The 51727-nt window shown below is 42.1% G+C and overlaps 1 protein-coding gene across 1 annotated transcript; it reads right to left on the bottom strand.

The window, feature by feature from the left end:
- Window positions 1–29416: 29416 nt before the first annotated feature.
- abhd17ab (abhydrolase domain containing 17A, depalmitoylase b) lies at window positions 29417–51237 on the bottom strand. The gene is made up of 5 exons (XM_017687839.2): window positions 50932–51237; window positions 47697–48082; window positions 40787–40981; window positions 38867–39046; window positions 29417–33843 (listed from the first exon to the last, which is right to left on the bottom strand). Exons 2-5 carry the CDS (start codon window positions 48074–48076, stop codon window positions 33618–33620), a joined length of 981 nt encoding a protein of 326 aa, XP_017543328.1. The 5' UTR covers window positions 48077–48082; window positions 50932–51237; the 3' UTR covers window positions 29417–33617.
- Between the last annotated feature and the right edge of the window lie 490 nt (window positions 51238–51727).

Raw genomic sequence — 51727 nt, 5'->3', positions numbered from 1 at the left:
CACTTTACTCGCATTATGTTTAACAATGGACTCAAAAACCCCTAAACCTGTGACTCATGCGGAGCTACGACGCTTGAACAGGCTTCAATAATAAGTATATAAATACCACAACACTGACGTCAATGACAACCTCAGAAACTGAACAACAAATTGTTATTGGGAATAAAGTAACTCAGTTTCCTTTATTATTTATGATCAATACACAAAGGATGAAGCAGGAGGTTGAGTATTAAAGCGAACATGAGCCCTCTCTGAGGTTTTTGTCATTAAAAGGGAACTGAAATGTTTCAAATTGTCTACGTAATTAAAAGGTTAAGATGTAAACAGAGTCCTTCAGGCCGGTTTGGCGTGAAACGCTCTGCTCCAGAGAACCTTACTGAGTAAGAACTGCTCACAGTGGTGGTGATAGGAACCAGACGTCCCCCTCTAAAAGCTCCTCACAGAAAGTTCCTACAGGAGATGGTTATGAATTCACTGACCGAGACGCTGTTTTACGATATTTTGGAAAAGACTTTAGGCACATTTCCATTCCACAAATCCATTCATGGTGGAGGGATACATGATATGCAGGGGACTGTGAGGCAAAATAGTCCCCAAAAAAACTGATTATTCCAGATTTTCCACTATTTTCCATCATCAACATTCCATATAAACTCAGAAGACTCGTGGAGGTTCTCTGATGGTTCTGGATGGTAAATAAAGTCTCTATATCTGTGTTGTAGTCATGGCGACGCCTAGTTCTTATCACCACTACTGTAAAGACGTCTGAACCATTTCACACCAAACCTCTCTGAACCTCTCTGTTTACACCTCAAACACTGAATTACGCAGAATTTTAGAAAAGCTGGTGGAATTGCCCTTCGGAGAGAACCAGCTCTGAAGTATGGCCAAATGATTAAATATGACTTTTGTTTGTTTTCAGTTTATAACTGTGGAAATCTTTTTAGTGACGTCATTATAAACGATCATCTTCACCGTGATCTTAAAATATCATATTCCTATTAATATCAAATATCATGTTCAGATCTGAGGGAAAAAAAAAACAGGCTTTCTGTCATTTCATCCACTGCTGTGTGCAAAAGTTTGGGCGCCCCTATCAAATTCCACGTGCCGTCTTTTTGTTACTGGTGTTACTTTACTCCTTTGGCAATATTGAAGGCTTTTATGAATATATACACAATTTTATATATATATATATATATATATATAAATTTATAAATAAAAAATTAAATATATAAATAAAAATAATGATAAACCAGGAGTTTATGCTTTCATTTACTTTATGTAGGTCTGTTAAAGGTCTGTTAGGTCTGCTTTGGCTACTTGCACAACCATATATTTGCGATAACTGGGAAAATACTTGAAAAAAGTTAGTTATGATGAATTTTTTTACGTCAAAATATGGCACTCAGGCTTTACACATGGCTGTGGGGACAAGCACTGTTGTGGCGCTTGGAATTCTATATGATTGATTTAAAAACCAATATTGCTAAATTGAGGCTCAATAAGGTGTAATTGTTAAAATAACCCTTTGTTTTATTTTAAAATAAGTGATTAAGTGACTCTTATTAGTCCCACAAACGGGGAAATTTCACCTCCACATTTAACCCATCAGTGCAGTGAAATATCTCATACACACTAGTGAGCGCACACACACTAGGGGGCAGTGAGCACGCTTGCCCGGAGCGGTGGGCAGCCCTATCCACAGCACCTGACAGCAGTTGGGGGTTAGGTGTCTTGCTCAAGGACACCTCAGTCACATACTGGTGGCTCTGGGGATCGAACCGGCGATCTTACTGCTATTATAGTCTATAGACGGATTTAATGGGAGTTGAACCTCGAATGTCCTGATCTGCAGTCAGACGTGTTCTCCATTACGCCACCACCCTAACGCGTGTACTTCATCTGTAAAGGCTAGGGACACAAAAACGGATGTTTCTGTAAATTGACCCAAATAAATGTTTTATAATTATGCGTTTTCTCTGTCTCAGCAAAAACTGTGGACAAAAGCAAATTGTGGACTTTCATTTGCAATAAATGTCATATTTAGGCTTTCTGTGTGAATGTGTTGCTCATTTTCATGTACAAAATTAGCAACATTTGATCTGCGTAAACATTTCGCTGCTGTTGGGAGGAAACCTCATATCTCCATTTTTGTTGTTTTTCATTTTTTTACATAGTTTGAAATTGCCTGTTGTCCTTTACATTGTGTTTAAATTTCATAGTGAGTGGACTTAAAGAAATTGCCCAATTGCTTACTTGGAAATACTTCTGGTTCCATTGACTTACATTAAGATTAAAGTAGGTTTTTTCCTTCTCCTGTAAAGTTACCATTTTGGAGATACAAGGTTTTGCTCCGACAGCAGTAATTTGCATATGACTGTTCGCTTACCTTTTAATAATGATGATGATGATGATGCTGTTGAGGCAAGCATAGGATGATTTAGGCATGCAGTTAGCACCATGCTAACTGGTGCACATAAGCTTCCATCACTTGTTAGCCACATTAGCCTCGTTGCTCCAGTGTTAAAACTACAGAAGCGAACTTCAGACACCAGACATGTCTTGGATGATCAAGTGAGGGCAGAAATAAAGTAAATCAGATGTTTTACCAAACTGCCTCTTTAAGGTAGGGCTGTGACTAAAGCTGGCAGAAGGACGCAAGAGCAAAATAATGACTGTGTCTACCTCAGCGGTCTGCCGGCAGTGGCAGTCTTGGTTAGACAGAGGTGTGGGTGGTTGGCAGCATGAAATGAGATGTAATGGGGGAACCCACAGGCCTCAAATCACAGAACAAAACCTGATCTCTCTCAGCATAATGACGTCAGTGTCATAGCTCCGGGCTGAGAGTGCATGTGATCGAGCTCAATTGAATTACATGCGGTCACAAGCCAACCATCATGTCTCCATTTCCTTTCCATTTGATTGCAAGAGGCGATAGCTGGCAGGCAGTGGACAAGACTGGCCAGTGTGCGTCGTGTTACACATCCACAGACTTTAATACGCATCAGAGCCGTGCACTGGAGCCGAGCTGTCTATTGGATTCTTTGCAGCGGAGCACATTTTCAATAGTTCCAGGCCTGGATCATCAAGTTATCAGCCCTTGGGCACAAATATATCAGCAGGTCCCTATCTGTCTAGCTTTTTTGGGTGTTCAGTGAATTTGTTCCCGATGCATGAGGGCTATGCAGATATGTTGGGCATGTCTCTGAAGCTTGTTTTAGTTTTTTCCATTTATATCTTACCTTTGATGACACTGATCACTGTCGACAAGGATGATGAAGTATGAGGTCTCACTTTTGCCGTTCTCTCAGACGCATCTTTGAAATACATGCAGCTTCACATTCAAAGCATGCAAAGAACAAAGGAACTAGCTCAAAGCTGACAACCTCAAATCTTGACCAAAGAAATGGAGAATAGTTAAACAGTTGCTAAAGCCTTGGATACACTACGCCAGGGTTTCTTAACCTGTAGAAACACCCTCTAGTGGTCCGTGGGCCTGCAGTCCGAGGGAGGCAGTAATTCGTGGTGGGCTGGTAACGTTACTGTAAGTCATAACCACAAAAGTGGAAAAAAAGATTAACTTAATAAATAAAAAGCTATGAATGAATAAACATTTTCACAGAATAACCAAAATAAATGTTAATAGAGACAAACAAATGAGAACACTGCAGGCTAATTAAACATCATCAGTCTGAGACAGTGCAGCCGCGGGCATGCGGTGCAGACAGCTAGCCAGAGATGGAGAGGTTTCTCTGGGCACTCTGTCTGGTGAGGACTTGTCACACCTTTTTCTTTAGTTTGCTCCGTTATGACACGTGTTTACACTCCACCCGTATATCCAGCAAAAAAACCTGTGGGTCTCGGTTCACTTCCAAACAAACCCCGGTTCAGTTCACTGCTGATGGAAATACGTTCTGTGATCAAACGAGGGAGTTCATCAGTAGACCTGGCTCTCGTTCTCTTCTAGAGACAGCCTACAGTGGGCACATCGACTGTTTTAACAAATGAATCTTCAGACACTGAGCACAAGCTGCTGTTAAAACCATAGACAAGCCAATAAATATCATTTTGATTTCAACTCATGTTTTTGCAGATTTTTTTTCGGCGACTGAAATATTGGGGATCACACACTAAACGATTAGGGATCACACGCTACTCAACCTGGTCGCTGAACCAAATGGAACTCACTGAGCTCGTGAACCTGTCAACGCCAAGCCGTGCGTTCTCCCTTTATTAGGAGACCCAAATAAACAACAGTGGAACCGCTCATTGCTGCTGTCGTTCGCGCTACACAGTAAAGAAGCGGCAGGTAAAGGTGTTTAAATGAGGCTCATGGATTGAAAAATGTGAGGAACATGGAATTTTGTAGAGTTTTAAATGTACATAAACTCAATTGTGCCCTAAAAAGCTTTGCTCCAGAGCCTTTTCTCCATTTTTCATTATTTACTTGCTGTAGTTTCTTCTTTTGCACTCTCAGTTTCCATTGGCTGCTGCAGGAGTTGGCTCAGATTGAGTCGTTGACCAGTTTATACCGGATTGCACTCAGCGTCGGGTCGGAAAAACATGTCTGATAAACTGATAAACGCGATCAGGGGGCCAAAAATCTGAGTCTGCGCCCCTCACACTCGACTCAATTCTCTCGCCAGTTATCAACTCAGACCGACCCAAACATCTGCAGACTAGAGCTGACCAGCTCAGACAGCCAGACTGAGAATCGGGGCTAAAATCGGTGGTGTCGTGTAACCCTGGCTTAAGGTGGATGTTCAGTAAAGACGTGAGAACAACTGGATTTTGATCAGCCTTTAGTTAGTTAGTTGTTCATGACACACGTTGTCGTGCAGGTTGTCTCAGGAGGTTCGTTCACATAAATAACAGATTTGAGTCACTTACCTACAGCAGTGTGAGCCATCAAGGTAGACAGCTTAACAAAGTGAACATGGCTGTGAACTTAGCCTTATTATTGCGGGAAGAATCAAATGCCTTGTGAAGGCAGAGGTCAAGTAGGGGGCGCTGATGCACTCAACACTGTCCAATGATGTGATTACATGTTAATGTAATGTAAGTTAGCATCGCTGAAGAGACGTTTGAATTATTAATGAATTTGTTTCATATTTCCGACTATTTTTATGTATTTTTATGATTGTTTCATTTTTTATACCTACCTGACTTTAGTCATTTGTTATTCAATTTACTTGTATTATTATTTAGTTTTATTATTATTTACTTTGATATGTTCACATTATTAATCCCTTTTCCTGTATCAACTCAGCAACACTGTAAATGAGGGTCACCCTCAAAGTTCTCTGAGGTTAAATAAAGGTTAATTGACTGATTGATGTGCAGTATAAATGTGGGGGGGGGGGGGTGCAGGCACTGAAAATGGATTATATGTTCTTCACAGAAAATGAGCAAAGGCCACGGAACCTGAGCTTGGAATAATAATAAATCACCTCATTTTTTTCTTTTGCTAAAGATGGAAAATCCCACAGACCTGAACACCACACAAGGGTTAAAAGGTTGTTTGTTGTTGCTGTTGTTTTTATGTTGTTGTTGCTGGCTGGAGATCTTTTTATGTGCTGGCTGTGTTTTACTGTGTTGGGCTGTGGAGTCATTTAGAGAGAAGTTTTACGGCTAGCAGTGACCTTCTCCACTACTCGGGCCATTTTTCAGGGGCCTTTTTCCAATAAAAGAGCATTTCCATGAGCAGAAATAACGTCATCCTCTGGCTCTTCTTCACCGCCGCAATATATTTACAGTAGCAGAGGGTAACAAACAAACTGTACCACTGCATCAGCTATTCCTTCACCTCCCAGACACCGATTAATCAGCGCAAAGCCCGGTTTTATTGTGCGAAAGCCGAGAGCGCTCGTACAAATAAGACGTTTCCCCAGCTCCGTTTACAACACCAAACCGGAGGCAGAACATTCCCTCTGATTCATACAGTTCTAATCATGAGCACATGGACAAATCAAATCAGCAGTATTATTCCCCCCTTATCTCAATAGATGCGTCCTCCGCTGAGCTCGGCCTCAACCTCCACGAATGTAAATGTAATTATGCCTTTATTTGGCTCTGGGTAGACGGCCAGTCCTGACAAAACCACACCGGTTTGAACCGGTCTGCCAACCCGCTGGGGTATTACTGGGGGGGGCTTTGTCATGTAAACCATCAATCACACACTGAGTGTGTGTGTGTGTGTTGGTGTGTGTGTGTATGTGTGAGAGTGTGTGTTTGTATGATGGAGTGAGTGTGTGTGTGTATGATGGAGTGAGTGTGTGAGAGTGTGTGGGTGTGTATGTGTGTGTATATGATGGAGTGAGTAGGTGTGTAGGTGTGTGTGTGTGTGTATGTGTATATATGTGTGAGTGAGTGTGTGAGTGTGAGAGTGTGTGTGTATGTAGGTGTGTGTATGTGAGTGTGTATGATGGAATGAATATGTGTGAGTGTGAGAGTGTGTGTGTGTATGTGTGAGTGAGTGTGTGTGCGTGTGTGTAGGCGTGTGTGCGTGTGTGTGTAGGTGTGTGTAAGTGTGTGTATGTGTGAGTGTGTAAATGTGAGAGTGTGTGTATGTGTGTGTATGATGGAGTGAATGTGTGTGTATGATGGAGTGAATGTGTGTGTATGTGAGAGTGTGTGTGTATGATGTAATGAGTGTGTGAGTGTGTGAGAGTGTGTGTGTATGTGTGAGTGAGTGTGTGTGCGTGTGTAGGTGTGTGTGAGTGTGTGTATGTGTAAGTGAGTGTGTGCGCGCGTATGTATGTGTGTGTATGTGGGGGGGGTGTATTCAAAGCTAAATACATATTGTCTGTTCACTGTTATTTATTATTATCATTATTATTATTAATTATTTATTTAGTAAATGTCTTAATTTATTTACTTGACCACTGTTTATTTTCTGTCATTGTCATTTTGCTATAATTATTATTATAATTTATATTGTCCTGTTTGTCATGAGTTCCACATAGTGTGTTTAGGCAGTCAATAAAGCGCAGTTCAGACCCCTCACAGCTCAGTAGACCCCTTGCTTTGACGCTTGTGATGGTTTCTGAAAGCAGGTACAGTATCTCCGTTTACAGTTCAACCAAAATAAATGCCGCAGGTCATTTTAAGGCACTTTATGCCCCTCAATGTGTCCTGAGGAAAACTCAACACACTAACACACCACCACCACCTCAGTGTCACTGCAGTGTTGAGAATGACCCACCACCCACATAATACCTGCTCTGTGGGGGTCCTGTGGGGGTCCTGACAACTGAAGAACAGGATAATGAAGTGTGTAGAGAAACAGATGGACTACAGAGTAAGCGGTGCTCCTGTATGATAAGTGGAGCTGATAAAATGGACAATGAGTGTAGATACAGTACAAAGTAATATCAAGTCAATGAACAGATTGAACTCATTTAACTTACCAGGACAGGGTCAAGCTGTGGTCAGATATGAGCAATGATCGCGTTACAGCTTCAACTTTAAACAGCTGCAAACGTGAGCACAGTGATTTACTTTAAAACGAAGAACGTTTACTCTTCAAACAGCCCGGAATCAGGCTGCTCGGTTGGAAATCGATGAACTGTTAGTGTGGAGTGGCTTTCAGTGCAGGAGCAACAAAACGCCCTAAAGCTCAGGAGTAAAAACATGATTTATTATTCAAACCTATTGCAGCATGTTCAAGACAGTTCATGTTAGGTTGTGTTCTCTAGGATTTATTGCACTTCCCAGAGGAGTTGTAATTGGAAGATTGCCCCAGTAAAATAAAGCACATCCAGATATTATATTAATGAAGGATCACTGATTTCTGAACTGCTCCTCCTAAACTCCCCTCAGGAGAAAACAGGAGATCAACATCAGCATCTCACTGTGACAAATTCTGGTGATGAAGGAGAAAAGCGTGAGTTCTCCTTCTGCTCAGACAGGCTGCTGAGAAAGTTCCGTGATCTAGAACAGAGCTGTATAAGAGAACAATGAGATCTCACGCTGTTCTTATGGAGATATTGTCCAGGTGAGACGAGTCAGACACTAAAGATTTAAGCCAAATACACTATATTTCCAAAAGTTTTCACTCACCCATCCAAATCAGTGAATTCAGGTGTTCCAGTCACTTCCATGGCCACAGGTGTATAAAGCCGAGCCCCTCGGCCTGCAGACTGCTTCTACAGACATTAGTGAAAGAATGGGTCGCTCTCAGGAGCTCAGTGAATTCCAGCGTGGTACCGTGATCGGACGCCACCTGTGCAGCAAGTCCAGTCGTGAAATTTCCTCACTACTAAATATTCCACAGTCAACTGTCAGTGGGATTATAACAAAGTGGAAGCGATTGGGAACGACAGCAACTCAGCCATGAAGTGGTCAGCCACGTAAAATGACAGAGCGGTCAGCGGATGCTGAGGGGCATAGTGCGCAGAGGTCACCGACTTTCTGCAGAGTCAATCACTACAGACCTCCAACCTTCATGTGGCCTTCAGATTAGCTCAAGAACAGCGTAGAGAGCTTCATGGAATGGGTTTCCATGGCCAAGCAGCTGCATCCAAGCCTTACATCACCAAGCACAATGCAAAGCGTGGAGTGCAGTGGTGTAAAGCGCCGCCACTGGACTCTAGAGCAGTGGAGACGTGTTCTCTGGAGTGACCAATCACGCTTCTCTGTCTGGAAATCTGATGGAGGAGTCTGGGTTTGGTGGTTGCCAGGAGACGGTACTTGTCTGACTGCATTGTGCCAAGTGTAAAGTTTGGTGGAGGGGGGATCATGGTGTGGGGCTGTTTTTCAGGAGTTGGGCCCAATCGGAAACCATCAAATGGATTTAGAATCAGCCGTTGGTCACCTGGTCACAAACCATCAGGATTCTTTACATTGTGATATCAACCCATCACAAAAACCAAAACACATCTGAAGTCAGCTTCTCCTTCACCAGCTTCTTGTTCAAATGGTGCCATTCCACCTTAAATGGTGTAGCAGTTATATTCGGGCACATCAGGCACCATTTAAAGTGGAACAGGAAAGTTCGAACAAGAAGCTGGCGAATGAGAAGCGACTTCAGTCTCGTGAACTGTTCGACTTTTGTGGAAAAGTTTCCTGCTGGAGATGCGAGAAAAGCAGCTGTAGCTGAGCTAACTCTGTATTTTTGTTTGTTATATCTTTTAGCCTCTATTACTACATTAGCACATATTACGACTACTACGACACATTTACAGCCAAGATGGTAAATGAACACAAAATGTGGCTCCGAAGCTGGTTTGCTTCTTGATGCAAGGACAAAACGGCTTTTCCTAACATTTGGGTTGCGACCCCTGGACTAACTACTGTTGTCTAAATGTAGGTATTGTGATATAAACCGAGTCTGTTCTACAGTTTCTCATTAGACTGAATGAATAACCGACTCTAAATGTAGGTATTGTGATATAAACCGAGTCTGTTCTACAGTTTCTCATTAGGCTGAATGAATAACCGACTCTAAATGTAGGTATTGTGATATAAACCGAGTCTGTTCTACAGTTTCTCATTAGGCTGAATTAATAACCGACTCTAAATGTAGGTATTGTGATATAAACCGAGTCTGTTCTACAGTTTCTCATTAGGCTGAATGAATAACCGACTCTAAATGTAGGTATTGTGATATAAACCGAGTCTGTTCTACAGTTTCTCATTAGGCTGAATGAATAACCGACTCTAAATGTAGGTATTGTGATATAAACCGAGTCTGTTCTACAGTTTCTCATTAGGCTGAATGAATAACCGACTCTAAATGTAGGTATTGTGATATAAACCGAGTCTGTTCTACAGTTTCTCATTAGGCTGAATGAATAACCGACTCTAAATGTAGGTATTGTGATATAAACCGAGTCCGTTCTACAGTTTCTCATTAGACTGAATGAATAACCGGCTCTAAATGTAGGTATTGTGATATAAACCGAGTCCGTTCTACAGTTTCTCATTAGACTGAATGAATAACCGACTCTAAATGTAGGTATTGTGATATAAACCGAGTCTGTTCTACAGTTTCTCATTAGACTGAATGAATAACCGACTCTAAATGTAGGTATTGTGATATAAACCGAGTCTGTTCTACAGTTTCTCATTAGGCTGAATGAATAACCGGCTCTAAATGTAGGTATTGTGATATAAACCGAGTCTGTTCTACAGTTTCTCATTAGACTGAATGAATAACCGGCTCTAAATGTAGGTATTGTGATATAAACCGAGTCCGTTCTACAGTTTCTCATTAGGCTGAATGAATAACCGACTCTAAATGTAGGTATTGTGATATAAACCGAGGCTGTTCTACAGTTTCTCATTAGGCTGAATGAATAACCGACTCTAAATGTAGGTATTGTGATATAAACCGAGTCTGTTCTACAGTTTCTCATTAGACTGAATGAATAACCGACTCTAAATGTAGGTATTGTGATATAAACCGAGTCTGTTCTACAGTTTCTCATTAGACTGAATGAATAACCGACTCTAAATGTAGGTATTGTGATATAAACCGAGTCCGTTCTACAGTTTCTCATTAGGCTGAATGAATAACCGACTCTAAATGTAGGTATTGTGATATAAACCGAGTCCGTTCTACAGTTTCTCATTAGGCTGAATGAATAACCGACTCTAAATGTAGGTATTGTGATATAAACCGAGTCTGTTCTACAGTTTCTCATTAGACTGAATGAATAACCGGCTCTAAATGTAGGTATTGTGATATAAACCGAGTCTGTTCTACAGTTTCTCATTAGGCTGAATGAATAACCGACTCTAAATGTAGGTATTGTGATATAAACCGAGTCTGTTCTACAGTTTCTCATTAGGCTGAATGAATAACCGACTCTAAATGTAGGTATTGTGATATAAACCGAGTCTGTTCTACAGTTTCTCATTAGACTGAATGAATAACCGACTCTAAATGTAGGTATTGTGATATAAACCGAGTCCGTTCTACAGTTTCTCATTAGACTGAATGAATAACCGACTCTAAATGTAGGTATTGTGATATAAACCGAGTCTGTTCTACAGTTTCTCATTAGGCTGAATGAATAACCGGCTCTAAATGTAGGTATTGTGATATAAACCGAGTCTGTTCTACAGTTTCTCATTAGACTGAATGAATAACCAACTCTAAATGTAGGTATTGTGATATAAATCGAGTCTGTTCTACAGTTTCTCATTAGGCTGAATGAATAACCGACTCTAAATGAAGATACTGTGATATGCTAATGCTTCAGATGGTGTAGTTAGAGGGGTATAATTTGAGGGGGGCTTTTGAGCAGGTGGTAGGATCTTAGCTCTGTCAATCAAATTCTGCCCAGTTTAACAGCTGAACTGTAGCAGATACAGGTGTCATTGTGGACAGATGGGGTCTGACATGGCACGCTGACGAACAACGGAGCCACTCAGGAACATCCGCGAGTGTGTGGCACCTCAGGGACAGCTGTGGGGTGGGGGGTGCAATGCAGGCCCTTTCCTGCTCTTTATGGCACAATAGCTCTTCTGTACACCAAATGTGCATTAGTGCATTACAGTTTTATATCATGGAAGGGGAACTCCACCAATTCTTCACAATTTCTGCCGAATGAAATGGTTAAATTTGCTTTTTTCAGATAAGAGTTTGAACCGTATCTAAATACTGTTAGAGTTTCAAAATGTCCATTTCAAAACTGCAAAAACGGCCCATTTGAATTCCTTTTTGTCACGTCATGAAAACCAATTCGTTTACATATATCCATATATTCAGCCTACACCAATTTAGCCCCGCCCACTGACGCTGAAGTCATAAACAGTGTTTCAGCCCAGAGTGCTTATTGAACAAGTCACCATACAAGGTTGCCAATCATATCAGAGCTTGTTTACATATATCAGTCTTACAGGTGCACTAATAATGTCTGTTCACTTCTAAGGATAAAGAGGTCATATGAAAACTAATAACGGGAAAAAACAAAACCAGTTGAACGTCATTAATGGACTTGTGTTTGCTATGGTATCCCAGGTGGTTGCCAGGGTGTTGCTAGGTGGTTGCTATGGTATCCCAGGTGGTTCCTAGGTTGTTAATAGGTGGCTGCTATGGTATTCCAGGTGGTTGTGAGGGTGTTGCTAGGTGGTTTGTATTGGTATGCCAGGTGTTATGATAGGGTCTTGCTAGGTGGTTTGTGTTAGTATCCCAAGAGGTTGCCAGGGTGTTGCTAGGTGGTTTGTATTGGTATGCCAGGTGGTTGGCTGGGTGGTTGCTATGATGTCCCATGAGGTTGCCAGGGTGTTGCTAGGTGGCTGTTATGATATCCCAGATGCTTGAATGAATAACTGACTCTAAATGTAGTTATTCTGAAACAAACTCCAGTAACAACCCCCAAAAAGTATAATTTGGACACTTTAAGATGTAAACAGGGTGGTTCAGAGTGATTTGGTGTGAAATGCTCAGTTCTAGAGAGACTTACTGACTCAGAATTATTCTGAATTATTCCTATCACAGTGGTGGTGATAGGAACCAGATGTCTAAAGAGTTTAATGTCTAAAACAGGGCTTCTAAACTGTGGCTAAATTTGGCCCGTGAGGGCAGCCCACTAGAAATCTACCCTGCTGGTTAAATATATTTTAAAAATGCATTTATTTGTACTTGTTATTATAATTTTCAGTTGTTCAACAAAGGCTACAGATATTAACTGCATATACATGAACTGAATAAACAGTACTGACTTCTGTGACCTGCACTGTACATTACATTAACTATTATGTGTAAGCGGTAAGACAGTCACACACAATGTATTGTAAACAGGATATCAAATCATAGCTGCATTTTCACAGAGTATCATTTGCTAATATTTAAAATAAGACACTGAAATATGAATTAATTTCAGATGGTATCCATATTTTTATGGATTTAAAATATATAAAAATATAGTTTTTTCAAATGGTCACCCCCAATGAGAGATACTATATATAAACATCCTAATTTCCCTTTAAGATGGAAAGGATTTAAGGGATTTATTTTAAAGGAATGTATTTTAGTAACATAATCTAATGTAATATGATGAAATATGTGTATATAAAACAACACTAACAATACAAAAACTCAAGTTGAAACCTACCAGTCTTTTTTAATTACATACCATCTTGTCTTTTTGCTCTATTTGTGTTGTAGTCATGGCGACCCCTGGTTTCTATCACCACCCCTGTAAAGACATTTGAAGCATTTCACACTCTGTTTACATCTTTTTGATTGAATTATGCAGAAATTTTGAAAACTATTGGTGGAATTCCCCTTTACTATAAAGCATTATATATATGTGACACAAGTATTCCTCCCTCTGGGTGAGTTCCAGCACAAGGGCACAAGGAAACGACATGAGCCGTCCTCTCAGTTAAGAGCTCCGGTTTGATAGACCCTCTGAAGCAGTAACGTGGACCCCGACTGTGGGCTGTAAAACGTAACCCTGTAATTTGTGTTTGTATAACAAATCTGGTCGTCCTCCAAGAGCCTGCGGATGAGAATGTTCCGCAAGGTTCCTGAGCGTAACAATACAAAACAGCGCATTCCCGTCCAATATCCTGCAGAGGCATTTTAAAGGGCCCATAACTTGGAAAACTGATTTTTTTTTTTTTTTCTTTCTTGTGTTTTTAGTTCAGTTTGGTGAAGAATATAAACATTCTTAAAGTTTCAAAAGGCACCATTCACTTTAGTCCGAACAGTCCATTTATGGAAATGTAGCTGCAAAAACGGTCTGTTTCGAATCCACTGTTTTTGTGATGTCACAATGGCTAGATTCACTCAGCAGGTAAAAGAGGCCCAAGTCTGGTCTTTTTCTCCATGTGCGACACAGACGTGTGTCTGAGCGTCAGTGTGAACAGAAAAACACACAGAATCTCACATTTTCAATTCCGATTTGAGACGCTTCCATATGTGGTACTGAAATCCATGTCCAGTATGTGGTAGCGTGACTCAGTCTGAACAGCCAGATCGGAATTCCTGAGACTTTTAAGTCATTCCAACTGAACATTCATCATCATTTCGTGCTGCTAAGACCTCCTAATCATTTGATGAGAAACTGATATTTCTGTCCAAAAATCACAAGAGACTCATCCAAACCCTCCGTGTTTGAAGAGATTTTGGAAGAAATGTCCAACTGTGGCTGCAGGAGAACGAGAGGCTGCAGCGTCAAAGAACAGTTACAAGTCTGAAAGCGAAGTCTAAAGAGTCCGAGGACGCGAACCAAAGAAGTGACCGCGCCCTTTTTACGGCTCGAACACATTCTGGGTCCTGTGATGCTGGTGTAGATGAAGCTGATCCTCCGGGAGCGACTGGCGTTCGTTGGCGGTTGTGATTGTTTACCTCTGGATGAAGACGTGACGCAGCGTGACGCTCTGGTCTTTAGAGCGTGTGGGTCAGTTTAGGAGCTGATCTGTCCAGACTGATGTCCCATACAGACCACATTTAAAGATAATCTGAACAGCCAAACAAAAACAATCAGATTTGGTGGGAAAATCAGATTTAGGCCCCTTTTACGTGCTGTGTGAACGTAACCTTAGTAACCCATTTACAAATATCTGTTTTTTAGCATGCAGGTGTTTAGCTCCGCCCTCTCATGCTAAAGTTATATGGAGTGTTTCTGTCCAGACTAAGGCACAATACAAGGCAATCAGTCAGAACAGAGCTCATTTGCATACACCAGTCTTAAAGGCACAGTAACAAAATAAATATAAAAGATGAAAAAAGATGTAACAATGAACTAGAAAAGTGCATTTCCTGAAGAAAATGTAGTATTTGGTATTTTAGGTGGTTGCTAATGTGTTGATAAGAGGTTGTTATGATGTCCCAGGTGGTTACTAGGGTGTTGATAGATGGTTGCTATGGTATTGGTGGTAGTTGCTAGGGTGTGGCTAGGTGGTTGCTGTAGTATCCCAGGTGGTTGCTAGGGGTGTTGCTAGGTGGTTTGTATTGGTATCCCAGGAGCTTGCTAGGTGGCTGCTATGATATCCCAGGCATCTTCCAGAGTGTTGCCAGGTGGTTTGTATTGGTATCCCGGGTGGTTGCTAGGGTGTGGCTAGGTGGTCATTATGGTTCTGCATATGGTTAGTAAGGTGTTACTAATGGTCTTAAACGGACAAACATAAGTTTGGTGCAAAAACTTTTGCAGCCTTGTTCATTTCTGTGGGAAAAAAGTAGCCATTTAATATATCAGACACGATTCCCAATCAGACCAAATATTCTGGAGTTGGACCATGTTGATACCTTAAAAACTGCTAGACAAAATTCAGCTGAAAAATAATTTTAAAAAATAATAAGAAGAAGAATTTAATGTCAAATAACAACAATGTCACACGATGCTTTGCAATATAAGTTTATGTAATAGTATGTATAAATTATGTAATAGTAATAATAATAATAATAATATCCTGTTGGATAATAAGTGTTTCACACTGATTTGCAATGTGCAATCACTAATTACGACTGCTTTTAAAAATCAAACATCATTAGCAGGAAGAACACCACGAGCCTCTTCTGGAATCAGGATTCCAGGCATCGTTTCTTTCTGGCCTCCAGCATGACCCTATCCGAAACTCAGGCTAGTTTAAATATTTGATTTCTTCTTGAGTTATGGAGGCTGAGCTAATCAGTCAAACTAGGGAGTTCTTCTGCTCTGAGCTGAGAACACGAAATGAGCTATTAAAGGAGATTATGAAGATTCCTGACTTGTTAAGACCACTCTGCTCCGATGCCCTTCGGTGCACATCATTAAAAGGGTCTTTTTTTGCAATTACTGGAGCAATTACAACACTCAGTCCAATTTCTGAAGAAAAATGGGTAACACTTTGTATGAAGGACACCTTTGTAAGCATCTATAACCACATTCATAACATGTTATAATGCATTATAAGGCATTGTGAACATGACTATAAATTTGTATTTGTCCTCTCTAACTAAAGTGAAGCGTTCTGGACTAAAGCCTCCTCCAGGGTTAAGAGTGAAGTATTTACTGAAGGATTTACTGAAACACTAAAACACAATAAAGCTCATTACAGGCTTCAGATGTCAGAGTTTAAACTAGAGCTGCCCTCAGAGTTTCACCCAATGTGGGGAAGTCAATGTGCACCACTGTTAATGTGCACCACCGTTAGCCTGGCACTCACTTAACACTGCATATCTGATGGAACAGCAGCAGAAATCAGCATCACTGTACTGTAGTGTAGTGTAGTGTTAGAGTGAAGGGTTCTAGTGCTTGACATTAGAACCAGTGAGGGAACAAATTACAATCATAGTGCTCTACTATCTCACCTCTCTGCATCTGATCACTGCAGTAGGAAGTTCAGTATCCAGTTACCATCTAATACCTGATTTATTGATCAAACCTTCATTAAGTTAAATCAGGTTTGACTGCTCAGATAAGTAGTTGTAAACAATTTTCTCCGGCCCAAGGGTTTTTTTATTAAACACTGCACAACTTTACCTGAAAAAATTAACAGACATCATCTGGAAGATAAAAATATCTGAATCCTTCATTTCATTAAGCAACATCATCAAGCAAGTTCACTGTATTTCCAAAATTATTCACTCACCCATCCAAATCCACTGAATTCAGGTGTTCCAGTCACTTCCGTGGCCACAGGTGTATAAAGCCGATCCCCTAGGCCTGCAGACTGCTTCTACAGACATTAGTGAAAGAATGGGTCGCTCTCAGGAGCTCAGTGAATTCCAGCGTGGTACCGTGATCGGACGCCACCTGTGCAGCAAGTCCAGTCGTGAAATTTCCTCACTACTAAATATTCCACAGTCCACTGTCAGTGGGATTATAACAAAGTGGAAGTGATTGGGAACGACAGCAGCTCAGCCACGAAGTGGTCGGCTACGTAAAATGACAGAGCGGTCAGCGGATGCTGAGGGGCATAGTGCCCAGAGGTCACCGACTTTCTGCAGAGTCAATCACTACAGATCTCCAAACTTCATGTGGCCTTCAGATCAGCTCAAGAACAGCGTAGAGAGCTTCATGGAATGGGTTTCCATGGCCGAGCAACTGCTTCCAAGCCTTACATCACCAAGCGCAATGCAAAGCGTGGAATGCAGTGGTGTAAAGCGCCGCCACTGGACACTAGAGCAGTGGAGACGAGTTCTCTGGAGTGACCAATCACACTTCTCCATCTGTCTGGGAATCCGATGCAAGAGTCTGGGTTTGGCTGTTGCCAGAAGACGGTACTTGTCTGACTACATTATGCTGAGTGTAAAGTTTGGTGGAGGGGGGATCATGGTGTGGGGGTGTTTTTCAGGAGTTGGGCTCGGCCCCTTAGTTCCAGTGAAAGGAACTCTTAAAGCTTCAGCACCAAGAGATTTTGGACAATTTCCTGCTCCCAACTTTGTGGGAACAGTTTGGGGACGGCCCCTTCCTGTTCCAACATGACTGCGCACCAGTGCACAAAGCAGGTCCATAAAGACGTGGATGAGCCAGTTTGGTGTGGAAGAACTTGACTGGCCTGCACAGAGTCCTGACCTCAACCCCATAGAACACCTTGGGGATGAATTAGAGTGGAGACTGTGAGCCAGGCCTTCTCGTCCAACATCAGTGTCTGACCTCACAAATGCGCTTCTGGAAGAACGGACAAAAATTCCCATAAACACTCCTAACCCTTGTGGAAAGCCTTCCCAGAAGAGTTGAAGCTGTTATAACTGCAAAGTGTGAGCCGACATCACATTAAACACTAGGAATTAAGAATGGGATGTCACTCAAGTTCATATGTGTGTGAAGGCAGATGAGTGAATACTTTTGGCAAAATAGTGTGTTTGGATTCAGTCACTCCAAAAGTGTTTTGCTGCATCTTGCAGCGACGCTGCTCGCTTATTTCCAGTACCGCCGCCTGTTTTCACACATGCTCAGACTGAGAAATCTGAAAGAAATCAGAGTAAGAGTTCACAGCCCTGAGAAATCTGACTACTGAGCTCAAATCCAGCCTCTTAATCAGATTTCTAGACCTTACTCTGATCTAAGAAATCAGACTGTGCTGTTTATATCACCATTTAAATAATCAGATAAGTGCAGAAATCTGATTATGTTCAGATTATTGCGTGCATGTAAACACACTGTTTCAGATATTTACATTTTGTTTAAATAGTAAAGATTTGCCACTTTCCAATGTTATGAAAACATATTTATAAACTAATACAGTCGAGTTGTAGACAAATGCTCCAAAAATCCTCAGCGGCTGCTCAAAACTGTGTGCGTCTGAAAGCAAAATGATTGGCAGTGGCATCTGTGGTTCTATAACCTTTTGAAAAGGGTTCTACTTACCACCAAAAAGGGTTTCGCAAATGTTACGACGTCAACATTGTAAAAGCAGAAGAACCCTTTTTTCATTGCTATAGAGAACCAACACATTCTTCATCAACCTGAAGAACAGCTCACTAAGCAAACAGCCCTTTGAGCATGCATGGTTCTGTATAGAATCGTTTTCTTTACTAAAGAACCCTCCAAAAGCCGTCTTTTTTTTAAGTGTGTGGAAAGTCAAGAAAAACATGGAATTGGCACCCAAACTTACGACTGTACAAACAATAATGAGGTATGAAATTACTAAACGCAAGAGTTCTTTTTAGTAAAACTGCCTCTACATAGAACCATAAATACTCAAAGAGCCTTCTGCGTGCTTAAATGGTTCTTTGCATGGTAAAAAGGTTCTTCAGAGTGAATGTGAATGTACTGTATGAGGTTCTATATGGAGCTTTTTGAAAAGGCTTCTGCATCTGTTAGGACCTCAACCTTGTAACACTGGACGAACCCTTTTTGTTGCTACATAGAACCACATCAATCATCAACCTGAAGATCCCTTTCATGATACAAAGAGCCTTCATGCAACGGGTTCTTTGAGTGTTCACAGTTCTATAGGACCATCTTCCTTACTAAAGAACTGTATTTTTTGAAGTGTGTAGAATCAACAAAACGTGGAATTTGGCACCCAAACTTTTGCACACGACTGTACAAACACTATGAGGTATGAAATGTTTTAAGAAGAGACGTTAGAGTCATGTCCTCAGTGGGGAAACCTGGAGGGTTCTTGTAGCGTGACTGTAGAAGAGCAAACAAACAAAAAATGAGCTCGATAAAACAGAGGCAGTTTCTGCTGAAGAGGAAACTGAAATCCAGACGATGCAAAGAGGGAAAAGAAAGAAGTAGCAGCTGAATTCATCTTTCCTATTGATGCTCTGCCAAACTCCACACACTGAATTAGTTCCACATGAAGCACGTTTCCTCCTCAGGTCTGATTCCTGTATCAGTTGCCAAGGTTACACTGCGATTTTTTTATGTTTCAGAGATTTATGGCCTTCGGGTTGAGAGGCGTGTCACGTTTCACTGTATAGTGATTTGTTAGTGTGAGCTGCTGTACGTCACTGATACACAGTGTTGCAGGATGGAAACGTGATATGAGCTAAAGTCGGTTTAAATGTTACACAGCGACCTCGACACGGTTACTCCTGACACTTAATCCACCCACAATACACCGATCAGGGATAACACTATGACCACCTCCCTGTTGTAGTCCATCTGTTTCTCTACATACTTTGTTATCTTGTCCCATCAGTGGTCAGGACCCCCATGGACCCTCACAGAGCAGGTACCATTTGGGTGGTGGATCATTCTCAGCACTGCAGTAACACTGACGTGGTGGTGGTGTGTTAGTGTGTGTTGTGCTGGTCTGAGAACAGTCCACCAACCACACACATCCAGCCAACAGCGTCCTGTGACCACTGATGAAGGACTAGAGGATGACCAACACAAACTGTGCAGCAGCAGATGAGCTGTCGTCTCTGACTTCACATCTACAAGGTGGACCGACAAGGTAGGAGTGTCTAATAGATTGGACAGTGAGTGGACACAATGTATCTGATCCACTCGTACCAGCACAACACTCACTAACACACCACCACGTCAGTGTTACTGCATGAGAATTTCACACCACAGCGTACGTCGTTACGGATTAACATCACACACAGGCTCAGAAAAGAAGGTCCGGCTCGATGTTGCCGCAAATGATCTCAGAATCCACCTTAATACTGAGGAAGACGTGTTGAGAGTTGTAGAAAATTCACTCACATCCCCAGAAGATGCGTCCTTCACCGAGTTTCGACCGAGTTCTCTCTGAATCCTCATTCAATCATCGGATTCATCCACTCAGGGAAGGGGGCCAGAGCACAACCCGTGTTACAGAATGTTGCACTGTGAAAAAAAACGCATGGCTTTTAAACTTAAAGTCAGTAACCGGGTGAACTTGAAACGTTGATAATAAGGTAAAAAATGTAAAACTCATTATTCTTCTGTTACTTCACAGATGAGCAAATACTTTTGGAAATATAGTGTACATGGTTTTCATTGGACAGTGACAAAATGTTTAGCTTATATCTGTCTTAATTAATGCCTGGGGGTTCGACTCAATCAGAACAGAATCCTCGTAAATATCTAAGCTCTGAACTTCATTGTTTTTTAAGTAGTGTTTTTATTGTGGGACGCAGTCTGAACCGATCCAGTAGAATAAACACATAGAAACTTAGAAACACAAGAACTCATGCCAGCATGCAGCCCAGCCCGGTTTGCTGATTGTAATTGGTCAGTTAATGAGTCTCGTAGAGTGAGTCTAGATTCGGTATGAATCTGGGGCTGGCAGGGTTGCCAGATTGCTTATATAGTTTCCAGCCAAAAAATGTTCAAAACCACCAAAAAGCAGCCAAAAAGTAAAATATACATCATAAATAAGGTCTTTGGATATTTAACCATAACAATAAATAAAGCATTGGAGTAATAATATTAACAATAAGCTTCTGGATTCTTTGGAATAATTTGCAGCTTAATATTCCTATCATCGCTGGACTGAACTGTTTATCTCTTTAAAAAAATGTGCTTTACTGCTAAAAAGAACAGAAAGTTCTAAAGGTTCTTTTTAGAATCCATGAAATCTGAGAGAGAGAGAGAGAGAGAGAGAGAGAGAGAGAGAGAGAGAGAGAGAGAGAGAGAGAAAGGGAGAGAGAGGGGAGAGAGAGAGAGAGAAGGGGGGAGGAAAGAGAAAGGGAGAGAGAGAGAGAGAGAGAAGGGGGGGGGGAAAGAGAAAGGGAGAGAGAGAGAGAGAGAGAGTAGGTTGGGGAGAGAGAGAGAGAGAGAGAGAGAGAGAGAGAAGAGAGGGGAGAGAGAGAGAGAGAGAGAGAGAGAGAGAGAGAGAGAGAGAGAGAGAGAGAAGGGGGGGAGGAAAGAGAAAGGGAGAGAGAGAGAGAGAGAGAAAGGGAGAGAGAGGGGGGAGAGAGAGAGAGAGAGAGAGAGAGAGAGAGAGAGAAGGGGGGGAGGAAAGAGAAAGGGAGAGAGAGAGAGAGAGAGAGAGAGAGAGAGAGAGATTTACTGTGTGTGACTGAGGACGGTGGGATTGTTTTTGTTTCTGATGGACGTCTTTTCTGACCGACCATGAGGTCGTCATGGTGACCTCAGAGTCAACACTGTGATCATTAACGATCAAATATGGAGAAGAATGTGATCCAAACACTGAGCGGGTGAGGGCACAGAGAGACGAAGGCCAGGAGGAAATGAAACACTGAGCTCACAGGTGAGGAACGAGGCAGAACCTTATTGACCCTTTAATGTTCCCGTCTCATTTAAATCTCCACTTAGTCCACCTGTTATCTGACCACGCATCCGTACCATAACCACACGGCCCAGAGCTTCAATCGCTCAGTTTACCACAGAAAAGGGGAAGTCCACCGTTTCTCCTCCAGACGTCCCTGCATAGGTCAGTGTGTGAGGTGTAAACAGAGGGATTCTGAGGGTTTGGGGTGAACTGGTTCAGATTTTACAGTGGTGGTGATGGGAACCAGGCGTCGCCATGACTACAACACAGATATAGACACTTTATTTACTATCCAGAACCACCAGAGAACCGACACGAGTCTTCTGAGTTTATATGGAATGTTGATGATGGGAAAAAAGTGGAAAATCTGGAATAATGGGTTTTATTTGGGGACTATTTTGCCGCACAGCGCCCTGCATGTCTCCCTCCACCATGAATGCAGCTGAAGTTCTCTAAACTCTCATAAAACAGCGTCTCAGTCATCAGGCAGTGAATTCAGAACCAGTTCATGTAGGAACTTTCTGTAGGAGCTTTTAGAGGGACGTCTGGTTCCTATCACCACCACTGTGAGCGGCTCTGACTCAGTATGTTTCTCTATACTCTTTAAAAAGGTGGTTCTTCAAGGGTTCTTTAGTAAAGATGATAGCTGTTTATGGGCCCATGAACACTGAAAGAACACTGGGCATGCATAATGTTTTATGAATAATGTACATTTAAACAAAGCTCAGCTACATCTGTGCATTTAGTTTATATAGGATATGGAGGCATAAATTCATAGTAAAATAATTTACAGTAGATACTGAATAACTCAGCCAATACTAAATAACTCATATTAAACACTGAATAATTCATAGTAGGTACTGAATAACTCATAACAGATACTGAGTAATTCACAGATATTAAATAATTCATAGTAGATCCTGAATAATTCATTAAAAAGATACTGAATAATTCATAATAGATATTGAATAATTCATAGTAGATCCTGAATAATTCATTAAAAAGATACTGAATAATTCATAATAGATATTGAATAATTCATAGTAGATCCTGAATAATTCATTAAAAAGATACTGAATAATTCATAATAGAAAGAACACAGTGAAAGGACGCAGATTGATGGAGAATGTGTTTAACCTTATTGGAAAAGGGTTCTTCTACTGTTGCAAGCTTGACATAATAACAAAAGCAGAACCCTTTTTGGTGCTATACAGAACCGTATTCATCACATTCAGCATGAACCTGAAGAACCATTTCACCTTACAACGAACCATTCAAGTATGCAAAAGGTTCTGAGTGTTCATGGTTCTGGAGCCATTTGCTTTACTAAAGAACCCCTGAAGAACCTTTTTTTTATTTTTTAAAGTTGGAGCATTTCACACCACACCACCATGAATGACTTCACATTTTAACCATCTAATTAGGCAGAGAACTTGAAAGGTTCCTTAAATTGAGCCGTTCTCTCTCTAAAAAACAAAACTTGGGGCACGGCTGCTTTTGGTTCCCTACAGAACCGCTCGGTGGCAGTAGATGTTGCACATGAATGTGTAAGTATGAAGAACCTTTTTAATGATTGAATAATCTTCCACACAATGTTAAGGCTCTCGACTGATTAAGGCTTTGTCCTGAAAGCCTTGTGTACAAGACCATTTTCGGTCACACGGTCCATCTCCAAGCACAGCGTGATCTGCCACAGTCCTTACCTGGATTCAGACGTAGATCAAGAGCGCCCTCTACAGACGAACACCGACAGCTCCCTGTAGAGCTCTGGATCAGACTGGATAGACTGGCTCTGAGATGGACAGGAACTCGTTGCATGTACAGGTACTTTACTGAGCTGCTTCACTTCTACTGCTTTAGTTCATTCTGCTCTACATGCCTTTATATTTCTAGATATGAGGGTTATATTACACCTCTGTATATTTTGGGGAAACACCCACTTTATGAATAATGTACATTTACACAAATCTCAACTACATCCGTGCATTTAGTATGTACAGAATAATGAGGCATAAATTCATAGTAGAATAATCTACAGTTGATATTTTAACTCAGCCAATACTAAACATTTCATAAAAAGTACTGAATAATTCATAGATACTGAATAATTCATGATACAAAATGATTCATAATAGATTCTGAATAATTCAAAGTAGATACTGAATAATTCATAGTAGTTACTGAATAATGAAGTCAATATTAAATCATTTATAATATACTATTCTGAAATAAATACTGAAAAATTCAGTCAATACTAAATAGTTCATAATGCATGTTGAATATTAATAGTAAATACTGAATGATTCATAACAGCTACTGAATAAAACAAGATACTTAAATTGTCAGTACTAAATAATTCATGGTAGTAACGATACTTGATAGTAGATACTGAATACTTCGCTGTTGCTGAATAATTACAGTAGATAATGATATAGATTATGTAGATTATGAAATAATTCATAAATACTGCATTGACAAACTAATTTCTAGAACATACTGAACTCGTCGCAGTTATAAAAATATGTATTTACTGAATGATCATGGTCATTAGTAATTCATAATATTCAATGAATTTACAGCAGTTATTAATTCATTAGTAACAGTTGCTGAGTATGTACCTGAATAAATCCAGGGTTTTGAGGCGTTAATGTGTTTTGTAGAATTCTGCACGTTTCCTGATTTGGCATCAGCAGCGCCGCGCCGCTGACCCTGACCATTTCTGTGCCGTGTTTCATTCCCACCACACATCTAAACAGCTGGACCACCGTTAACCAGCTGCTGGGGGACAAGTAAACAGCTGGAGCACTGCAAACGGCCTTTAATCCACATGTGACCAAAGAGTTCAGCACAGAAGCTCAACACTGGCACGTACACTTCTGAAACACGGCTAAAGGGGTGTGTGTGTGTGTGTGTGTGTGTGGTGTATGGGCTTAAATTCCATCTGGCGTTGCGAAGCCCGCCGCCTCCCCAGGCCTGCAGAGCGCGACTCCGACAGTGCCAGTGTGTGAGGAGGCCAGTAATTAAAAGGAGGAGGATAATTGGAATCTTTTTGTTATGTATAACGCAGCCCATCTGCTGCTGCCTGAGAGCTGCTCAGACGGTCCTCTGTGTCTGTTGACACCCACAACACACACAGATCTGAATTACGGCTTTCTGTTCCGCAAGTTATCAGGCAGAGATGAAAGAGACGGGAATACAGCTTGATGTCGAGGAAGAAGATAAGATTATTAGGTCATTTATGCTATTATACCAAAGTCTTATCCACGTTAGACTGTTAGCAGCTGGGCTCACAGCCATGACATCATACGATGACTAAAACAAACGTCAATTTCCTGGAAGAAAAACAAAATTTCCCAGTATTGCCAGGAATATGCTTGCTAGGGTGTTCCAGGTGGTTGCTATAATATTATAGGGTTTTGCTTTATGGTTGATAAGGTATTCTGGATGGTTCTTAGGGTGGTGGTAAGATGGGTGACCGTATTGCAGCTGGTTTTTGGTTTGTTGCTAGGAGGTTGCTATGGTGTTCCAGGCGGTTGCTGGGGTTCTGCTTTGAGGTTGGTCAGGTATTTAGGGTGGTTGTTAGGGTGTTGCTAAGACAGGTGCCATAGTAATGCAGCTGGTTTTTGGTTTGTTGCTAGGAGGTTGCTATGGTATTCCAGGTGTTTCTTGGGGTTCTCCTTTGTGGTTGGTAAGATATTCCGGATGGTTGTTAAGGTGTTTCTAAGACAGGTGATATAGTATTGCAGCCGCTTGTTGGTTTGTTGCTACAAGGTTGCTATGGTATTCCAGGTGGTTGCTAAGAGGTTGACTCCAACTGGTTGTTAGTTTGTTGCCCTGAGATTGCTATGGTATCCTAGATGGTTACTAGGGTGCTGCTAGGCAACTGTTGTGGTGTTACAGGTGTTTGTATTATAGGGTTTTGTTTTTTGGTTAATAAGGTATTCAGAATGGTTCTTAGGGTGTTGCTAAGACAGGTGACAGTATTGCAGCTGGTTGTTGGTTTGTTGCTATGGTATTCCAGCTGGCTGTTGGGGTTCTGCTTTGTGGCTGCCAAAGTATTCAGGAAGGTTGTTAGTGTTGCTAAGATGGGTGACATGCAGATGTTTTTTTTGTTTGTTGCTAGGAGTTTGCTGTGGTGTTCCATGTGGTTGTTGGACTTCTGCTTTGTGTCTAGTATTCAAGATGGTTCTTAGCATGTTGCCAAGAAAGGTGACATTGTATTACAGCTGGTTGGTTGGTTGTTTCTAGGAGGTTGCCTTGGTTCTAATAAGTCCATTCATCTCCAAGTCATCGACGTCCGTCTTAAATCTCTCTCTTTGCCGTTTCGTAGCTACTAGCTGGGCGAGACTGTTGTCTGTGTTGCTATGGTGACCAGCCGTCTGCGCTGATCTTCAGGGTTAAAGGGTGAATCAGCAGTTCTACATTAACTCCAGCGTTTAAGACCATTTACTGTTAAACTGTGTTGAAGGATCAGCAGAGTTTTATTTTACTGTAGAGGAGGATTATTTTATTATTACCTACTGATCTGATTCAGCTGTGGAGCCACGACAGGCCAGTAAAGGAGCTGCATGCAACTCCAGAACTCCATGTTTCCAACCCTTGACCTAATGCTACCAGAGGATGTTTGCCTTCGTCTCTGCACCTGGAGAGCCAACAGCAGTTTAGTGAATTCTTCACCCTTTCACAGGAGGATAAACCAAGCACTGTTACACCAACACATGCACCACAAATGTACAGATTTTCACACTCGTCAAGAGAAAAGTATATTTGCTTGATTCTGTGTAAATATGAAGCAGCACATTTTTTTCCATGTCAGCCAACAAGCTGAGCTAACTAGAAAGGTAGCTAATGAGCCAAGTTAGATGCTTGGTGGTCGCTTACGATTGGAACGTCGGGGACACAGCAGGAACGGCTAAAACAGAATGATAAAAACTGTCCTGCTGAGCGTGCAGAAGTGTGGGGTCAGTGCAATAACCATTTACAACCATTATCAACTCGATTTTATTTTCTAAGATATTTTTTCTTTCAATCAATTCTGGAAAAGAAAAAAAAATACATTTCTTAAAACTAAAAACAATAACTTTATAATAATAACAATAGTCATCATCATATTAATAATAAACAATGCATAAGTGGACACAACAATAAACAAGCCACCCAAAAACTCTTCTAGTTCCCGACCCCGAGGAAAAAAAAAAAAATCTAAAAGAACAAAGTCCATGTACACATCAGCAAATCATGTTATACAGTACATCCATCTGAGTGTGTAGAAAAGACATTTGTATAACTTAAGTTTCTCTGAACGACTCCAATGTTGCTCTGGAGTTTCTGAGCAGCTTAAGTTCATCCATCTCCACCACAAACACCCACTTGTACAGACACAGTCTTCTCGCAGTAAAGCCCCAAAGCCCGCTTACCCTCGCGCCCTCCACGCTAATCCCTCTATGGCTCCGACAACACTCAGCTTTGTCTCCTGACTGGCTGTGCTGTTGCCAAAAGCCTGCACTGACAAATGGCAGTGTTAGCCATGACGGTCAACACCTGGTGTCTTTGGACTGACCAGAGATTGAAACGCGCCTGATGTAGAAAAAACAGCTCGACCACACATGCTAATGTTGCTAACGGTGAATGGAAACTAGTAAACCGCCAATCAGCATGCCATTGGCAGCAACATTAGCATTACTGACTGAACCAGAGCCGGTTTATGAGGAGCCTGGCCACTTCCTATTTCCCCCGTTATATCAAAAAGAGGAGGCTAAACAGCAGAGGGCGTCCGCGAGTGAGCCCTAAGGAAGGAAGCTCATTGGCTGTTCGTGCTCACTGATGTCATGGACGTACATGAGGCACCATCCTGAACTCCTATAGCTCGAGTTTAAAAGCACTTAAAATTATTACAGCGGTGTTAAAGTGGTTTATGCTGTTCTGTGTTCAGGAAACGATCGTGTTCTTTTACATTAAAATGTTTAAGCATTTATAAGCTATGAATTTGCACTAATGCTCCATACCATTCATTCTGGACTCACCCAGGAGCGCCCTCACGCGTGTGAGAAAACCGGAAGACGTTGCAGAGCGGGAATTCTCCTCTCTACAAGCTCTCTGACTGAAACACTCCTTGAACCAGGCATTTAGGGGAGAGTTTGTTAAAAAAAAAAAAAAAAAAGCTAACGTTGCTATTAATGATTACATAAAATTAGCACGAATTAGCTTATGCCAACTGACTGGAGAACCATACATGCTAATGTGGTTAACAGTGAATGAAAGCTAGGAACCACCAATCATCTTTTTTTCCCTGTTAGCAACATTAGCATTATTGACTGAACCACTAATTTAAGGTAGAATTGGTTACAAATGCTAATATTACTATCAATGAAAATCAGCATGAATCATGCCAACTGACTAGAGATTAAAACAACCCTGATGTGAACAACCAGCAAACAGCTCAGCCACACATGCTAATATTTCTAACAACGTATGGAAGCCAGGAGCCGTTAAATCAGCATGTTTTCTGCTGTTAGCAACATTAGCATCACTGACTGAACCGATGCTTTAATAAAAGGAGAGTTTGATCAAAAATGCTGACAATGAACAAAAGTCAGCAAAAGTTAGCAGTGGATTCCTTTCCATTAAGCATAAGCTAAGTGGCTGCCATCAAGCTAAATGCTAACGGATGGGTATGAGCTTTCATTATTAGTAACATTGAGCATGATTAACTGAACCACTCCTTTATCGATCAGGTCAGTTTGCTAACGCTAATGCTGCTAATGTTGAATAAAATTTCGCAGCCGATCATTTAGATTTAGCAACAATGCTAACTGCTGGTCAATGAGCAGCCACTCAACAGCAATGTCAGCATTTTTGGTTAGAATAGTTTTCCTAAACGGAGAAACGCAATCACATTTGTTGGGCATTAAAAATAATAATTAAAAAAATCCCTAATTTTTCAAAATGAAGTTTTCAAGAATGCTAACACTGCTAATAATGAATGAAAGTTAGCACTGCACATTGTGTGTTAGCATTCGTGGTCAAACTAATCATCTTTAATAGCAATGCATCACATAATTAGACAAATCAGACTGAAAAATTACACAAATCTTGGATAAAAGTGTTAAATTAGTGAACTTTAACTGAAGGAACGCAGTAAAAACAGACGAGGACTAAATCTGTGGAGCTCAGTCAGGCTGTAGCCCTAGTGTTAGCACTAAAAACCATCTGGAAAGGTCTTGGTTCTGGTTGGCTCATGACCAGACGCTCCAGCGTGCATCAGACTGTGTCAGAAAACAAAAAAAGAAGTGAGCAAGTTCACCCAATTTCCCTTTAGACATGAAACCAGGTCAGAATGGATCTGAACAAAAGCCCTTTTTCCGAACTGAATGCGCTCCTTGGGCCGTGTATTAACAAAGGATTTGGCCATCGACTAACATAAGGCTGATGTTGAATGAGTTCCATTAACACCTCCCTTAGTCCCTGAACTGGGTCTAAAACAAAGTGACCCACTTTTCCACTCCGACCCACTGAATCAGGCAATTCAGCTTACGCTGCTCTGCTGGATTCTCTCAATTTAAAACCTCCTACACTCATTTCACTGCAGCGGCATCGCTGTGGTAACAAAACCGACAGAACATCATATACATGCTAACGGTGGTACCACTGCGTTCTAGAGTGAGATTTTCCGCTTTAAATACCAGGAAAGCTCCCTTCTGAGGTAATTTCAGTGGAGAAGAACCTCTGAAAACACACAAATGCTTTGTGGTGGATTTTGAGCCTTTTTTTGGGGTGTTATGTTAGCAGATAGCTAACACAGCTAACGGTACTGCTAGTCAATATCTTGCGTTCTTAAAAATGATTTGAAATGGTTCTTCAAGGGTTCTTTAATAAAGAGAATGATACATCATATACGCCGCCGTGTTCTCTAGAGCGATATTTTCCACTTTAAATACCAGAAAAACTCTTCGGAAGCATCTTTTAAGTTGTGAGGAGCGTCTGAAAACAGCAGCTCTGTGGTGGGTTTCTTAATGCTGGGTGGTTTCATGCTAGCATGCACAGCTAGTGCTGTTGCTAGTAAACCAAATATCTTACAGTTTTAAAGAGATGGTTCTTCAGTAAAGGGAACGGCTCCATTTAGAACCATGAGTTCTATACAGAACTAATTTGCATTTAAATGGCTCTTTTCATGGTCAAACGGTTCTTCAGACTGATGGAGAACGCTAACGCTACATCATAGCTATATATGCTAACTGATCTCTAGAGCGAGAATTTCCACTTTAAATACGGGGAAAACGCTTCTCATGTATTTTGAAGCTGGGAAGAACCTCTGAAAACGGATAAACTGCTTTTTGCGGTGCGTCCTATTCTTGGTGTTTGTATGCAAGCTGGTGAATGCAGACAGCTAGGAAGCCAAACATCTTACATTCCTAGAAAGATGGTTCTTCAGCGGTTCTTCAGCAAAGGGAATAGCTCCATTTAGATCATGAAACGGTTCTGATTAATTGAGAACGTGTTGTAGCTATACAGTTCTGCACAGAACCACCAAAAAGGGTTCTTCTACTGTAAAAAGCTTGACATCATAATAGCAGAACCCCCTTTAGATGTTACATAGAACCCCTTTCAAACACATTCCCCCATCAATCTGAAGGATAGTTACACTGTGAAACCAACCGTTTAAGCATGTGAATGGTTTGATACAGAACTCGTGGTTCTAAAAAGAGTCATAAAGAACCACTGGAGGAACATATTATACAATTTTACAGCTGCATAACTGCAGCAACTAATCATTACAGCAGAGAATAAATACTCAAAACAACAGAAATGGATCATCAGATGAGGAGAACGAGCTAAAAGGAAGCTAGATACCTAGACAGCTCACCTCAGTTTGATGCCTTTACTCGGACTGCAAGGGTTAAAAACTCACTTCTGGTGTCTACTTCGTAACATAAAACTGCTTTTTCTTTGATTTTCTTGAGAAGGGCTGGCAATAGGACTATGTTCGAATATAAAAATAAATATTAATATTAGTTGTTGTGAAATTGACACATTGTGTATATTAGTCCTTATAGACACTGACCAGCTGCATGTTGCATTATAAAGAGCGCAAATTTACTCCTGTTTTATTTATTTATTTTATTGGATTTAGCGCCAAATACTGAATTAAAAAAAAAAAGTTTTGATGGTCTTTTTTTTTTTATAAACGCAGCAGTTCTGCCTCTTCTTCTCTCAGTTCTAACTTTTCAGATGTCTGAAAGAATAAATATCGAGATATTGTGCATCATGAAAATTTCAAGGTATCGCAATATGATATTTTTGCCATATCGTCCACCTCCAAGTGACAGTTAAGCCAATGCTGGCATGGCTGTAGAGATTTTTCATCTGAAACTAAGTTTTTGTTTGATTCAATGATCTGGACAGGTTTCCACACCTTTAAAAGGCCAAACTTTTTGGATCTAATCCAATCTCCTGCATTTGTAGCGTAAAATCAGTGACCACAGACATCATTTTGACACGTTTCACTAAACTTAGAAAAAGACTAAACGTGTCGGCTCAGGACGCATTTACAATGGAAGTAAATGGGCAGTTGCCATGGAAACCGAGCATTTTAGCTTAGTAAAAATGCTGGAGCGTTCCTGTGATCCAACTTCAGACACAAGAAAGAATCGTCTTTGCTTTGATAGCGTGAAATATCTCTGGGTGTGCATTTACATTGGTCAAAAAGGGCCAACAGGTGTTCTTAGAGCTCCACATGAGGTGATCTCAGATGGTTTCATGGGAAGCAGATGACTCAGCGCTAGCTTGGGGCCTCTGATAATGGGAGAAAGGCACTCTGGGTCATTTGGAGCTGCTGACAATAGAAAGTAATCCAGCTCTCCGGCTTCAGCTCTGCTATGGGCTCAAATATCAAGTGTCTCCTCACTCAGCTTGACCACAAAGAGACACTAGTGGACGGTGAGCAGCACCCTCCCTGGGGTGACCATACTGGCGTAACTGTATTTCTACACATGTGGGGACCTGCTCATCACTGACAGCAAAACAAAAAACTAATTTTAAGTGTAAAATGCCAACTGCCCTATAGATTGTGATGATTGGACCATATGGGATACAATCTTCTTATATCAATATACATAAACTCATTAAAGTCCATATGTTCTCTGAGCTTCCAATCTAAAAGACGTTTTTCACATCAGTCAAACCGTACGGCTACAGAGTGAGTTCATGTCATTTATCATTAAATTCAGTCTTTTGACCAAATAGGACTACTGATTTTAATTCGACTGTGAGAAAAATGACAAAATAAAAGTTCCAAAATGACAAGCAATCAAGAAAATTCAACCTGGTACTGTTAAATGTTTCTCTGAAGTACATCTCTGCCAAATTTCATGGCTTTAAACCAATCAGAACCAGTTCTGCAGTACTAAATGTAGCTTTTGGACATGAATGAGCTAATTTTACCATCTCAGAGACGCACGGTTTTGTTATGACAGCGATGATTTGTCACACATATGTGTAAGGAGAAGCAATGAGTCTGACCCGAGAGCGTGTTTGGCAAGGGAAACTATCCAGTTGCGTGGAAGAGATGATATCACCTGCAGGTGGCTTGTTTTCAGAACAGGATCTGCCGGGGAAACTGCCCTCGGGGTGAGAAATTCTAGATATTCATGCCAAACCCACCAGCAGATCATCAGTCAGCTTGCTAAGGACCTGGAGGATGGGTCAGCTGTGCGAGTGGTGAAATGGAGCTGGTTCATGGTGCCTGAAAAACTTTTTTGGGGTTTTAAGAACAAATGATGAAGGGAATTCCACAGATTTTTCAAAATGCCTGCATAACAAAAGTAAATTCAGAGTAGTCTGTTTTACAGTGGTGGTGATAGGAGTTTTATTTATTTAGTATCCAAACCCACCACTGAACCTACACGTGTCTTCGAGTTTTATATGTAATGTTGATAATGCTAAAATAGCAGAGCATCTGAAATATTGAGCTTTCTTTGGGACTATTTTGCTTCACGTATCCCTCCGCCATGAACGCAGTGGCCAAAACTTTCACAACGCTACTGACAAACTTTTTTTTTTTTAGAGGGGGGGCAACTGGTTCCTATCACCACTACTGTGAAGAGTTCTGACTTGGTAATCTTATCCAAAACTGAGCATAAACCCACTCTGAATAGCTCGGTTTACATCTTATATGTAGTTGTGCAGAATAAAAAATTTCAATAATCGGACATAGGGCTGCACGATATATTGTCTGAGTCCCTACTGTGATACTGGCCTTTGCAATACTGATACTAAAGAAGGCAAATATGCTAATCTAACCAATGCTGATCAATCATAGCGCCAAATCATCTCTAGTAGGTGTTTTGATGAATCCGTGTATAATGCAGATTAATATTCGTATCACAATATGTAGCAATAAAACTGCAATGCTATTTCATCCATACCATGAAGCCCTATTCTGAACGAGTTTTGGAAGATGTTTCTCAGATCAGGTGTCTAGAAGGCATGAGCCGTTTCTCATTATTACGCACGTAAGCTAGTAGGGTGCCAGTTAGGATCACGCAAACTGGTTTCCCGGTTGGATTTTGTTTATTTTAGCCATGTAAGCAGGCAGGAGGTAGAGGGTCAGGCCTGGCTTCGTTTCCTTGTACTGCCCTCGGATAAGGACAGAACAGAGAGCTTTGCCTCTTACAAACACACTTCCACACATGGAGCCGGTGGAGAGGCCAACCGGAAAACCTCCACTGCAGAGACTCCACATCAACTCGCTCCACATAAGCAACAGCGTCCATTGGAAAACAGAGGAATCCACCTGTTTTACAGATGGCCATCTCACTGGTGCTGGAGCTGGGCGGTCTGGAGGGACGGAAGGACGTCAAGACAGAAAGAGAATAAAAAGAGACCTAGGTGATGAGAGTGAAAAGATGTGAGAGTGATGACTGAAAGAAAAAGACCGGATAGACCAAGAGAAAAGAGTGGGAGAAAATGGTAGGCGAAAGAGAAAAGGAGAGGACAAGATCTAGATAGTGGAAGAAATGAAATAGAGAGTGATTTTGATGAGTGCAGGTGAGGTCTCAGGTGTGCTGTGTTGCCAGTTCCTGCCCAATAAACCTGCGCAGGCGCTCCAGGTACTGGCTGTACAGTTCAATGTCGTTGTGTCCGGCTCCCTCCACCCACAGCGGCTCCACGGCCTTCGGGCAGCGCTCGTACAGGGCCAACCCGTGAGAAAAATCTATCACCTCGTCCTCCGTCCCATGGATGATCAGCACCGGAGACGTGATCTTGGACACCTTCTCGATGCTGGAGGGGTTGGAAAGAGAGAAGACGTTACACAAACAAAAATGAACCGCAATGTGTCTCAGTTTTTACAATTTCTGAAGCCGTTTCTTGCCGTCTTTGCTGTGGAGCCAAGCCTCACACAAGATCTGAAACCATTAGGATAGTATTTTGCCAGCACTGTCTGCTGCACCTCAAAGCTACTTCGTTATTCATCTTTAGCTGATGTTTCTTACTCAGATTTGGGGGCAGATGTGGGCTGGAGGTCAGGGAAGCAGCCCCACCTGCTCCCCCAGTCGCTGTGGATAAGTCTGCCCACTTCTCTGGCCAGGTGTGCTCACTGCCCCCTAGTGTGTGTGTTCACTACTGTGTATGTGGCATTTCCCTGCACGGATGGCTCAAAATGCAGAGCTGAAATTTCCCTGTTGTGGGACTAATAAGGGTCACTGTGTATTCACAAACAGCTCTTTTCAAATGACCCGAACTGAGTTCTGTTAAAGTGAACTTGAAAGGGAACCAACTGCAAATGACATCAGTTCTTTTTGTGTTCACAAGGTGTTTTTTTTTCTGGTCCTTTTTAGTACTGATAAGACACGCCTGCCACTTCCCTATTAGCCTCACAGAAACGACTGGTCGACGTGCATTGGGCAAAACTGGGAAACGACCCTGCGTGTCTGCCGTGGTGGGCTCTGCCTTCGGCTGTGCTCGTGACTGAGCTCCACCCCGTGAAAATCCGCGACTAATGAAATTGTGTATTAGAAAGAGCAGCTGTGAACTTTTCATTCAGTGTTCAGACTGAAAGCAGCGAAAACTCAGTGCTGCATGTGTTTAAAGCATAAAACTAACTGTAAAATCACGCGGGCTCTTGCATATTATCACTTTAATATGTTGCCGCTGATCACAGATGGTCTTTATCCTGAGTAGAACCTTATAAATGACCCCTGGTGGTCTGTTCAAGCGCTGAAGACTGTGGCTGTGTGTGAAGAGCAAGCCTCAAGGTCTTCACCATAAAGCAAACTGCAGGCTGGCAAAAAGCAAAAGCGGACTGGGGCTGCACAAATCAATCAAACCACAAACCGAACAACAAACGAATCAAACTGAGACCACCTCTCGACATGGTCTCAGTTCAGTTCGTTTACGAGGCGGTTTAGGGGGGTCCGAGTTTGTTTGGCAAGTTCAGATTTAAACAGCTGTAAAACTCAAATGCAGAATGTGTGCGTGCGTGTGTGTGTGTGACCAATCTGAACAGCTGAAGAATCTATTACAGAATCCAGTGTGTGTGCTGGTGATCTAACGAGCTCTCAGTGTGAGGGGCGGCCGTGAACAGAAGGGGCTTTGACAGCAGCTGCATCGCCACCATGTGTTTAACTCCCACTCCAGCACAGCATGGCACTGTTTATACAGCACCACGCTCACCGTGCCTGACACTACAGCACCGCCCAATAGACTGTAATACACTACAGGAAGCGTAGGGGGCGATACGGCTTCTACTGTTTCATTTAAAAAGCTCTATAATGTACATATGATCCACACAGTCGCTCTGACAGACTGTAATACACTACAGGAAGCGTAGGGGGCGATACGGCTTCTACTGTTTCATTTAAAAAGCTCTATAATGTTCATATGATCCACACAGTCACTCTGACAGACTGTAATACACTACAGGAAGCGTAGGGGGCGATACGGCTTCTACTGTTTCATTTAAAAAGCTCTATAATGTTCATATGATCCACACAGTCGCTCTGACAGACTGTAATACACTACAGGAAGCGTAGGGGGCGATACGGCTTCTACTGTTTCATTTAAAAAGCTCTATAATGTACATATGATCCACACAGTCGCTCTGACAGACTGTAATACACTACAGGAAGCATAGGGGGCGATACGGCTTCTACTGTTTCATTTAAAAAGCTCTATAATGTTCATATGATCCACACAGTCACTCTGACAGACTGTAATACACTACAGGAAGCGTAGGGGGCGATACGGCTTCTACTGTTTCATTTAAAAAGCTCTATAATGTTCATATGATCCACACAGTCACTCTGACAGACTGTAATACACTACAGGAAGCGTAGGGGGCGATACGGCTTCTACTGTTTCATTTAAAAAGCTCTATAATGTTCATATGATCCACACAGTCGCTCTGACAGACTGTAATACACTACAGGAAGCGTAGGGGGCGATACGGCTTCTACTGTTTCATTTAAAAAGCTCTATAATGTTCATATGATCCACACAGTCGCTCTGACAGACTGTAATACACTACAGGAAGCGTAGGGGGCGATACGGCTTCTACTGTTTCATTTAAAAAGCTCTATAATGTTCATATGATCCACACAGTCGCTCTGACAGACTGTAATACACTACAGGAAGCGTAGGGGGCGATACGGCTTCTACTGTTTCATTTAAAAAGCTCTATAATGTTCATATGATCCACACAGTCGCTCTGACAGACTGTAATACACTACAGGAAGCGTAGGGGGCGATACGGCTTCTACTGTTTCATTTAAAAAGCTCTATAATGTTCATATGATCCACACAGTCGCTCTGACAGACTGTAATACACTACAGGAAGCGTAGGGGGCGATACGGCTTCTACTGTTTCATTTAAAAAGCTCTATAAATGTTCATATGATCCACACAGTCACTCTGACAGACTGTAATACACTACAGGATGTTATATTTTTGCTATATTACCAAAGCTTTTTAAAAATACATTTTTTCCATAGAAATATCGACTACTTGTTACAGCTGTACACCAAGTACATCCCACATATAACACTACAGTCTCACACCAACATGATCACAGATCAGTCGCTGTCCTTGGAAAGAAAAAGATCAAGGAAAATCCAAGAGCAACTACAGATCAAAAGCTCCTTTTATCTTAATGTCTATTGCTACACTTAGTCAACTCAAAACAGAGGCTGTCCTGTAACTATAGCAACAGCATATGCTGTCAGTACATTAGCCCTCCAAAAAAAAAAAAAAAAAAAAAAGCGATAGACGTTTCACTCGCTCCTGCGTTTACATAGGCAAACATCACCTACAGATGAATTCCCCTTTATAATATCACACTGAGCGGCAGCAAGACAAAGCAGCTTCGCCGCTCGCTTTATTGTGACAGATGACTACCGTCGGTCTCGGCTGTGACAACAGTAATCATCGCCTTCCGAAAAGCAACAGCGCTGAACCGAAGAAGCAACAATCTAGCCTGCAATTATCTGTCAGCAGGAGTCATACAGAAGGACGCCGCTGCTTGATTGAATCAACAATGCCCGTTTCATTTCAGAGGCTTTTTATTTCTGGCAAAAGAACACAGAGTCTTCATGCGAGTCGGACAAAATAAAAGACTTTAGCATGAATGAGCACCAAAAAAAAAAAGATTAATAAATTATCAGTGTCCATCAACTCCCCAGGTCAAAAGCTTGTGGGACACAACTGGATGTTCTGGATGTTCTTAAAATAAACTAACCTTTTTTAAAAAAATCTGTTTTCAATACTTGTTCTATTAAAGATCTATTAAAGTCTTACATATATATATATATATATATATATATATATATATATATATATATATATATATATATATATATATATATATATATATATATATATAGGCATAACATTAAGACCACCTCCTTGTCCACTTTATCAGCTCCACTTACTGTATAGCTGGTCTCTGTAGTTCTACAGTTACAGACTGTAGTCCATCTGTTTCTCTGATACTCTGTTACCCTGTTCTTCAGTGGTCAGGACCCCCATGGACCCTCACAGAGCAGGTACTATTTGGGTGGTGGGTCATTCTCAGCACTGCAGTAACACTGACGTGGTGGTGGTGTGTTAGTGCGTGTTGTGCTGGTGTGAGTGGATCAGACACAGCAGTGCTGCTGGAGTTTTTAAACACTGTGTCCACTCACTGTCCACTCTATTAGACACTCCTACCTCATCGGTCCACCTTGTAGATGTAAAGTCAGAGACGACAGCTCATCTGCTGCTGCACAGTTTGTGTTGGTCATCCTCTAGTCCTTCATCAGTGGTCACAGGATGCTGTGGCTGGATATTTTTGGTTGGTGGACTATTCTCAGTCCAGCAGCATCACTGAGGTGTTTAAAACTCCAGCAGCACTGCTGTGTCTGATCCACTCAGACCAGAGCAACACACACTAACACACCACCACCACATCAGTGTTAGTAACACCGTATAGCCTCAGTGTAACCTCAACCCAAACCTAATCCTAACCCTCATGTTTTTGATGTTACTGAGTCTGTTGAGTGTTGGTTTCATTTAAAAGGGACACTAAATAAACCGTCACCATTATCTTTTTAAATATGTAACAGAGATTTTGCTGCTTTTCCCTCTGAGATACTGAAACCCTGCAGTAGTGGAAGCACCACTAATCATCAAAATGAGCCATTTATAATAAAAACACTTAACTGTAAGATGATCATCTATGATGCTGAAATTACTGAATCACTATGAGCTCCACAGGAACAACTACACAGCTAACACACATCACATCACACAGTGTGAGTGAGGGCTGTTTAAGCAGTAAAACCCGAGAGGTTATCGCAAAATAACATCATGGCTGTGATTTGGTCGCAGGCACCAGCTGAAGGTGAGCACCGTAGTTCTATTGCTTTAAATACAGTAAGAAGTTAATAAACTGGCCGTTATGTAACTTTTTTTAAAACAATCTGAAACAAACAGTAAATAACAGACACTGCAGTTAATTTATGCATAAATTAGGGAGGCACAAATGGACTCAGCACAGGCAGGTAACCTACTTAATACTTATTACATTATTTTCTATTTTTGTTCTTATTAATGATTTTATACAAAATATTGACACCAGCTTTCTTTAGTTAACCGCAAATCAAGCAAGCATTCTTCACGCTGCTGAACCATTACATTCAAATTCACAAGATAAACTGATCGATGAAACTGATGGAAACAAAACAGTCAGTGAAGTTCTCAAGTGTGACCATATGTAAATAAACAAGGGTCAATATATTGCCCGACACTGGTTGCCAGACGTGAGACTCACTTGGGGAAAGCGTCAAAGCAGTAGGTCTTCTTGGTGTCGGGGAAGGCCACGCGCATGCCAGAGGTGAGCGGAGAGTGCAGGATGACGGCGGCACACTCGTACCGTGATGCCAAGTCCACGGTGGGCACCGTGCCAATGCTCTGCCCATAGAGGATTATATTTTCTGGACTGATGCCATACCTGCTCAACACAGAGAAGGGGGGAAAGAAAAAAATAATAATAAAAGAAATAAATAAAAAGACAGTTTCTAAAGAGTGTCTACACAGCTTAAAGTACATAAAAGGTCAATAAAAACCAAATATGATGATTTGAAAATCCTTTTCAACCTCTATTCAATCGAATACACTACAAAGACGAGATATTTAATGTTCAAACGGATAAACTTTATTGTTTTCTGCAAATATTCACTCATTCTGAATTTGATGTCTGCAACACGTTCCAAAGAAGTTGGGACAGGGGCAACAAAAGACTGGGAAAGTTGAGGAATGCTCAAAAATCACCTGTTTGGATCATTCCACAGGTGAACAGGTTAATTGGAAACAGGTGAGTGTCATGATTGGGTATAAAGGGAGCATCCCTGAAAGGCTCAGTCGTTCACAAGCAAGGACGGGCGAGGTTCACCACTTAGTGAACAACTGCGTGAGCAAATAGTCCAACAGTTTAAGAACAATGTTTCTCAACGTGCAACTGCGAGGAATTTAGGGATTTCATCATCTACAGTCCATAATATCATCAAAAGATTCAGAGAGTCTGGAGAAATCTCTGCAGACCGTCTTTCTCTCTAACCTGTTGGTAACTAGCAAAGATACTTTCTCTAGACAGACAGAGCTCTTCTTGTAAGTCACTCTGTATAAGAGCTTCTGCTAAATGCTGTAAATGTAAATGCATCAAATTCACAATGAGTGAATATTTGTAATAAACAATAAAGTTTATCCGTTTGAACATTAAATATCTCGTCTTTGTAGTGTATTCGATTGAATGTAGGTTGAAAAGGATTTGCACAACGTCCCAACTTCATTGGAATTGGGGCTGTAATTACAGTGTCGGGGGGGTTCAGCTCCTCCCTGCTGGGCTTTAGTTACATTTAGGGATCATACGCCTTCAAAGATGGGGCCATTATTTAAAATCACCCCCCCCTAATTCTTCAGTGATCTGAAGCTCAGGTCAGATATTCTCCAGATTCTCCTCCTTAAATGACGCCTGAGGCTCCAAAATGTAACTGCTACACCATTTAAGGTGGAATGGGAAATTAAGTAGCTAGTAAGCTACTAACACATCAACATACCACTAGACTGTGCTTTTTTGAAGGAAAAAAAACGACCATAATGCACTGAAACGGCGTTAAGCTATGATAACACGATGGTTATAATAATTTTTAGAGGTGAAAATTCTCACATGTGTGGGTTTCTTTGGTCTCTTGTTCAGCCATCGTGCCAGTTTGTCTGTATTTCTCATATCTCTCTGTTTGGAGTCTCTGAAAAACCTCCGTTTGGAGGGTCATGTAGCCCCAACACTTCACCCTCTCCCTCTATCTCAACAAGACTTGGGACACCCCACCCCTAGACGTGAACACGCAAAATTGAGGGGAAGGGGCCAAGTGGTAGGGACGAGGGGTGAAATGGGACTTTATTTGCAGAAAAACCAAAAAGGCTAACGTTACTGCTGAAACTCATGAAAGCCAAGCTGAAGACAATCAGAACCGGTTATCACAAACTGCACATTTCCATTTACAGCATTTAGCAGATGCTCTTATCCAGAGCGACTACCAGAAAGAGCTCTGTCTGTCTAGAGAAAGGATCTTTACTACTTACCAACAGGTTAGAGAGAAAGACCCTAGAAACAAGAAACCGTTCTTCCACCCATTCCAGTCATTCACACCTACACCATCTCACGTTCTCATTGCTCGTATGTGGGTCTTACCGCGTGCGTAGGGCCTGCCACGCTGCGTCTATGTCTGCGTAAAGGTTCTTCTCCGAGGGCTTGCCCGTGCTGACGCCGTAGCCCGAGTAGTCGTAGGAAAAGATGTTGCAGTTGATTCGGGTCCCGAGGCCGATGTAGAAGCTGCTCATCTGGCCCAGATCCACTGCGTTCCCATGAGAGAAAAGCACGGTGAACCTGCGGAGAACAGAGAGGACGAGATCAGCGGCGCGGAGACGGAGAACGCCCCACCCGAGAGCGCCCACGTTCTAATCACAACGCTGCTTTTATTTTAGTACTTTTTCTAAAGGCTACACTCTTAAAGATGGCTCTTCGATGGTTCTTTCATTAGACAACGGTTCTATACAGAACCATGAATACTCAAAGAACCTTTTGCATGATTAAAGGATCATGAAAGTGTTTTGATTGATGGAGATTGTGCTGTAGATGGATCAACTTTTCTGAAAAAAGTTCTACACAGCACCCAAAATGCTTTTCAAAAAAAGTTCTATATAGAATTATTCACAACAAATTCTATATTAATCTGAAGAACGCTTTCATGATGCTAAGAACCCTTTAAACATACAAAAGGTTCTTTGAGTGTTCAGGGTTCTCTCTCTCTCTTTTTTTTACTAAAGAAGTCTTGAAGAACCATCTTTATAAAGAATTTGGCAGGTCAACATTACTGGCATTAATCCATCACGAAGCTCTTTTCTGAGTATATAACGGGTGTGATCAGTAGAACCCATGAACATAAGCAGTAGAACACAACAACCCCCAACCCCCCCCAACAATTCACAACTACCCCCAACAATTCACAACAACCCCCAACAATTCACAACAACCTCCAACAACCCCCAACAATTCACAACAACCCCCAACAACCCCCAACCCCCCCCCCAACAATTCACAACTACCCCCAACAATTCACAACAACCCCCAACAATTCACAACAACCTCCAACCACCCCCAACAATTCACAACAACCCCCAACAACCCCCAACCCCCCCCCAACAATTCACAACTACCCCCAACAATTCACAACTACCCCCAACAATTCACAACTACCTCCAACCACCCCCAACAATTCACAACAACCCACAACAATTCACAACAACCCACAACAATTTACAATCCCAACAACCCCCAACAATTCACAACAACCAACAATTCAGAACACCCAACAACCAACAATTCCCAACCCCAACAATTCAGAACACCCAACAACCCACAACCCCCAACAATTCCCAACCCCAACAATGCACAACAACCCCCAAAAACCCACAACAACCAACAATTCACAACAACCCCCAACTACCCCCAACAATTCACAACTACCCCCAACAATTCACAACCTCCAACCACCCCCAACAATTCACAACAACCCCCAACAACCCCCAACCCCCCCCCAACAATTCACAACTACCCCCAACAATTCACAACTACCCCCAACAATTCACAACTACCTCCAACCACCCCCAACAATTCACAACAACCCACAACAATTCACAACAACCCACAACAATTTACAATCCCAACAACCCCCAACAATTCACAACCCCAACAATTCACAACAACCAACAATTCAGAACACCCAACAACCAACAATTCCCAACCCCAACAATTCAGAACACCCAACAACCCACAACCCCCAACAATTCCCAACCCCAACAATGCACAACAACCCCCAAAAACCCACAACAACCAACAATTCACAACAACCCCCAACTACCTCCAACAATTCACAACTACCCCCAACAATTCACAACCTCCAACCACCCCCAACAATTCACAACCACCAACCACCCCCAACAATTCACAACCACCCCCAACAATTCACAACCACCCCCAACAATTCACAACCACCCCCAACAATTCACAACCACCCCCAACAATTCACAACAACCCCCAACCCCCAACAATTCACAACCCCAACAATTCAGAACACCCAACAATTCACAACCCCAACAATTCAGAACACCCAACAACCCACAACCCCCAACAATTCCCAACCCCAACAATGCACAACAACCCCCAAAAACCCACAACAACCAACAATTCACAACTACCCCCAAAAACCCACAACAACCACCAACAATTCACAACTGCAATAACCCACAACAAGCAACAATTCACAACAATTCACAACCCCAACAATTTACAAATACCCCAACCCCAACAATGCAAACAACCCCCAACAATCCACAACCTCCAACCACCCCCAACAATTCACAACCCGCAACCCCAACAATTCACAACCCCCAACCCCTACAATTCGCAACCCCCAACAACCCCCAACAATTCACAACCCCAACAATCCAAAGAACCCCAACAATTCACAACCCCAACAATCCAAAGAACCCCAACAATTCACAACCCCAACAATCCAAAGAACCCCAACAATTCGCAACCCCAACAACCCACAAAACCCCCAACCCCCAACAATAACAAATAATTTTGGAGGAAAGTGCAATGATCTATTTTATCATATTAGATAAATGTAAGTGAATATGAGCAGAGAGATGAACCAACATGGTTACAATGCTCATATTTGATTGCAGGTCAAATTTAACAGTATCTGTTTTTGAGTCACATTTCTATTCACTGCAGCGGATCATTTAAACCTGTGTTATCAAACTCATCAGACCATGACTCACTTCTCCGGTTCAGCCACCGTCAGCCAGTGGGATTCCCACTCAACTTCCCCAACACACCGCCATGACGCACGAGGCTCACAGAACTCTGAGCCATTTGCATGTTTAATAATGAAATAAGCACATTTAAAACAACACTTTGGCTTAAATGAAAGGTTTGCTGTGCAGATTGAAATCTGATGCTCACAGTGAGACGTTTACAGTCGCCATCATACGGAGAAAGAACAAAAACAACATTACGACTGAAGGCTGGGAGACAATAACAAGCAGGTGAAGAGTGAAGGGAGGAGTGAAAGCAGGAAGATCTGAGAGCACAGAGAGGGAGGAAAGGAATGAGAAAGAAGAAAAAGATTAGAAGAATGCAAAAGAGATGAAAGGAAGCAGTTTCCGAGTGTCTGAACTCAATGGTAGCGCTGAACAATGTCCTGCTGTTTAATCTTTACAGTGATCTTAGGCGGCGTTCACTCAGCAGGTAACAGAGGCTCAAATCAGATGTGTGTCTGAGCGTCAGTGTGAACAGAAAAACACTGAATCTGACATTCAATTCCGATTTGAGACGCTTTCATACATGGTGCTGAAATCCGATCCGTATCCGATCTGAGGCAACGTGACTCTGAACAGCCAGATCAGAATTCATGCGACTTTTATGCAAATCCAGCTCAACATTCGTCATAATTTCTCGCTGCTGAGACTCAAAAACATTTAGGCTGAAGTTTCTGTACTAAAAAAATAGAGACGTATCCAAAACCCTCCGTGTTGGAAGAGATTTGGAAAGAAATGTCCGAATGTGGCCGCAGGAGGACGAGGTTTAAAGAGTCCGAGGACGCGAACCAAAGAAGTGACCGCGCCCTTTTTACGGCTCGAACACGTTCTGGGTGACGAGTCCAGCTGTCAGTCAGTGAAGCTTCATGGTGGCTCCTGTGATGCTGGTGTAGATGAAGCTGATCCTCCGGGAGCGACTGGCGTTCGTTGGCGGTTGTGATTGTTTACCTCTGGATGAAGACGTGACGCAGCGTGACGCTCTGGTCTTTAGAGCGTGTGGGTCAGTTTAGGAGCTGATCTGTCCAGACTGATGTCCCATACAGACCACATTTAAAGATAATCTGAACAGCCAAACAAAAACAATCAGATTTGGTGGGAAAATCAGATTTAGGCCCCTTTTACCTGCTGTGTGAACGCAGCCCTAGTCTTTGCAGTGTTGCTATCATATAAGTCTGCAGGTCAACATTCCCAAAATCCACGTCATACCTGGGGACATTTGACACTACAGCCGCAAACACAGCGGGATTTTTACCGCACTGCTAACGTTTCGCCTGTTCTGCCTTTGTTTACTGTAAACTGTGCTGTAAAATGAGTCGACTCAGTCGGCGTCAGCGCGTTCTCCACCTACACACTTAAAAATAAAGGTTCTTCAAAGGATCTTAAGTAAAAAAAAAATGGTTCAAAGAACCCTTTCAACGACGGAAGGCTTTTTTGCCTTAAACGTTCTTTAGTTTGACGAATAATGTGTTGTATATGGTTCTATAGAGCATCAAAATGGGTTCTACTATTGTTAAGATGTCAGGCTTGTTACAGGAGTAGAATCCTTTTTGGTGGTGCTGTATTGAACCCTTTTCAAAAAAGGTTCTATATAGAACCACAACCAACACATTCTCCAGCAACCTGGAGAACGCTTTCACGATGCAAAGAACCTTTAATCATGCAAAGGGTTCTTTGAATGCACGTGGTTCTACATACAACCTTTTTGAAAATGGTTCTATATAGCACCAAAAAGGGTTATTGTTATGGTGTCAGCCTTGTAACAACAGAAGAACCCTTTTTTGGTGCTATATAGAACCCTTTTCTATATAGAATCACCTACAGCACAATCTTCATCAATCTGAAGAACGCTTTCACAGCGCAAAGAACCTTTAATCATGCAAAGGCTTCTTTGAATGTTCATGATTCTATACAGACCCGGTTTTTTGACTAAAGAACCCTTACGGAACCATAATTTTTAAGGGTGTATAAACAGTCTGATTTGGTCTATAATCACAACAGTGATGCAGAGCATCACACAGACTGGCACTGACTAGATGAAAGGGTTAATCCACTATGAAGAAGTAAAACACACCTGGAAAAACAGCACAAACCGTAGATTAATCAGCGTTTTAGTTTAAGGAAGTTCTTCCAGTTTATGTTTCCCGGCTGTGTCACACCGAACTCAACTGATCGGCTAATTAACTACATTCCATCTCGGGAGTAAAACCGGATGTGTGAGAATCTGCACTGACTAACAAACTTCACAGACGCATTAACTGAAGCACAGGATTCCTCAGCAAGGTGGACGAGCGATTCAACCTCAAAGTGAGGACTGTCCAGTAGGAATGACTCTGGCTTGTTCTTCTACTGTATACAGCTACGGTTTGGAATTTCCACTGATTGTTCAACATTTCTGTTATTTATTATTTCCATTCTAGACGAACTTACCGAGTGGCGGTGACAGGAATAAATCCGATTTTTTGCTCAGATCCGATCTCTCTGACTCGATGGTTCACACTGGTTTAGGTCAGAGACTCAAATCCATCATTAATGTGATGAACCGGCTCCTGAAATGACCTCATGAGCTCATCCTGCTCAGTAACGTCACGTGACTGAATCACTGCATCATCAGCACCAACTAACGAGCAGAACGAGCTTCTCTGAGAAGATCATTAACTCTGATCAGCTCTCAGCTTCATTATTAGAGCCAGACGGAGGAGAAAAAAGGTGAGATGAGCTGCTTTTCCACCGTTTACAGGCTTTAACGTCTGTTTGGCGCTGCTGCCAGAGTAACTCTGAAGGATGGTCATGCGCCTTGGAAAAGAAGCACAAGAATTCCGATCTGAGCGTCACTTTAAGGTCACAAGGCCACGAATCGGATACGCATCTGATCTAGGGTCACACATGAAAGTGGCTCTGGTCAGATTTGAAAAGATCAGATGTGTCCACACAGACCGGAAAACATCAGATCTGAGTCACATTAGGGCAAAAATAAATAAATAAATAAATAAACAAACAAACAAACAAACAAACAAACAAACAAACTCACTCGGTGCCACTTCATCCTGGTAACGTGAACGTAGCCTAAAATGTCCCTCACAAAGATTTTACATGAAATGTTTATGAATTCACTGCCTGATGCCTGAGACACCGTCCTATGATAGTTTTGAAATAATGTTTTATACTAAAACATTCACTCCTGGCAGGGAAGTACATGCAGGACGTTATAGGGCAAAATAGTCCCCAAAGAAAACTTCTCATTCCAGGTTTTCCACTATTTTCCATCATCAACATTCCATATAAACTCAGAAAACTCGTGTAGGTTCTCTGGAGGTTCTGGATGGTAAATAAAGTGTTTATATCTGTGTTGTAGTCATGGCGACGCCTGGTTCCCATCACCACCACTGTAAAGACGTCTGAGTCGATATGTTTAGGAAGGATTTGGAGAGCGTCGGGATTATGATCAGCGATATGGTCGAAACTAGCTCATGGGTTCCTGCTGCGCTGCTAGTACAGCTCCCACATGTACCTCTAAATGGAAATTTAGTTTATTTATCAGGAGTGCTTTAAGCGTGAACGTAAGCCAGAGTTACAAGGTCATTAAGGCTACATTCAAGCAGCAGGTAAAAGTGGCCCAAATCCAAACTTTCTCAGCAAATCAGATTTTTTATTTGGCTGTTCAGATCATCTTTAAATGTGATCTGAATGAGGCATCAGTCTGAACAGCTCCTAAACTGAGCCACATGCTCTAAAGATCAATGCTGCATGCGGCTCATCCAGAGGTAAACAATCACGATTGCCAACGAATCAGAATCGAAAATGTCAGATTCCGTTCACTCTGACAAACACATGGAGAAAAAGATCAGATTCGGGCCTCTTTTACCTGCTCAGTAAACACAGCCCAAGAATGACGTGGCAATCTACCTGCACAAGATCTAGTACGATTCCCACAAAATGATCGGAAAGGTTCATGTGAGAACAGAAGCCCATGAACTAGTCACGTTTTCAGCGTTAGCAACTGAAACTCAGACATTTAGTATAGAAGAGGACAGAAAATGACCTTCGTGCATTTATGGCTGCTACTGCAGCGCAAAAGTAGCAGTGAATTTAGAAAGGAAGGAGCTGCTGACCGAGCTGTGGACACGCATCCTGTGTGGTGGGACTTTCTCAGGCCTGCTTAAGTTTGAGTGCCGCCAAGCCCAGTAAAGTATGCCAGTAACGTGGCGGGTCCGTCTCACCTTGCAGTCGGAGCGCAGCGGATGTACATGCAGCCCACTCTGTTCCCGCGAGCGGACCGGGTCAGGAAAACTTCGGTGACATCCAGCTCCCTCTGGGAATACTGGAACTCCGCCCGTTCCGTGAGATGAAGCTTCCAGCGCCCCTCTCCGGCGGTCCCCCCACCTCCGCCTCCACCACCCGTCCCCCCGCTGCCCCCTCCGCCCCGTGAGCGAAGGCTGGAGCCAGTGGTGGAGCCGGTCTGCACCGTGCCAGCCTCCAGGTCCGGCAGGAGGGCATAGGTGGGCTCAGGGGGCAGGAAGGCGAGCTTGGCGGCGATGCGGCTCGGGCAAGGGGGGCAACAGAACAGGCAACACAACTCACTGACTGATAGTCCATTCATCGTCAACTGTGGGAGAAGAGAGGGATGGTGGTCAATAGGATGACATCATTAAATGTGCTTTTCTGAATACACTGTTGATCTATCTATCTAGAACACTGCGTGAAAAGGCGCCTCACCAGCAGAACAGCTGTCTACATTTTGCCCTACTGTCAGGGGCTCTTGAGTGAATCGTTGCACTTGTTGTGTCTGACAGCAATTTTTTTGGGATTACCCAATTTTCTCCCCAGTTCAGCCCCAGAACTGAGTCTAAATGTTTGAACACTCCAAGGATCATGACATTTACTCTGTGGCCAAACCTACAGAGCGTACTTGTGGTCATTTCAACCCAAGTCAGGCACACCGTCTGATTTTAGCTCCTTTTCATGGCTACACAAGTAACGTTAGCTGGGGTGAAAACAGACTATTAATATTTGCCCGTTCATCTTTAGTTTGACTGCTTTTCTCTGTGTAACCCACGTCACCTACTCAGGATCTGTGGTCTGTAGGGGTGTAACGATTCTGACCCGAGACCTAAACCGTAATAAAACCATCCGCGGTCTCATGCCGTGGTCCCGGAAGATGGAAGCGCGATACTCTCCAACACCCAACTCCAACCTGTTGCCACCTCTGCTGCTGCAGCCTGTTGAGCTCATTACTTATTTCACAATCGATACTTCAGCACAAGCAACTCACAATATTATCGCTCTATTTACAGTTAGGGCAAGCTGTAGAACCATGTTCTTCAGTGTTCTTCTCTTTTTAAACAATTTTCTCCAGTTTTTCTTATTAATTCTTTTAACATCCACAACACACCGATCCAGTTATTGCAATTCTTCACTCTTGAAAGACATGGTCCTTCAAGGGTTCTGCTGTAATGAAAATAATTCTATAGAGAACCATGAACACTCACAGAACCCCCTGCATGGAGAATGTGTGGTATATGGCTTTTTATAGAACCTTTTCAGAAAAGGGTTCTTCTATTATAACAAGCTTGATATCATAACAATAAAAAAAACCTTTTGGCGCGATACAGAACCCTAAACAACACACTCTCCATCAAGCTGAAGAACCTTCATGATGCACAGAACCCTTTAATCATGCAAAGGGTTCCTTGAGTGTTCATGCGACCCACTGATGAAGGACTAGAGGATGACCAACACAAACTGTGCAGCAGCAGATGAGCTGTCGTTTCTGACTTTACATCTACAAGGTGGACCGACGAGGTAGGAATGTGTAATAGAGTGAACAGTGAGTGGACACAGTGTTTAACAACTCCAGCAGCACTGCTGTGTCTGATCCACTCGCACCAGCGCAACACACACTCAGTGTTACTGCAGTGCACCACACAAATAGTACCTGCTCTGTGAGGGTCCATGGGGGTTAGGACCACTGAAGAACAGGGTAAAAGGGGGTAACGAAGTATGTAACCACAATAAATGTATTCATTACTTCAATATAGTAACTTGTGGTCCGAGTAAATTAATTAAATACATTTATTAATAAACAAATTTTGCAGCACCTAGATATTTATTTCTGGCCACAGTAAATCATTTGCGGCCTCAATATAATTTATTGTCTCAATATATTCATTTGTGGCCTCAGTATCAGTATTTTTATTTGTGGCCTGAATAAATTAATTTGTGACCTCAATATAGTAACTTGTTGCCTTAATATAGCAATTTGTGGCTTCGGTAAATAAATTCACTGCCTGTCTGTGAGGGAGCTTTTAGAGGTGGACGTCACCACCACTGTGAACGGTTCTGACTGGGTAAGTTTATCTAGAACAGAGTTTCACACCAAAACACTCTGAACGACTCTGTTTACATCTCAACTGTTGAATTACGCAAAAGGTTGGGAAGAACTGGGAGAATTCCCCTTTAAAGAAAGGACGCAGGCCTGTTTTAAAGAGGAAATTGGGTTACTTCTGTCATTTTCACTCAGCCCCAGCTGATCTTCGCTTGTGCTTCATGAATAATTGCAGTGGAAATGAAACGCAGCCTTCTGAAGGTTTAAAGACGGGAGCCAGTCAGAACAACATCAGATGGACTCACAGTGAAACTGAAACACACACACACACACACACACACACACACACACAACTCCAGCACAATCAGGCTGAGGAAACATCAGCGAAGAGCAGCTAAAGAGCTCTTCAAGGGTTCTTCAGTAAAGGCAACGGTTCTCCAGACTGAAGGAGAATGTGCTGTATACAGTTCTATGTACAGCCTTTTTGAAAATGGTTCTATGCAGCGCCTGAAAGACTTCTGCTACTGTGGTGATGTCAGGCTTGTGTCAACAGAAGAACCCTTTCTATTGCTATAACCTACAGAACCACTTCATGGGTAACATGGTTCTTCAGTTTGGTGGAGAACGTGCTGAAAACGGTTCTATGCCGAGCCTTTTTGATGATGTTTCTCCTACTGGTGTAATATCAAGCTTGATACCCTTCTTAGAGCCATTTTTAAAAAAGAATTGAGCTAACACAGCACAATTTCGCCACGTAAAGAAACACTCCAGTAACCCTACATACCTAAACAGAACCATTCCCTTTAGTAGAGAACCCTCGGAGATACGTACTTTTTAGGAGCGTACAGACAGAAAATGCCTCTAACATCTATCTACGAGGTTGAAGTTGGCTTGTTATTGGAATTATCCGGTCCACCTTAAATGGCGCAGCAGTTAGTCCGGCGCCTGAGGCGCCAGCTCGGAACTGCCGCGCCATTTAAGGTGGACCGGGTAATTCCAATAACAAGCCAACTTCAGCTTCGTCATTTGCACAAACTGCGATTTAACGCGCCGTTACTGTCAGGAAAAAACGAGAACGGTCGTCTTTAACCTCCCGAAACAGCCCATAAACATGAGAAGTTAGCACTTACAGGTCATCCACATAACGCTACGCGTCGTTTGCTTCCTCACAGCCGGAGCCGGACTCTCTGTGCTAAGGCTAACGCTAGCGCTGAAGCTAAGGCTAAAGCTAAGGCTAAGCTAAAGCAGCCCGAAGCGCAGCGGCTCCTCAGAGGAGAAACACCAGCGCGGACATGTCCAGGGGCGAGGGTCCAGGCGCGGAGGCTGAGGGCAGCTCTGGGACGCGAGCTGATAAACGCGTCTCTGTCATTTATTAATCTGATCTTAAGCTTTTAATTGAGCTCCTACTCTACCGCATCCGGAAGTGACGTGGTGACAGGAGGAGTAGGGCGGGGCCTCCGTGTTTTGGTTTGAGTTATACATGAGATCACGAGTTAAGTTTCCCATAACTGGTCTTGATCTAGTAAACTGTGGCCTCGGTATATTCATTTGTGGTGTCAATAAATTAATTTGTGGCCTCTATATATTTAATTCTGGCCTCAGTAAATTAACTTATGGCCTCTATATATTAATTTCTGGCCTCAGTAAATTAACTTGTGGCCTCTATATATTGATTTCTGGCCTCAGTCAATTAACTTGTGGCCTCTATATATTGATTTCTGGCCTCAGTAAATTAACTTGTGGCCTCTATATATTTATTTCTGGCCTCAGTAAATTAACTTGTGGCCTCTAAGTATTTATTTCTGGCCTCAGTAAATTAACTTGTGGCCTCTATGTATTTATTTCTGGCCTCAGTAAATTAACTTGTGGCCTCTATATATTTATTTCTGGCCTCAGTAATTTAACTTGTGGCCTCTATATATTGAT

This window comes from Pygocentrus nattereri, chromosome 28 (assembly GCF_015220715.1).
Source record: "Pygocentrus nattereri isolate fPygNat1 chromosome 28, fPygNat1.pri, whole genome shotgun sequence".
Lineage (NCBI taxonomy): Eukaryota > Metazoa > Chordata > Actinopteri > Characiformes > Serrasalmidae > Pygocentrus > Pygocentrus nattereri.
Note: the sequence above shows the minus strand (reverse complement) of the source record. Positions and strands in the feature narration are given on the sequence as shown.

Bases quoted from the DNA above. Each gene is read 5' to 3' on its own strand.
- abhd17ab (XM_017687839.2), bottom strand. From the start codon at position 48,076: ATGAATGGACTATCAGTCAGTGAGTTGTGTTGCCTGTTCTGTTGCCCC. The intron at 40,982-47,696 runs GTGAGACGGACC...TGTTCTCCGCAG, and splicing joins CGCTGCGCTCCGACTGCAAG to GTTCACCGTGCTTTTCTCTC. The intron at 39,047-40,786 runs GTAAGACCCACA...TGTGTTGAGCAG, and splicing joins TGGCAGGCCCTACGCACGCG to GTATGGCATCAGTCCAGAAA.